Consider the following 71,027-nt stretch of genomic DNA (forward strand, 5'->3'; position numbering starts at 1 on the left):
GTCGTCGATTGTATGGATGAGTTCACACGAGATCGTCTTTTCCCCAAGTACATTTTATCCTCGAGGTGTTTCTAGGCTCGAAGTGAAACGCAGATCAAGACAATGGAATAAAACTGAGGCTGCTAAGACGAGGTGTATTATCCTATTCTAACTGAAAACAATGGATTATTTGTATAGTTTTGTTTTTACTTTCAAATATAGATAACCGACCAACTGAAATAATCGTAACAACACTAACCAGGAGGACAGAAGTAAGTTATTTGTCTTTGAAGATGAATCATACAGCTATCTTTGAAGGCAACCATGCCCTATATGCGATTTTCAAATAAGGTGTCCCAGAGGTAGATAATTTAATTGTGAAAAGTAGGCAATATCTCATACATTTATCACAAAACTACAAATTAGCTTCACAATTTCTTACGAACTGTTGTCACTGTTTTGTGTATTGAATTTAGACAACAGTAGTTTACCGCTGTTCAAATTTCATAGATTTAGACGACAAATCAAGGTAACACACACGTGTTTGCGTATCCAGCTATTGGTTTTTCGGCTTTGAGTGTTCATGGTGCAGGTTGTTCCCGAGGTACGATTTGGACGCAAGAGGTTTTTACAATGTTGTTTTCATTTTGTTAACCTTTGTATATATATTTTTCAAAAACTAATGCGGCATTATTTTCTAAAGGGGTATTAGCTGTCAAATTCATGTACATCAATTTTACTCAAATTCTCATATTTGATTTATAACCTACTAAAACGTTTATCAAACTTACAAAAAAAGTCTAAAATGAACAATAAACAATGCATTGACTCAGATAATATGTGTTTTTTGTCTAGACGCCATCTAATTAACCATCGAGGTGACCTCTGGAGACTACCGACTGTTGTATGTCTGTGATATAGGTTTACAAACTTTTATCTGCTGTCTCCTAATTATTGCAGATTCTGCTCCACATGCAATTATATCTGTTTGGGTTGTTCGCCCGATTTTGTCAATATAACGAAACAAGAACATGTCATACAAAGTGGGAGGTTTAGCTAGCTATAAAACCAGGGTTAACCCTCCATTTTATTCGGGAAATGTCTACACCAAGTCAGGAATATGACAGCTATTTTCCATTCACTCCGTTGATTGATATAGTATAACGTTTTATTTTGTCAGGTTTTTTGGACTTCCCCCTATTTGAATTTACATTTGATTTCGGTATTTTTGTTAATACTTTTACACATAAACCCATGAAATCGCATGAACTCCAAAAGTAACGAGAACGGGTTAGCGTCTCCTCCTTTACATGCATCACCTGTCGATATTATATCCACTCTCACTGATATGAGAACTAACGTAACAGGCGCATCTTGCATTCGTTATTATGTATCTCTCTCAGTATGATATGTAAGAACGAGTGAGATGGAGTAAATTTAGTTATTTAGTATGCGGAATTTTGATATCAGATAATGGATAATCATAATCATAATACGGTATTATTGTGTAGATATCCTTATCTAGAAAACTTTTATAACATTATGTGCACTGTATTTATATGAGCTTTCAAAGAATGACTTTGGCTCTTTCAAGCATAAATATATGAGCCTTAACTTCATACCGAGGAAATTACGGTCCTTAAACAATGGTACTAAGTAACCTAATTTTCATGACTGCATTTTAAACATTTCTTAGAATTTTTATAATTTGCATGAGATAGAACATTAGTTGAAAATCCACCATATGGGAAAGCCATCCAGTAAGAAGGAGACCACAGAACACATATATGGAACTGTTTGCAAGTTGTAGGCATTGAAAGAGAAAATCAACTCAAAGTAAAAGTTATAATAAAAGCCCTTATTTGGCCCTTGAAATTACACCAAAAAAAGTAAAATTCTTCAATCCTTTGAAAATAATGTTTAACTAAGTTCTACTAAAAAAAATATTAATGTGATATAATCTGGATACTCAATTTCAGAAAAGTCAGTTTTGGTGTCACTATAGCGTTATAATCTTGTTGAAATAGACATTTTGACCTAACAGAATACTTTACATATAAGTTTTGGTAAGATCAGTTATGAGCCATGGCTTTACCAAAAAAAAATCATATTTTACCAAAATTAATATCGTTGTATAATACATATTGTAGCTGAATAACTTTTTATGTCCATCCTTGCATAATATTTAAATATTGATGACAAGCTCTCAAAATGAGATATATTTAAAGATATTGCAGTTTTACATGCCATGCTAGAAGTTTTAAGCCCGAAAGAAAATATGTAAAACACAATTTTTAAATACTAATATCTGACAGACTTGTGTTTTACGGAAATCTAAAGTGTTTTGTCTAATAGATTTATAATATAAAATGTGGATCTGATCTTCAAATGTTTCGCTGATAATTCTAATTAAACGGAACCGAAGTATTCAGTTCAACATCTTTTCTCCGGTATAATTTCCAGAACTCCAAATAAACTCATCTATACTAATCAGATCATAATGTACATAAACAGTAATTAAGTAATCTTAATAATGTCCTGGAAAATATAGGCGTTAAGATATATAAATATGTTGTAATTTATTCTACAGCTATTTGAAAAAAGTGTTTAATTACTTATAAATGTATTTATCAAGTCCACAAAATTAACACGTTTATAGTCCAAGGACAATAACTCTAATTATTTTAAAGGCAATAAATAGAGATGCTCAAATGGAAACTCTCTCTCTCTCTCTCTCTCTCTCTCTCTCTCTCTCTCTCTCTCTCTCTCTCTCAACAACATAAATATTCCAACAAAAAAAAAGAGAAGCTATCACAGGTACAACCACCAAGTATTAAAGGTAACTTGAACAACTTAATTAAAAGACTTTAAGCTATTATTAAATTCTTAACTATTTTGACAACCATGAAATACAAATTTCTATTGCGTGTGCTGTATATACTTTTCGTTGCCTTACGCTACCTTTTGGATTTTTGGTGAAATCTGAATGATCAGTATCATGAAGAAAACATTCTGTAAAATTTCACTAATTACAATGAAGTTTTAAAGGAAATATTTTGTAAGGAGCAATAATGCGCAAAAAAAAGTTTACCAAAGAATATCAACAGCCAGTAGCTAGTACTTCGGAACTGGCATACACATATAAATATTGTGTTATTAGAATTTGCCGTCACCAAATTTTGAAAATTATTTTAAAATTTATAAGGAATATGTCTCCCTCGTGCAAACCTCTGATTCCTTGCCCGGCTTTGGCTATACCTTTTGTCATTTTTGGTTTATAAGCGCTTTATTTTTTTAATGAGTTTTGGTTTTTCAAATATTTTGGCCTTGAACATCACTGAATATTTATTTATTGTCGAAATGTGCATATGATGCAGAAGAATTGGTACCGTTAATGTTATTACAGAAAAAAATTACGTTCGAACTATGAATTATCACTTCCAAACAATAAAATGATTAAAATAATTATGATTATTTTAATAACACTTGTTGTTATTTCATTACAAAAATTTGAAATGTTACCTCTGTATGAAAACATTTAAAAAATTAATGAAGAATAACAACAAACAACCATATGTGTGGTGGAAATTACCAGTGGAATAGAATTGCGTTTCCAATAAAAGTTATTCATTCGAGTTGTTTTCAGGAGTGGTGTATGGTCCGAGTTGTCACATATTCATTGTTCCGACTCAAAATTCTTACACCTAATCACTCTATTTAACCGTAGGTATACGTAATAAACGGGGGAGATCAAATTTTAAGGTGACTGTGACATACTAGCACAGTGTCATATGTTTAAAATGTTTTCTAGAAACTGACTTTTGATACGGGCGTGTACATGGACTCTAGAAGAAGTCCTTTTTCTTCTTTTACGATTACTTATATGTGACTTCTAGTGTCACAATAACTCTAGTACAAATTAAGATCTTATTTGGTAATTACTGCATTCCATCTTTGAATTTTCATTAAAGGGTTCGGTTGAGCACTTTGAAATGTCCTTGTTCATAGATAACGAGGAGCATAAATGGGAAATTTTTAATAGTTAGTTTTTTTTTAAATAAACTATCGGGAGAGTTATAGTTAAAGGTTAAGTGTTTATTAGGTATACTAACCAAACATACACATGCTTATTAATGTAATCATATTTATGTTAAATGAAGTAGATATATTTATATACTGTCTTGAATTATGTTGCAAAGGTTTCATATTTCTATTAAAGCTATGCAGGGAAAATTAATTCCAAATTACACTGAATGTAGCAGATTAATAAGTCGATAGCGCAGAAATGTTATCACAAAATAGGAAATATTGAGTAGCTCTGGTATTCAAACTAATTAAAATAATTTAAACTTCGAAAATTACACGAATATCTAATTGATTTTCACATCATCTTTTGACAACATATTTTATCTCCTAAATGAACGAAACACTGGTATTAGGTAATTAACTTATTTGATTAACGGAGAAAACAAATGTCCCAGGACATATGGTTTCGTACATGGTCAGATAATTGAATGAGAATAATTAAATTGTTCAGTCTATGGGTAGTTAGTTCATCAAAACAAAATAATTAATAAACCGTCTTCCAATATTCTGGACAGGTCAATATCCAGAAGTGCATTATCTAGTAAGCTGATGTCATTATCATGGTTTCCTACACCAGCAGATGGACATCTTGATAAACTATATTCTGTATAAAACTAATATGCACAAGGCTAACATAAGATCAAGTTACAAAAATGAGCGATGTCACGCATTTTGATATAACAAAATATCAATGATTAGGACCAGATTTGTCCTGTTATGACGTCATACTATTAACCTTCTTTACAAAAATTATTACAATGTTTGGTCTTATGCAGTTTTCCATTAATATATCCCTGGTGGAAACACGTTGTAAAACCGAGAAACAACACAATGTTTTTTACAGAATCTGTCTCAAAGCTAGCAACATAATCTCACCCAATATAATGTTTAGTGTGTGCATAATCATTTCAAACCCCAAAATAGTCTCATGGATGATAAAAAAAACAGACAATCTTCTATTTTCTGAAATTTATATTTAATGTAAACAGAAACAATATCATAGACGAATGTGAAAAAACATCGACGATTATAATGTTTATTGGAGTTATGGTCCAGCGAAATGTAAATTAAATGGAAATAATATATCATAAGGATAACAGAATTTTCCATAATATGTTACATCCAGATAGCTTGACTTGCTGCTATGGACAAACATGCTGTAGTTAATCCAGTTAAACGATCGCACAAATCTCTGTCTGAGCCTATTCAGACATTTTGTTGTAAAAAACAAAACCCGCATAGTCCAGCACTTAACTTAACATGGTAACAATGAATAGCATTCTATTTCGAAAGCCGGGTCAAAATGTGCTCACTAGTTTGAAATTATCTGTTTTCAATGTTTTAGTTCTATTAACGATAGTACAATACAACATACGGTGAAAAAATGCCGGCTTAAATTTAATTAACTACCTTTATAACAAAAAGAATATTTACTGGTTCATGGCGGGCGGAAGTGTTTTATTTGAAAATTTAATTTACTATAAGGGTTGACACGAAACACATCATCATACATACAAATTAAGCCTGTATCGCTGAACTGGTTTTTTTTGTTTCAAAATTCTTTATTTTACATCTTATATAATCCTGAAATTCAGCTCTGTAAAAACTGATGGAGTTCTCTATTTATTTTCTCCAAAAAATGGGTCATCCTATGTCAGCTGAACATTTTATCATTTCTTTTGGATATATTTTGCATGATCCGAGGTAAGAATTAGCATATATTTAAACCTTTCTAGTCGTCAGTGAAATTGGGTATCGGTGGACCAGTGGAATAACCTGTCTGGCTGTTAGTTAATGAGATTTGAACAGTGACGGCACGGTCTTTGAATGCTTTTTCGTGTGTTTAAGTGAGTCGGATTTACTAAACTTATATTTGCTTGAGAGCAACAAAAAACAGGGGACACGGGGATTTGACATGAAGACAAATATACAGAGGTAGTACATGTAGTTAAAAATGTTGAAAGGAAAGGGGAAGTACCATTTGATTTTAGGGGTTTCGGTGGACCAGTGGAATAACCTGTCTGGCTGTCAGGTAATGTTATTTAACAGTGACGGCGGCAAGGTTTTTGAGTGCTTTTTACGTGTTTAAGTAGGATTTACTGAATTTAAAAACAGGGGGCATGAGGATTTGACCCGAAGACAAAGGTACAGAAGTAGTACAAATAAGTATATATAGGTATAAAGTTGAAAGGAAAGGGGGAGTACCATTTGATTTTGGGGGTCTTAGTGGACAATGGAATACTAGTAACCTGCCTGGCTTCAGATAATGAGATTTAACAGTGAAGGCAAGGTCTTTGAATGCTTTTTCATGTGTTTAAGTCGGATTTACTAAACTTAAAAACGGGGCATGAGGATTTGACCTGAAGACAAAGGTACAGAGGTAGTACAAATAAGTACATGTAGGTATAAAGTTGAAAGGAAAGGTGGAGTACTATTTGATTTTGGGGAGGAGGGTTTTGAAAATGAATGTCTTATCCACCGAATCAAATGAGCATGCGTAGCAGCAACAGTTATGAATAGTCAGTCTGCACAGAGGTAGTACATGTAGGTCTAAAGTTGAAAGGAATTTGATTTTTAGGATTTAAATTTTTATCCCACGATGTTATATTTGGGACTTAATTATTTCCATCCATTGACAACAGTGTAGAGCCATTTTCGAGTAAACTTGCGCGGTAAGTCACCTATCATTCTTGATTGATTAGTGGACCAATTTTGTAATTAGTTTCTTTCGAAATGATTAATGGGATAATCAACCAGATTCGTACATATGTGGAGGAAGAATACAATCTTCTTTATTTATTTTTACGGTAGGAAGGTCGCAGTCGTTGATTTCTTTAAATCATTATTTCTAATTATTTAAGAAAGTGGATGCTCTTAATGCTCCTTCTTAGGAACATTCTTGATTAGTATTCATAAAGATATATAAAGAACATAAGGTTCAAGATAACGATAACCCCGCCTAAATTTCTATGGGAAGTAAAGACATGTAATTTTTTCATTTATAAGTTGATACATCTTTGTTTAGAGCGGTTTTCGATTCAAAATATTTACAAAACATATAATGCAACGATGGAAAATATTTACAAAACGTAAAATGCAACAGTTGAGATCTTATAAAAGCAAATGAATTGTTTAAGTGCCTCTCTAATGTCAGGTACATTGTCTGTGGTTGTCTGTTGTTAAATCTTAATATCAAGTATGAAACTTAAATAACATTCATAAAAGCAGCTACTATTACATAAAATAAAATAAAAGAAAGAAACTAAATGAAATTGAAGATCATGTAGTTATAAAAAATATTTAAATAAGAATTGATTGTTTGATTGAAGTTTGTTCTATGCTGTCTCAGCACGTAAAATTAGAAAATACTGTTGCAGTGAGTACAGTAAAAAAATTAAGAATAAAATGTTCAACTGTTTTGAGTAAAGCGTTTTATGAATCTTATGTAAATGAAACGCGCGTCTGTCGAACGAAATTATGAATCAGTATTTTTGATGAGTTATAACAACTATTAAGTAGATGCCATTGGTAGTGGACGTTTTGTTCTCGATAGTATCACCATCCAAGTAGTCACTCGAAAAACTTAGGTTAGTTCAACGGTTTTACCTGTCAACTTTTTTTATTGTAAAGACATTGATTAGTCTAATGAAGATAAAACGCACTTCTGGCGTACAAAATGTTTAGCCTTGTGTACTTTATTTGTTTTAACACTCTTACAATAAATTCGGAAATTCAGAAATAAAGTTGTATTAGGTTCAGCCCAATTGTCACTCCGTGAAATGTTGGGGCATCAAAGAGAAGAAATATGTCAAGAATCTGCATTGCAGCCTCCGCTGCTCGTTTTGATTTAAAAGGGTGAACCACAACATTTTTCATATAATCTTGGTAAAACAACATGTACTAAAAATCATTAAAATTTAACGATTGCCTATTAACCAAATTCATTTGTCCGCCCGAATTGAATAAGAAGCGAAGAACTGGTTTATCAACAAGTCCCTCCTGACATGCATTTTTACGCTTCTTTAATTGCCATTATTTAAACAACTCTTAAAAAGCTCGATAGCCTATATTAAAACATTAGCATATTTTCCATTTCCTTCTTTCATCGTGTTATCACGCCCTGTTGCAATATGGACTTTGTAAACAATGTTATACATATCCTGTGAACAAACGTAAAATTACATATCATCGTCACAAGAACTGCGTTTTCTGATTATTTTCTGCATGTCGCTACATTGAAGAATTTCATACATGTAAGATATAAAGGATTTTGTGAATCCTTCAGTACTATCTAGAATCTAAACACACAAGATCGGGACAGACAGACGGACGGGCGAACAAGAAATTGACATGACTACTACCAACTTAAACGTAACTAAAGAGCGAAATGTACGTTAGGGTGATAATTGTAAGTGAAGTATGCTGTTAAAGTGATCGATGGCAGTAGCATACAACAATTCAAAATTTCAAATGCTTAATATTTTAACGATAATAATCATAATAAAAAAATGAAAACGTCACTTAATAAATTTCATGCGTTCGAAGCGCTCTTCTGAATTTACCTTCATCAAGAAATCTCAAAGACGAATATTTGAAAGCCAAGGATGTATAAGAACTGAAACAGTTGAAAAGCCATATGTAAGAAAGACATAAAAATCATAGCCAAATCCAATCTCCATCAAGATCTGAATTTTTATGCACAGTCTTTGCAACTTTTTCATATATTTAGAATTGCTGAGATAGAATACTTTCTTACTGGTCAAAACCTAATTGATTTATATTAAAAAGTCAATTCTAAAGTATCCCAATGGTACATGTGTGAATTATATTGAAGTTAATGAGGTTCAAGAGGGAAAATCCTTATTTATTTAATTGTGAAACATACATTTTTATCATGAAAATGTAGTTTAAAATAAAATTAGCTCCTAGATGGGTGCCCCTATATGCCTGATTTTAGCACATATTGTTCTTTGACCAGTTATCTTCAAAACTGTCTCAGATTTCCAATAACATCAATAGAACAAATTGTATACCCAATGTTGGAGCTGTATGAAAATAATTACATCTGTTTAAAGTTGTCTGATTGGGGATGAAAAAATCTTTGTATTGTGCTACTTCAACGTATCGAAGTTAACAAAATAACGTTTGGCATCTTCTGTCTTGTTTTTGTGAGGGAAAAGCTTATGTTTACAAAAAGGTCTCTTAATTTCTTCGGATAGCGGACTAAAAAAAGGATATATTATTATAGTTTGATAAGATTGAATTTACCTGTGTACAATGAATGCAATTCAATTTTTAAAAAAATAATCTGCTCTGTTGTTTTGGGGATATTTAAAACATCTTTAAGATTGACAGGAGATTGATGATGCTTACGTTTATTATGATTGATTCGTATACCGTGTTATATTCACTTGCGGTTTCGATTGGAAACTAGGTCCTTAGTAAAAGATATAAGGTTTTACATTTACATTTGTTCATTGTCTCAGAAACTTCCATTTAGAGAAGCTTGTAAGTTGTTACTTGTCTTTCAATATTTGGAGAAAAAAATTTTTACAAACTTGTAAATAAAGAAATTAAATTTCAAAAAGGAAGATGCGAGTTACATGAATTGCAAATATTTTTTCTAGTTCAAGTTTACTTTGTATCCGTTTTTGAAGAGGCGACACAATTTGCCCTTACAACAATGACAAAATTATAATTAATTGCTGGTTTGCAAGGACTAAATCGTAGAGAAATCGTACTATGCATTATATATCAATAACCCAGATATGATGATGATATTTATTTCTGTATAAAACTGCATATGTGTAAGAAGTCTAATCTAGAATAATTTAATGTTCAAATACATGTTGTTTGCATAACATGCATCATCATGCGCTCCTAAATCACAACTCTAAATAAACTTTCTCATTTAGCGCATCATTTACCGGCTGTTTTATTATATATGATCATGAATGCAGTTTAATTATCAAAGATTGAAGTAGCAAACATATCTAGTGAAATGAGTGAAACCGGTTGTCCAAAGTTCAGAGTATTCACCTAGTCAAAGGGATTCATCAAAACACAAGTTACTCAGATGCTGAATTTAAACATACAAAAATTAATTGTTTTACAACAAGCTAGTACATGAAAGCTAAACACTGTAAAATGTTTGTGAATAAGTAAGAATCAACCTGTCTTGATGTCCGTCTGTCTGCTTTCTTTCCAATCGTCTGTTAATCTATCTTTCAATATTTTTTTGTAATCGCAACTACTCTTTCATCGCTTGATAAATAATTTTAAGTTGCACCGCATGAGGGATACTGTTCAGGGCAAACTTTAAAAGTTACCTATTGTCTTACTGTAGAGAAAGAATACATACTTTATGCTAAGCTTCAGTGATTTCAGTAAAACTTGATATGTCATTAAACGATATACATGAACAAATACAGTTTTTTGCCTGGTAAGGTTTACCGATTTAAAAATAGTTACACAAAGTCGGATGTACTAAACAGATTTATACTCTGTTATTAATATAAAAAGAAATACAAGCGTCATGTGCAAAAGATGTATATCTCTTTTTGTTCATATTAAACAAGGTGATTGACATTTATTGATAAAAAGGTGCAAAAGACTTGTTTACACAATGCAGCTGAAATGTAAATCACAACAGTAATGAAACAAAACTCTGACGCTAATTGTATTTGAATTTAATTCTAATGTGTGATAAGTTTAACGTTTTCTAGTCTTATTCATACACATACACATATACGAACAGTTTTGTTCTTTCGTGTTGATTTGAAATTTTATTTTCTCGTTGATGTTTGTTGCCTTTACAAGTTTGTATCGTATTAAAGAAAAGGATTTAAATACGATAATTTTTGCAAAAGTGAGAATACTTCACACCATAAGTAAAATAAAGTATATATAAAGCATTATAAAAATAAAACTAGATTTGAAGTATAATAAAAAAAGTAAGAAGATATTAGAACAGGGGACGAAGAACATTTAAAAACTATTTCGAAGAAGATCTATGATACAAATGGCCTAAAGGAAATATACGAAAAGAAAACAGTTCATAAAACCTGCACAGGAGATTAAACTTATGATTTGATAAATTTTGTTCGTCATTTGGAATATATGAAAACAATCTTTTGTATATGACCAAGCTTTGATTACTTTAGAAATTATAATAACTTCTTAAAATTAAAGTGCAAAAAGTAAAATCACAAAAATACTGAACTCCGAGGAAAATTCAAAAAGGAAAGTCCCTAATCAAATGGCAAAATCAAAAGCTCAATTACATCAAACGAATGGATAACAACTGTCATATTCCTGACTTGTTACAGGCATTTTCTTATGTAGAAAATGGTGGATTGAACCTGGTTTCATAGCTAGCTAAAAGAGGGACGAAAGATACCAGAGGGACAGTCAAACTCATAGATCGAAAACAAACTGACAACGCTCTCACTTGTATGACAGTCGCATCAAATTCCATTATATTGACAACGATGCGTGAACAAAACAAACAGACACAAGATGGAACAGTCAGCATTGGCAAAAATTATATAGGCTTGAACTGAATGTAACTTCAACTTGCCAATAATCCATTCATAAGACCTTTACTGCCGATGTAAAAATGGTAAACTTACTGGTACACACACTTGTTAATTGTAAGAATATGAAATAAGAGGGAACAGTAGATTACCGATGTCCAAAATTTGTGTAAATTCCATTGTGAATATAGAAACCAAGATAACCAAAAAATGAGAGAATCGCATGAATTCTAAACGGGGAGAGAACCAATGCGTCATCAGAGAATGCGTCAAGCTGAAAGTGACTTCTGCTATGAATGCATATCACTCGTACTCCAACAAATATGTAATAATATACAATGGGTTAATCATAAGACTATCCTGGCTTCTTAATATCTAAGATTGTAACAACATGTCTCTCGTGAGTTGAGGAACAGGCATGATCTTATTCTTGACCCTTGTCAAACAATCTTCATAGATAAATCCGGTCGTCTCAAACTAGTTTTTGTATATTCTTTTCCTTAGAGCGACCATATTGGAATTATCATTTTGTGTTCATTATACTGTTGATATATATGGTTGGCCTAGTACTTTTATCGGGATAGTTTTAAAATATATCTTATATCATAATAAATGTTCATACTTGCTGTATCTACTGTTCATTTACAAAATAAATAGATTAAACCCACTACTTTCTTTCTCTGCATGGGCAATTAATCAACTTAGTGTTACAAAAATAAATAAATAACTGGGTAATGACTAATCGGATATGCCTGGCATAATAACATATTGGGCACAATTATCAACTTAATTATTGTCAAGAGTGCATAAGTGTCTGGAAACTTATTATTGTCTGTGAGGTATCGTGGATTCTAACTTTCTGGTATTTCTAACAACGAATTCAAAACACCCATGAACCAATGATGTTTTCATAAACTGGATTCAGAAATTCAACGAGAAATCCCTCTCAAATAGGAAAATCATCACATAATTAGGGTTATCGTGTTTCAAGGCTTCTAAAAGATAATTGCTAATTGACCAGCAGGTCAATTGACTTCCTGTAAGAATAGCCCTATTGTGTCCTTTGAATGGCTGATGTAGGAGTTTTGCGTTAGAAGCGTACCTATGAAATCTGTATGATATGAAAAATGACAAACGTAACTTAATAAGGAAATGTCAAACGATGGGACAGAGGATATGTTCCATGATGAAAAATGGAAGATAACATTAGGAAAACTGAAATCGTCACGCGTGTCGTAGATCCTATTTCCAATTGTGCCAATTAAAAAAATATCAAGATATGAAGCATCCTTTCTAGTCTCGGTAGTAACCAGTACTGACACGTTCACTGGGATATGTGAGATGAATGTACTCACTGAAATGTGAGTTACTGATTGACTGTATATTATCATATATTTGAAAGAGAAGCTACAGATATTGGGAAGATTTTTTTATTTTTTTTCATTTTTGAGAATGTTTTGTGTGAATTCGGTTTCATATGAATACAAAAATAAATCGGCCAAAAGGGGTGCACAATTAGTAACCATTAGAATACCGACTATTTCTTGCAATATAAGTCCTCTAAACTTGACAAAATGTTGTTGATAAAACAGTCTTACATCTTGCATTGTGTGTATTTATTTTACTATTATTTTTTTTTCTTTTTGGAATCAGTGTGGTTTTTTTTATTAGGGACTTTCCTTTTTGAATTTTCCTCGGAGTTCAGTATTTTTGTGATTTTACTTTTTTCCACAAGTTAAGATTTTTCTTGACTAACAAAACGAGAAATTTGTATCTACAGTTCCTTTTTTTGTTAAAAAATGTTCATTTTGAAAATCAAGTCAATATTTCAATTAAGCATAAGTAATAGCACCGTTAAGTGTAGAAAAATCAATCGTCCTAATACATTGCCGAGATCTATGATTGTGATTGCAGATTTTGAGGTAGATCTTTCTGAACTTTTAAGAATCAACGTCTGATTGACACCGCTGAATTTACCTCACCCCGATATCTGTATATATTTGAATTATTTTTGTAGTATTTTTGTATCTAATATAAAGAGGGAGATCTTTATTATATTTTTTTATGTATTAATACCAAAAGAGAATGGTGGGATTTGTGATTAGCTAAAATTTCCATTCTTGAATGATGTAAGAACATAAAACATGTCATATAAAACGAGTAAGGCCAGGAAAACCTCAGATTTGTTCTAAAAATCGTACAAGTGCACAATTACGACAAACATAACTATTGAATAAAAAGTACAAAACAAAAATACCGAGCTCCAAGGAAATTCAAAACGGAAAGTCCCTTATCAAACGGCAAAATTAAAAGCTCAAACACATCAAACGAATGGAAAACAACTGTCATATTCCTGACTTGGTACAGACATGAATGCGTCTTCTGTTGTTGATTCCGTCAGATATGTTGACTGAATGTTTTTTTTTTGTTTATTGAATCTGTAATAATGATATTGTTGTTGTTAAATCATTGTATCTGATATCTTGTTAGTAACAGCTAATTAAACAAGATTAAAATATTTCTTTAATTCTTTTCTCTGTATTGAAATTATATACTCATTTAAGTTGACGTCGCACAATTGTGTATTTTCCTGCACTGTTCATAATGTTATTGTATTTTAATACTACCCCGATAAAAGTACTGGGCCAAACTTCGACTTTATGACGGCACGATTTCAATATCAGCAATCTATAGTACTTTGAGCACGCCTTCAATAACTGCAGTCATGGAATAATCTAGCATCATTGTCTTTTTTCTTATTTTGCCCCATAATACCAACATAAGGAGTAAATTGTCCTTTCTGTATTGGTATATAATAGCGTTTGTTATAACACTAATCGATATTAAAACAGGAGGCCCCGGGTGCATTGCTCAGTAGTAAACTAAGTCGAATTGAACTTATCTACTCCTCAGATTTTATAATGATAAGTGCTTGTATAGTACACCAGGAGACCATTTTTATAATTTTTGCTGTTTACAGTTTCTATCTGCTATAACTTCACCAAAAATGCAAGAAAATGGGGAATAATCGTCATTGAAGGTCAATAATTGTTATAATCAGTTGGATCACCATTTCGGTCATGTCGTCATTTTAGGTCAATAACTTCCATTAAGAGTTCTCTTGCGATTTCGGCCATGCCAATTTATTTGTAGATCTTATTCTGGTTGGTTATTTTTCCTATTTACAGTTTTGTTTTGTCTTCTATAGTTTCCATCCTATAACGAATAGACTGACGATTTTAGTGATTTGAACTCTTGAAGATTTGTCTTGCGTTTGTTTGTTTTTTTTTTGTTTTTTTAATTTTTTCCAGTTATTATAATTTTCAAAGACTATAGCAAAAACGACATTGCATTACCCTATGTTCTTTTTTTAGGACTTCAATCTAAATTAAGGTAACACGATACAAAATGACGTAACGTTATGAGTATCGTTTCTGACGTTATATCTTGAACAACGTTCATAGATACCAGTCAATGGAGCAGGTTCCGTCGTGTTTCTGACGGTTGACGACACAATACATGTAGGCTGTACTTCTATCCCGAAATGAAAAAAATATTGAATTAACCTTTTATTTTTGATAAACATTTTTACTAGTAACTTTGCATAGATGCAGAGTGTTTCCCAATGAAATTTTGTTTTGAAAGTAGAAATCCAAATTTTAGAAACGCATGATAATGTGTGAAAATACGGAGAATTGTACTACAATTAATGCAATTCGACTAAGAAAACCCATTCGTTTTAAAATGGTCATCGAAAAAAAATTTTTTTTCGTAAATTGTTTTCTTATAGATTATACAGTTAGTTTTCTCATTTGAATTGTTTCATATTTTTCATGTCGGGCCTTTTATAGCCGACTATACGGTATGTTTTTTTTTTGTCCTTGTTGAAGGCCGTATGGTTGCCTTTTATTGCTTACATCCACTTCATTTGAATTTTGGTGTATAGTTGTCTCATTGTATGGCAATCATACCACATTTTTATACCGAAAACGCCGCTTGCAAAATAGAAAAAGGAAATTTCTTTAGAAATAATACGGATAGAATTAAGCGAGAAAAAGAGCACCGTACAAGCAGACGTGGAAACTCAGACAGAAAATGGTTTGTTGGCATGGAATGAAAAAAGAAGAGTAGTTGAACTTGTATATTTAGCAGAACAACTTTCTCTATGTTTCAAGTGTAAACAGTCTTTGAAATTTATTGGACTGTACAGAAGAAATCCGATATGGTTTCGGAAGCTTGTTTAAAATATAAACTACTAGCATTGTAATAGTATAAGAACAGTCTAAACAGGACAGCTACATCGGAATGAGGAGAAAGTTAACAAAGACTTAAACATATTGGATGTCAACACTAAATGAGCACTCGGTCACGACGAAATACAATTAAATCATTCAGATCCCGTTACATTTGTTTTTAATTCCATTCTTAAATAAGTTATTTTCTCGATATTTACAATCAAACTATTCATTAAAATCCTGTGGCCCAACTTGAAATAAATGATCGGTGCTTCGATGAAGGTAAATCCAGAAAAGCGCTTCAAAGGTTAACAAATTATAAAAAAAGATATTTTTATTAACCTATTTACACCATACAGAATATACTATATTTAGAATGTGTATTTTATCAGGATGTTGATTTTCTTTATGATTTTCATAACTAACAGAATGTTTAACCTTTTCTGACGGATACATCAAATATGTCTTTTAGACACAGCTATTTAAAATTGTATTGTATCGTCCTGAAAATGCATCAAATATTTGCCTCTGGACGTTAAGCAACCATCAATCAATTCAAATTGTACTTCATCATCACTGTTTACCAAATCAAATTTTTTGAAGAAACTTTATTTTATTTATGTATGGATACAGCGTTGACATCACCTTTTTCTAGTTTGGTATAGTTAAGTTGAAGATTTAGTTTTGAAAAGCTAAAAGTGCACCCAGTTAGGACGAAATAAATAAACTCATTAGAATGTTATATTGAATTAATAGGAAATTTACGACAGGGGGAATGCAAATAGAATAAGAAACACCATTCAGATCCCGTTACATATTTTCTTTCAGTACCTCTGAATAAAAAGCTATTCTATATTCAGTAACGTCACACGTTTTCTGTCAAATTCCAAGTGTATCGGTCAACTTTGAAGCAATGTATCTAAAAAACAAGGATGGTGACATATGTGTTTCTATACATGTATGGATTTAGTATACATTCCTTGATATTATGTTAGTTTTTAGTATTTCTCCGTATATAAGAACATCCATTTAAAAATCTAAAAAAAATTATATGTAAAAAAAGGCATTTTCCCTATATATCTATTTAAAATTGTCGCCAAAATTGACGTTTTCTTATAAAAATTACAAAAAAACAAAAAAAATGGTGACCCCCATTTTTTGTTTCATATTTCGATGTAGTTTGTATCAAAGTACAATTGTGCCAAAAATTTAAGAAATCAGGAGATATGCCATTTGGTATCGTGTTTCCTTAATTATGATTGCCATTTTCCCTTTCGAAGGTCAGTGGACCTCTGTCGGCACCCCGGCTTGTTCCGCCAATTACAACAAAGACTTCCTTTGCACCTTGCGATTCATACTTCAAATTAATATCTAGCTCACAAACAGTAGTCCGTCGTCGTCCGTTTACTTTTTACAAACATAGCTAAGCTAATTTTCTTTAACTCCTTACTGATTTTGATGATAAAAATTATTTGACACTGAAGATAAATAATACCGTGATTTTTTAATTCAATAATCTTACTATAATGTTTTCATTTATTGTACAAAGGTGCTGATTTTTTTCTATTTTTGAGGCAATTCTTTTCAATTGTAGGACAGCCACTTGTCTCTGAAAAAAAAATTACCTATATACTTTAATATAACACAAGGTACCTAACTCGGCTGTGAGAAGACGAAATAATTACGGTTGACATACTGGGAAGGCCTGTTACGAATAATTCCGACAATAGAAATAGGCATGTTATACACTATTTTGTACATAATACACCTTATCGCTATTTGTCCGCCATTACTGGACATCACACAAGTTCCCGTAAAATTTTGACGTCATAATAGAAAATATCTGACGCCACAATGGAAAAGTGATTGTTGTGTGACGTCAAAAGTTCGAGCGGGACAGATTCTCGGGTCAAGCGGGAATAGCGATAAGGTGTATTGTATGTAGATTTACGACTTAACAAGTTTCAGTGTCCCTGCTGATTAGGCTACTGTCTCGCTCAGGCAGTTATGAGGCTTACACTGTAAAGCTTATAATGGTTTTCCGCAATTTATTCTGGCATTTCAGTACACGGGAAGATTTTTGCCATGAATCTAACTACCTTGACATCCGAAGATGACGTTGCAGTCGTAAATCTGTTTCTCAAATGGCGTTACGTAACTAAAGGTTGTGACCTGTTCATTGGGTGGTGATTTGCAAGTCCCGTACCTGTACCGTTGTTATGAGGACTTTAGGGGGGACTTCTGACGTGAAACTGTCAAGTAACAGTACGATGATATATTCCTGCCCACATCCCTTATAGTCATATATATATCACTGCTTCAAGCTCTTTTAAAGATTGTACCATTGCCTGCCATTGTCAACTCCCAGTTTTGAAATCAGACATAACTGATCAATATATTGTCATGCTCTAAGAGGTGCATGCAGAACAGGAACTGCTCAGCTTACGACTCACGTGTTCTCTTTTTAATTTAGTTCAAACAAAACAATCAATAGCATTATTTGTTTTCACACAAATATTTGTAACTGAAATACTATGATGTGAACTGATTTCATATTTATCAATTTTCAAATTAAAATACAAACAATATTTACCGAAATATATTACGTATGTCGATGAATGCGCTTTTTAAGAATGCTGTAAAATGTGTTGTAAGTGTTTACGCCAGTAAGCAGAGAAAACTAACACATGTGATCGTTAGGAAGGCACATTTAATAAAGATTAAGGCGGTGAAACATAAAGGAAAATAATCCATCAATAATCATACATGTACATGACCCATGGAGTAAGGGAGAGAATACAAATCAATAAATGTAATAATCAATACAATACACTGGCGTTGAATAAACATATACGATATTTAAAGACCATGAATATAATAGTTAATTCAGCAAAATATGAATTGATATTATATGACTTAGAGCCAAATGATTATTACGGGTCAATGGATATCTACTGAAGTTTTCACTTTTTCAAATTAAACATAACAAAAAAGGTTCGTAACATAAATTATGTGGACAATGGTTAACGCAGCAAACATTTCCTAATTAATTCTTCTGCATTAACCCGTCGTTCACTTATTTACGTTGGTCCTGTTGTGATCTTGGTCTCGATGCGTTTCCTTCTGACAATTTTAAAACACGTGATGAATTACTGCGATATTAACAGACGACCTGAATAAATTGAATTTTCTTTCATTGTAAAGTGAGGACAAAATCATTGAAACCCACTTAACGAATCAACTAGTGAAAGAGAAGAAGTCTTAATGTGTTCACGTGACTCCCATTACATTATTCTGCAATATGCGCGTAATATTTTGTGTATTAATATTTTCTGTTTAATGGGAAATAAAGTACAGACGAGACGAACACCTGTTGTGAAATAGAACATTATACACCAGCCAATATATCATATATAAGTTTAGTTTCATTTTAAAAAGCTCTTTAGTATGCAAAATCGCCTCATTTTGTAAATGATTTTCAGAACACATTGCTATGGAGAATCCATTAATAATTTTTTACATCTATAAATAAATTGAATCCGGCGTCCCCCTTTTTCTAACCGACGATTCATTGCAAGGATTCCAATAACGATTATGTGGAAAACTTTCAATCCTATCGATTTTTTTTTTGAAATAACAACATTGGCCGGTTAATTAGCACTTCCACCCAAAGTACATGTAAGTCAGCAAACATATATTTTCTGTCGAGATAGAAATTGCAAGAGAACGGGTAAAGCCAAGATACTGCTACAAATCAAAGAAAAAAAATATGTGCACACTTAGGAGCATATGGAAAGTAAAAAAGATGAACAAACAACTTAACAAACCTTTCTAACGTGGTGGAAAATAAAATGTGCATTGATTGTAAAATGGTCATCTAGTAATTTTTTGTTTTTCTGTTGCGGTTTAACTTCTTATTGAAACAACAAAACACATCCAAAACATTTTCCTAAAAAAAGAAAAACTTTTTGTTCAATCAAGATATTACTGTATTATTTGATCAATCAATCAAACAATATCTATCTATTTTTCTTCCTCTATAATCACTATATATATGCTTTAATTTGCTGTATTTATGCGATGCATGGTGCGCTTTCTGTTTTATGGGTTTTATGTCTTGTATTTAACATATATTTAATGTATGTCGGTTAAAAGCTCCACAGAGCTTATGTTGTATTCTTATATGTATACCCGACTTTAAATAAATCTTTTATGCTATGCTTTATATATTTATAAAAACTGATATGTAACTAATCGGATACCGTCAGTGTTTCACTGTATTATGTATATATTATACTGGAGTGAATTATCTAAGGTATATATAGGGGAAAAAAAATTTCAGAGACAAGTTATATAGGATTTTTTTTCAGAGACAAGTGCCTGTGGTGCTAATACTGCAATTTGATAGGTAACCTTGACGGGGTATATATGAGTCCATATCCTTTTTCTTTGAACAGAAAACGAAGATCAGAATGTTGACCAGCATAGTTGTTATTCGGCATCTTCACAGGGGATATGGGAACTGAGCCTTCAAACACTTACAGGTAATATGAACCTTTATCCAATGCAATGTTCCCGAATAACATATACACATATATTAAATACATTTTGTATGTATTAGAAAGTCGGATTATTTTGTAGTCACTTCTTAAATGAGCTCTGTGGTAAATAAACTCACCAAAGACACAAGGATTAAAAGTTTTCTACGCCAGACTCACGTTTCGTCTACATAAGATTCATCAATGACGCTCGTATCAAAAAGGTTTAAAATGCAAGATACAGTAAGAAATTGAAGAGCATTGACAAATGACAGTCTTATGACTGGCGTCCAAATATTTCTGTCGTATAAGCTGAAGAAAATTACGAACACACCTAGCATTAATTAACCTTTATAATCAAACATAACAAATATTTAACCAAGAATGTACTCCATGTATTATATTATTCAACAAATATAAATTAATAAACAAAACAAAATATAAATTGATCAACACGAAAGCACGATTGTGTCATGTTGGAATGTTCAAATAGGAAGATGAGAGATATTACATTTTCCTTCTCTTTCTTCGTCTTCCAAGTGATTGCATTACATGTTTTACAATGCAATTTGTCATTTCAAACATATTACCAGGAAAAACATCGAATGAATAAAATAAAACATAAAACTTCAGTTATAAACACTATTCCACATGGCGTTGAATAACGAATGCCCTCGCTCAATGCATTTGTTTGTATATCGTCTTCCTTGAAAAAACATAATCGTTCTGTGTAACGTCTAATTTTCATGCATTTAAAATCTTCAGTGCCATCACACTCGCATGTCATAATTTTTTGGGCACTTTGTAATTGATATAGAATCGTCAAACTATTGTTACAACTCGGAGTACATTTTTCTCCACGTATTAGTCCTGAACAATGATCCTCGAAAAATTTTAATGCAAAAAGGCACTCTGTATCTGCCTCGCATAACCATTTTGCTAAACTGCACTTAACAATTGCTGACTTGTTAAATTTTCTTACATTCTCACACACTTCTATTCTCAACTTTTGATCCTCGCAGTGTTTATCTCCCTCGCTACAGTTACAGTTTATGAATTGTTTTCCTACAGTATCTTCAGCCCAAACTAAAGAAATAAGAGCTTTCTCACACTGTGATGAACACTCTGCTGATTCTCCTGAAAGTAATGAGGAACATGCAATGTAGAATGTATGTAACGCCATACCACATCCTAGATTGGCTATACATTTATTCTTGACGGTATCACAATAATCCTGAGAACAAACAGGAAGTACACTGAGCATGACAACAGCTACAAATGGCACTATGCTAACACTAATATACATCCTAGAACTGTGTGTTTATGTTTCACAGACCCATAGCCTGTGCTCATTTATCACATATTTAATGTAATAAGTCGTAAATAACAGAGAATTACAACAGTACATTACCTTTGTAAATACTGTTTAAGATCCATAAAATGTTAAAATCACTTCACTCAAAGATTACAGTAACTTTTTTGTATTTTGACAGTTTTTACCACTCGACCTACAAATATTTATTAACACCTTCCACACTGATAAATAGATCACAATCATCATATGGCATACCTGACGGTAATATAATCGTTACACTTCAGCGAACGCAACAAATTCAAGTTTGACAGTAAGGACACGAAGGTATAATTGTGTATTTATACCTAAATATTGTGCAAAATCCAATCGAAAAGCTGCAGTTAAAATTCACCCGTTGATTGACAGCACAATGTCTGTTTTCATTGACAAACTACGCTTCACAAATTTTAACAGACTTAGATGAGAACAGTAAATAGATTATAGATCACGATTCATAGCTCCGCCTCAAGCACATCTATTAGTAAACTGAGTGTTAAACAATTCACCTCCTCTAAAAATATACATAAAGTAAGTATATCAAGGTAGCTTTAATCATCTGATCTTGTTTGAATTCTCAGCAAGTGATCTGTCATTAACTGCTTGTTTCAATTGAATATTTTTGCAACTTACAATGCTACACTGTTCATTAAAAATAGAAGATTTTATATTGACTTTACAGATCATTATTGTATCATTCTCAAGCAATTATGGTCACAGGCTACAAACAGAAACGATAGAAACGATATCCTTGTTTCACCCACATATTCATTTCAGCTGTGTTGCATTGTATATGGTAAGTGAAGATTCTTATTATTCATCGGTTTAGTGGTGTATGTCCGGGTGTAACGTTAATATTATTCTTTGTGAAACTTTTAGACGAAAATGTGTAAAAAATGGTCTGAATTTTAGGGATTTATGAATAATTTGCAGTTTTGCATTTTAAATGCTATAAGTGTAACGCGCTCAAGCTTATATAAAAGACAAAAAATATAGATAGTGATATTTAACAAGACTGCTGACTCTTAAGGTTGTTTTATGATATATTTGCGTTTTGATTTTTGTACTCAAAAGACCACAAGTGACCGTATCATTCTTTCTCCTTTCTACTGCGGTTGAAAAAAAGAATGTTAGGTAAGTACAGAAATTTTGGCTTACAATAGGCCACATATGAACCGCACTAATATTTATTGCAATGCTTCTATAATGTGGAGCGAGCAAAGACCTCTACCAACACATGAATTATGACATGACATAAAGTCCCAATCTCAACCGGACGTGGCTGTGTATTTATACACCCAGCAGATCAAACGGACGCCCCTCAACACGTTGTCTGAATAGCAAGGAGACAACGGTTGGAAATTTCTTAAGCTCTAGATAAAACGACTGGCCGGAGATAAACGAAAGACTGAAGATTTGACACATGACACAAATAAAACATAATATGACCGTATGACCGTGATACACAATGACTAGAGGAACAACAATAAAAGCCTGAACATTCCATAACTGACTTCCTCTGTACACACACGTTCCGAAAGATTAAACAAAAGATCGCCAAAATATATTATTATCATGATAATTGGGTGCAAGCCCTAAAAATTTGAATTAATGAAGTGAATTTTATCCGGCGCGTCTAAATCATTTGGTGCAAATACCTGGTCAAAAACAAATGTCAACCTTTGATTCCAAGGAGTTTTTTTTACACTAAAAAATTAGTTAATACTGATATCAAAAATAAGTTGTGTTACACTATTTTACGATTTCCTGGAAAGAAAAGCCGAAACATTCACTTAGTTGAACATTTACTGAATGCAGATTTAAAACTAAGAGCTTGTGTATAAGTTCTCTTGTCTATCCCAGGAAGCCAATACAAAGTGGGAACTTTGTGGTGTTCAAAAGCCGCTTTAATTTTTTAAAAGTTTCTATTGAAACGTCACGGTTCATTTATGATCATCTTTTCAGTAAAATTTGTAGGTATGAACATTCTCAAATTTATAATCTCAGTTTAAAGTACCGGTATTCCAGAATATTACTTACGTCTAGTTGCTTTGTCAGAAGTAACAAACACAAAGTGCTATCTGACAGGAATTTATTTATTTTATTTATTTCCAGTCTAGATATTGGTTTAGAAGAACGAGTATGAAGAATGGTACCATTGATATGATTAATATGATTCCAACATTTTCGGCAGAAAGAATCCCATGATTTCATATCGACTTTTTCTCTTCTGCACCAAAATTTGCAAATATGAGTTAAGGAAGTCACTCATGACGTTACGACGTTTTCCCAGTTAATTTTAGAATGTGTACAATTAGATGAATTTGGTTATTCTTTTAGATGTAGCCCTTAGCGTGTTTAGGTAGTTATACATCAAAAATGCATTCAAATTTTGGATATGAGCGTTCCTGATGAAGGTAAATCCAGAAAAGCCTTTCGGACGCAATACATTTATAAAGTGTCATTTTATAGCACTGTGTAGATACTGTTGCTGGTAAACTGTGAAGAAGCCGAGGGTATCATCAGCTCATTGCTGACTCGATTTATAACATAATTTTGCTATCAAATTCTCCGTTGATATGTTGAGAAATTATTTTTAAAAGAACGTAGGATCAAACTCCCTCAGACAAAATTGACCTAAGTTAGAATGATTTGGTTACTCACTAATATTTAAACAATTAACATGTATATAAAATTCCTGATGTCAATCTGAATTAATACTAGTATCTATTTAAAGTGACTTATAGGTCCATTGGGCCGGGTGTAATTTAATTGAAATATTTCAATATTGTACATATTTTTGTCATACACAACGTCACTATAATAAACATATTTGTATTGTATTGTATTGTATTCTTTTAGTATAAATAAGAAGATGTGGTATGAGTGCCAATAAGACAACTATCCATCCAAGTCACAAGGTGTAAAAGTAAACAATTATAGGTCAAAATACGGCGTTCAACACGGAGCCTTGGCTCTTACCGAACAGCAAGCTATACAGGGCCCCGAAAAGACTAGTGTAAAACAATTCAAACAGGAAAACCAACGGTCTAATCTATATAAAAAAAACGAAAAACACTTATGAACCACACCAACAAACGACAACCAATGAACAACAGGCTCCTGACTTAGGACAGCTGCATAAATATTTAAGGCTCATTTTGATCATATAGCTCTTCGAGTGTTTAATATAGTTATAATACTTCCTTTGGCGTTCATTTTTGGGGTGTGAGCGTTCCTGATGAAGGTAAACCCTGAACCCATCACATTCATAAAGTGTTAGTTTCAATTTTTTATTCCATTCAGTTAAAATTCATTTAATATATAAACACTCGGTCTTCGATAATGTTAGGGTCTTCTGTAACAACTTGGTTACATGGATCAAACCTTAATATAGCATATGCACTATCTCGAAAAGTAGTTTTCATTATCAACGTTGGAAGTAAAAGATGTGTAGTTAGAGAGAGGCGAAAGATACCAACGGGATATTCAAGCTCATAAGTCGAAAAATGACAATGGCATGGCAAAAAAAATCCAAAGGATGAAAAGACGAACAACAGTACACAAAACACAACTTAGAAAACTAAAGACTGAGCAACACGAACCCCTCGAAAAACCGGGGTGATCCCAGGTGCTCTGGAAGGGTAATCAGATTATGCTCAAAATGTGACATATAGTTAGTTACAAATACAAATATAACGATGATAAACAATATCGTGTTTACGAATGCTCGAAATTACTAAAATAAGCTTAGAATACTTTATCTGCTGATATCATGTCGTCCTTTACTTGATATCGGCGACTTCAATTCGGAATAGATTTCATTTGCATTACGTCATTCAGGAAGACATGATCTTTTGCAGAGTTAATTTATACAGAATCTCCAATAAAAAAACAAAGGATTTTTTTTTCAAACTATTATCGAACTGATGTTAATCTTCCAAACACCAGACGCAATGCTTGAACAACAAGAATGTTAATATAACCGTCATCAATATGTCTATTTTGAAGGACATACAGAAACTTGTTGTATAACGATGACAGTTTATTCGCACAAAATACAGTTTGTTTTTAAAGCCACTATACTTTCAGTTTTTGGTGGTGCAATGAACAACAAGTAAACTACTTAATCAAGACCATAGCTAAATTGGCTTTGACGGCCGTACTTTGACACTGTTCCTACATCTTTTTTTTATTAATATTGTATTTATATTTCGTCATATTATCAAACTTGTTAGTTTAGTGTATGTTTACTTGTTTTTGTTTAAATGTCTTTTTGATCGAGTTAAGCCATTTCAATTTATATTTTACAGTGTGTCTTTTTATGCTGTAATGTTACACTACTGTCTCAGGTTAGGGCCAAGGTTGGCGCCTGTTAAAAGTTTAAACCCGCTGCATTTTTATGCACCTGTCCTAAGTCAGGAGCCTGTTGTTCAGTGGTTGTCGTTTGTTGGTGTGGTTCATAAGTGTTTCTCGTTTCTCGTTTTTTATATAGATTAGACCGTTGGTTTTCCTGTTTGAATTGTTTTACACTAGTCATTTTGGGGCCCTTTATAGCTTGCAATCAATCAATTATACTATTAATAAATATCTATTTTGATGAGAAAAATATTTTCTAAACAGAAAAATAAACAAAAAGAAATTATTTTCAATATAAAGCATTACAATTGTTTGAAAATTGTCATCATCACTTAAAACTATGTTATACATCAAAGTGTCAAATTCGTTAATGACGTTTAATCGGTCATGCTTGGACGAGATCTATCTAATCCGTATACAATGGGAAATTCATAGAGTCACTTAATTAACAGGCATGGGTGTGCCAATTAGGTAGCCATACGGAAAAAGATTAGAAACACAGCTATCTAAAAATAAGGAGATGTGGTATGATTGCCAATGAGACAACTATCCACCAAAGTTCAAATGAAGTGGATGTAAGCAATTAAATTTGTTTGATACCTAGATCTATTACATACCCTATTCGAGAGACAAAACGATAAGTTAATACACGAAAAATACTATGCAACCACGGTTTTCTTGGAAGTTGTTTTTATTGGCCCTTTTCGGGCAATTCCGGTTATGTTATGGTCACTGCATGTCCAGCTGTCCTGTGGATTGTTTTTCCCTTTCGATCATGGTATTAGATGCCGACTGATTGCACTTTGGTAATTTATAACTTGTTACGATACTACATATTACTCTCTGACGATTTGTCAGGCAGCACAGCTAAAAAGTTATAACTTGTTTTAATTAAAGCATATTTCTTCTTGAAATGCGATATGACATTTGTTTGGTGTTCGACCATTTACCACAACAATGTTACCTAAATTTATGATGAAGGAGAGATACTATAGTTTTCTGTAATGCGGTCTTGAATGTAATAATTCTTTATAAGACTGAAAACAGAATAATTATATAGTTGAAGGTGTTTGATTTCTGTTGCAAAACCCTCTAGAGAAAAGCAGAATGATAGTTTTGCATTGTCAAATTGTCACAATCATTATTAGAATGAATTATCATTGACGGCTATAAATAATATTTCATGGAAATATTAACACATTTGAAGGAAAATATAAATCAAGAGTTAACGTTTTAAACAACTAAATAAACCGACATGGTACCAGTTATTATTCTTAAGGCAATATATATCTGTCATATTTTCTACCAATAATGTCAAATTTCTGCAGCATAATATCTGGTTATTAAAACCAAAACAGTGAAGTTCCCAAGAGCATTTAATTGGCGAACCTGTAAATGTTCCCATCGATTTCAACTTTGTTGAAGTAAACAGTCATATTATAAAGTAATTTTCAATAAAGAAAAATGGCTCTCCCGAGGGTAGGTTGGGGGTCATCTACTTGAACCGTATCATCTCTTACTATAAAAAATTAAGGGCCTTACCCTTGTTATTATTTCACTATCACAATAACTTTCAGAACATTTTGTAAAGTGTTGCAATATTATGATTTAATGTTCTAAATACTAGTATATAAAGTCAATTTTCTGAACTTTTGATTTCTTCATAAGAATGTATCAAAATTTCAATTTTGGTTGCTTATTTCAAATTTTGAATTCCGGAATTTATATAAAAATATAAAGCTTTATAGAATAAAACTAAAAAGCGTATATTTTAGATGAAGGAAATTGGCAGTTCAGTTTCAGGACATTAGAAATTTTGTCAAAACAAGGACAAACATCACACTCGTTCTTAATTTCTAATGCTTCATCAAGCTCCGTTCGTATCGTTTCTTTTTCACAAGGAATGATGATGCAAATAAAACAAATAACTGAGAATTTTGGTCTACAGGATTGGGATCTTCACACTATTATATAGATAGTGTATCTTAAATGCATTATTTTAAAATTTAAAGAATAATAGCTCCAACATCGTAGTGTGAATATTAAAATGATGTAACTCACATTTTTAAATAATGGTTTATCGAAAACAAGTGTCAGATCCTTAATACTCGACTGAGATACGGAAAATTATATATGAATCAAATTTATGGACTTCAAGAACAACTCTGTGTTCAATTGTATTTAAGATAAATAATTTAAAAAACATCTGAAAATAATTAAAATTCAACACTATAATTTCTGTAGAATTTCGATTTCCAAGCTTCATTATAATGCAATTGGAAGTGTAGGGATACATGTATAGGGAGATACATCATTGTACTTGGAACTCAAAAACAAAGACATCTTTATTCTCTTCAAAAGTGGACAAATATTACTCCCTAGAATTAGTTCCAAATGGTAAATTACTCATAAGATCAATACAGTTATTTTTTTACAACTGAATCTACAGCACAAACACTATGAACTGCATATCTTAATTAATACTTATTTCGTCTGAGGCAGACTTCAAACAGAAGCTTCTCTGGATGATTGAAAAGAAACTCGCATTATATTTAGATGATTTATTACTAGTATTACTGAATAATTTAAAGTAATTTCTCTATGTTGTAGAAATCTATTCCAATGAACTTGAAATAAAGGATACAACAGGTTTCCATATCATGACTTACATATATGATCGGTTGCGGGCTTTACTTCACTCAAGAGGGTTATTTCAATTTTCCCATTATGAACTTTCATTTTTACGATGCAACATTCCAGCATTAACCGCAAATGGAGTATATATCTCCTACGATATTCCAAGGTTTGCGTTTGTTATCACGATTTTCAATGATTCACGACTAGCTATAGTGCAACTAGAAGAGGAGGAACTGTTTGTCATCCCGGAATCCCTAAATTTTTTGTGGGTGTAGTGTTGCTCAGTCTTTTTGTTTGCTTGTCCGTCCTTTTCTATTTTGCTATGGTGTCGTTTTTTCAACTTTAGGAGAGAGAGAAAAAGAGTTTTGTGTTTGTTCAATCAGACAAAGCAGCCATCAATATTGTCATTATTATTTGACGAAAATACTATACTGTTATACTCAAAACTGAAGTAACAAATTCAAGTACTAGTACGTCATACCTACTACTACTGAATAAAAGATCGCAAATAAGCACATTTAAACAATGATTGAACTGAAAGATGATACAAGGTTTCTGACTGAATTGAGTTTGATGTGTTTGAGCCTTTTATTTTGCCATTTGATAAGGGACTTTCAGTTTTGAATTTTCCTTGGGGTTCGGTATTTTTGTTATTTTACTTTGTGAATTACTAGATTAATCACGAAATTTCAATTGTATATTTGTATCCAGTAAATGTTCAACTATAAATGGTAGTAATTTTTTGGGGCCCTTTATAGCTTGCTGTTCAGTGTGAGCCAAGGCTCCGTGTTGAAGACCGTACTTTGACCTATAATGGTTTACTTTTATAAATTTTGACTTAGATGGAGAGTACATTTCATTGACACTCATACCACATCTTCTTATATCTAAATAATTAGATATAGGAAGATGTGGTATGAGTGTCAATGAAACAACTCTCCATCCAAGTCAAAATTTATAAAAGTAAACCATTATAGGTTAAAGTACGGTCTTAAACACGGAGCCTTGGCTCACACCGAACAGCAAGCTATAAAGGGCCCCAAAAATTACTAGTGTAAAACCATTCAAACGGGAAAACCAACAGTCTAATCTATATAAAAAACGAGAAACGAGAAACACTTATGAACCACATCAAAAAACGACAACTACTGAACATCAGATTGTCTGATTAGTATTCTAACACCCCCTAAGAGCTCGTTATCAAATATTGTGCCAAATATAAAGAAGTAGATCGTGATATAAATGTCAATGAAACAACTATCCACTAAATGACAAGGATATTAACAAGTGTAGGTCATCGTACGATACATCACAAGCAACCCCAAATCGCATAATATGCTACAAAAGGGTTCATTCTGTATGTGCCTGTCCAAGTCAGAATCCTATAATTCAGTTGTTTGCGTTTGTTGCTGTATATCATATTTGTTTTTTGTTTGTTCTTTTGTACATAAGTCAGACCGTTAGTTTACTCATTTGAATTGTTTAACATTTTGTTGTGTTGGGTCTTTTATATCTTGCTTTATGCAGTGTGTGGTTTGCTTATTATTGAAGGCTGTACGGTGACCTATAGTTGCTAACATCTACGTCATATGGTATATATGGTAGAAAGTGTTCTCATTGGCAATCATACCACATCTCCTTATTGTATATTACTGATCAGATCGGTACTAAACACAAATACAAATAATGCTGGTTATATTTTTTTTTTGGTGATAACTGTATCAAGAATTTAAAAAATTGTTTGGAAATCTTAAATAAGCTACGGAACATAGGTAATTTTGTTCTCTTGGACTGTTATGCTTTCTCTACCCTTATACAATTCCACGTGATTTTTTTTAATAAACAATTTTCGCATTGAACAGAATGTTCTTTCGATAAATTTCATTGTAAATGTATCTATTGTGGTCGTTACAATTCCTTTTCATTAATGAAACTTCTATAAAAAAAAATACTGATTGGGCATGCCAAGAAACGTTTTAAGCCTGGTATCTTTGGTGAATTTTATGGGTTTTTTCTTTGATAATATTTATATCCACTTTTGGAGAGAACATCGTCAAGCAATTGGTATTCTTTTCGATAGGGACGAACTATTCCCCCCTTATTGAAGAATTTCTTTCTTTACTGATTCATTTCATAAACACCTACTAGCAACAATTGATAGATAGTTCCAACACTACATGCATATATTATACGACATATTCTCGGTCAACAATCCAGAGTTTACTGAATATACAAGAAAAATATATCTATAAAAATAAGAGATTGTGGTATGATTGCCAATGAGACAACTCTCCACAAAAGACATTTCAGTTCAACGTCAACATTGATTTGTATATGTAATTATTTTTGTATACCTTAACATCTATAATTTATCATTTTAATCTTCATACCAAATGGTGACCACGGGATTCCTTTGCCCTTCCCATTATCAGTTTCACATTCCATGATATAGATGTTCCGTTTGCTCTTTCTTAATGGGTGTACATTTATTAGTTTGTTATATGCGCGTATTTGCAGTGACGTCTCAGATTGCAGTGAAGATCAACGAACGTTATGCATGGTGTGTATATATATTTTCCTTACTGAGAATGTTCACAACAGGAGTATAGATGCCATTTTGATAAAAGGGTATTAAACACTCGATCGAGTTTAAACCCTATTCATCATATACATGTGCCCGTCCCAGGTTAGGAACTTCTATAGCAGTTATCTTTAGTTAATGGAAATGGGTTATTCTTTATGGAATTTAATGTAAATGGTAGATCTTAAATAATCTCTTTGAAAATTAACTGTTCTTCTTAACTCGGGCCGATCAAGTTAATATAATTGAGTTTCGGGGGATCTAGCTTAAAATACATGCAACTTTTGAATCGATAACGACTCGGAATAATAATAAAAAATAATGAGATATAAAAATATACAAAATAACCAATAATTACTTTCGAACGAACAATTTTCGGGTCATATTAGCACAACCACCACCAATACTCCCCCTCTTTCTACAACAACAGCACGATTTATTCTCACTTTCTGTTAAAACAGACGCAAAAATCACCGCCGCCGCCTCCAATATATCCCACAACCGTCATCATATCCTCCTGAAAATCCTAAAAACCCTCGAAGGAATGAAATGAGTATACTTCCGTGTTGTGGTAGAACATTTAAAGCAAACAAAGTATAACAAAAATACCGAACTTTAAGGCAAATTTAAAAAGGGGAAGTCCATAAAAACTGATAGTCATTATTAAACAAATACACAAAACCAGAGAGTTAACATCTTGAATCAGCATCAACATTTTAAGCAGAAGACACTATATAATCCACATGCGCTTGGGTACATGATTTGGTTTTAAAAAAAATCCATTGCTTGCACTGAATATTAAATTTTCTATTAAACGACTGAACCCTGTAAGATTAACTGTGATAATAAACACACACACAGAACACATACTGAAAACGTTTTGGAAATCGGATCTGAAAATTATTCTCAAGGATTGGGTACACCAAATTATAGTGCGATATAGAAACATAACGTAAACCCGTGAACCCTAATGAAAACATAGTATGAGTGTTTTGATGATATAGTGTTACTTTTTTCCTGCCCGCCCGATGGCGAGACCAGGTCTAGTAACCTCTCGACTCCGGTCGTCTGTCAATGCGTTCTCCCGTCTTTCCGAAAGACCTTGGATTGAAACCTTTCGTTTGTTCTGCAACTCGATAATGATAAGTTGTAGCGTGTAACCTGTTTTTAAATCTGACGTGCAGCCACTTCCTCAGTGTTTGTTGAGTTTGAAATTTTACTAACAACACTCATTGAACACGGAAAATTGTCAAAGTTTTCTTGGCTTAAATTGAAAGGAATGGTTTTATATGTGGTCTGGAGCTTAATAATGATGACTTGTAGCGTATAAGCGATATTTACATCTGCTGTGCAGCCGACAGAGGGTAATTTTCGTTCTTAATATGATCAGTTATGCTTCAGTATACATGCGACCTTAATCTATTAGGTCCAGACTCGGTATTGGTCTTGTTATTGTTAGCATGCTTATGCCTTCAATTCGGACAATCATTTAAAATGACGCACCCTTTAACAAAACTCACAGAGTTGAAAGGTACATTCTTTACATTTATTCCGCATTGTTTTGCACATTTCACGTAACTTAGGTGAACTTACGTAAAACTTTTATTCGTAAGATTAATAGTTCTGAAATGTCCTTTCAAAATCGGTCCTCAATAGAAAATGTGTACGCACAAATAACCCTACGCAATCTGAAAATGAATGTACAGACAGTTCTCTTACTGTTGATACAGCATATGCTATGCTACCACAATTCATTATTTAGATGAAGACATACAAAAACTAGCAGATGAGATAAAGGCAATTGAAAGAGCATGACTGATATCACTTCCTATATTTACTTGTCATATCGCTCCGTAATTTTTGTATCAAATCTTTCATTTTGTGACACTAGAGCAGACCTTATCCGCGACTTCACAATGTGAAAGCAGAAAAATAGCAGTCGGTTGACACATCATTTAGCATTTCTGATCGTTCGCTGCACTCACTCTCCACATTGAGACTCTTGTCGCTTATTTCTTATCGAGTACTTTTATTTTGCAGAATTTTTCTTACGAGTTTTTACTTTTAAGATTTGTATTCCTTTTTTGGGTTTTTACCTGTTTCGCATAATTTTTAGATGACAAAAGTGTTTATTATTTTGTTTTAATATGTATTTCCGCATTTAACTTTATAATGGTAGGCATTTTTGTTGCATTTTTATTTCAATGTTTGCATCTAATATATTGTATGTTTGTGTTTTTTTTTCCTTTTAATTTGTTTTGATTACCATGCATGTTGCATGTACAGCGCCTTAAGGTAATTCTTATTTTTTCATATAGGGCGCTTTATAAATTTTCATTATTATTATTTTCATTATGTTATTACTCGTGACTGATATTTTGCGATATCAATGTGAAGAGAACCCGATAATCTCTATTTTAAATATTTTATCATGGCTCACAAACATTCGCGTGTTGAACAAATACTAGTAGATAAACATATGAAACAAAAATGCATTATTGAACAATTACCGTGCAGTGATTGGGAAAACTACAAGGAAAGTTTATTTCGCGACGTGTTCAAGTTCTTTAAGAACAGAAAAGTTATGTCTTACTGTCTTTAATTTATCAATTTTTCAAAAGAAAATTGTTCTTTTCATGCAACTTATACTTTTATAATGAACATAACCCCGGTAATTCTTCGTTTTTTTTGCGATATGTTTAGGCAATGAAAAGGCTTTTAACCGAAAATGGCAGGATGGTCTTCTTTTGGATATGTTCCAATTGTCGTACAATCCCGTCCTCTTCTTGGATTCTTAGACTTATTACCGGGTTTATACTTACATGTTTAAGACAACAGGTACCTAATGTGGTCCAGGATCTTGTTAACCCTTCCGTTTTAGTGTTGCTCTTGCTTTAGTTTTAAGTGTTGTTTTTTTTTAACTTTTCAATGTCTATGTGTTTAACCGGTTACAGTCTTGTCTATCCTTTGTTATGACAATCGCGTTTCTATTTCAAATTTACACATTCGGTAAAGTTTCAGGTTACATAAGAGTCAATTACCAATCCACTTTGTGTGATGCTTAATGACTTAATTTGACTTATCAACGTATTTCATAGGAACAACACGACGGGTGTCGCATGTGGAGCAGGATCTGTTTACCCTTCCGGATCACCTGAGATCACCTGGTTTTTTTGGTGGCGGTGGTGTTGCTCAGACTTTAAGTTTTATATGTTGTGTTTTTTATACTTTTGTTTGTCTTTTGGTGGTTTTTCGTGGTTTTTATTTGCAATGACAGTGCCGGTTCGTTTTCGACTTACGAGTTTGGATGTCCTTTTGGTATCTTTCGACTCTTTTTAACAAACTTCAAAATGTTGGAAACATAGGAAATTTTTGATAATTCTATATATAAAAATACGGAGATGTGGTATTATTGCCAACGAGACAATTATCCATCAATGTTCAAATTAAGTGGATGTAAGCAATCATATATGTATGAAACAAACCTGCAAAATCTATTGTTCAGTACAACACTATTATAGTAAGTTGTAGTTGATCGAACAAGGAGTCGGTCAAAGCCGTGTAATGACTGCTTGGCTTTTTTCACTGTATCAACCAGGCTTTATTGTCAGTAGTAGATTGTAAAACATATAGTTATCAACGGGAGTTGATATAGAAAATATGCTGCTTTGCTATATATTTCTATTTCTTAATTTCTCGACTTTTTTTTACCGCTGCTGACCTGCTGCTTTCATGTGACACATAGAGGCGCTTGTCGCATAAGATGCCGATTGTTGTTGTCAAACAGTTCTATTTAGATATTTAAATAAATTTATAAATTTAATTTCAGATTGCTAGAAATCTATGATTTTTTTGTTGTTGTTGTTGTTGTGTGGCTTGATTCATTTGTATGTTTTATATGTACATAATGCTTTTTTTTTGTTTTGATTTTTTGTATACGTTTTTGTATTCATTATATTCGGTATAAAAAACACATTTTGTTTGACATTTCAACTTCCGGTTTATTTCCATGTAAACAAATCTAGCGGGATAAATCAAATGAAAATATGAGTAGAAAATTAGAAAAAATTATTGCAGACCAAACACAATTTTCTCCTGGCTTTCAACATAAACAACAGCAATCCTAGTCTCAGACAGCAAGGCTTTATTCTGCAAAATGCTTGCTTAGAAAAAGAGTTTCAACTCGAAACCTGGTGTAAATCTGTGGCAACAACCGAAATATTAGTAGACCTGGTGAAAACTAGAATTGCAAATGGCCATCAAAAGACACCACCACATAATTATTTATCTCTGGTCCGAGACATGCGATCTTACAACAAAAGTAGGAAGATACATCAAATTAAAATTCCACATTAACCGGGCAGTCAAAATTATAGGAGATCAATATAAAAGAGTTGTTAATATTCTTATAAAACAGTTATCAGCATGCTGAAATAACATTAATTGACTGTCCACTACTATTTATATCAAACTAAATCAAGTACAAAGGACATACGAAACCAGAGACATACATAGATGAGGATTTCCTACGGTGACCAAACAAATACAAGAGTTAAATGGCAAAATATACGAACTTAACAATAAACTCAACAAAACATAAGTAAAAACAAATAAATTCTATTTTAGATGGCGCAAGAGAAGCAAAGGACAAATACGTAAATCTGTCAACCTGTTAATTAACAGCAAGGACGGTATACATCATGGACGCCTACTAAGTCTAGCCATAACTAAGCAAATATTGCCGGACACATACACCGAATACTTCAATATAGATCTAGAATCTGAATTATACAAATCCGAGTCGAACAAAAGGAATTAAACTCTTTATTCTGATCAACATCTCTAAAATACCAACAAACAAAGGTGCCAGTGAACAGACAAGAAGAGTAGTAAAATTATAGGTAATTTTATCTTATAAGGTTTTGCTACTTATCTCTTGTATGAGATCACCTCAAAAACACCACACCCAAACCCATGTTTTCTCTTCCAGAATTGGACATTTGAAGTGATTGAAAGAACACGAATACTCAGATTGAAACATCTTTCATCTTGTAAGTACCGGTAGTATAAGATACATGATCAACAGCCAAAATGTTTTGTTATACTGTCTCCATGCTAACACTTACTCTTTGGAAAAGACAAGCTTTTACAGCATGCACATCAAATATACTTACCCCACAACATAAATACAAACCAATACAACAGGACTGCATTTACAAAAACAACGCTATAGAAGGGGTGAAATTGTATTTAACTGAACACCTTATTAACCCAGTAACATTAACTGTACAAACTTACTTCTGGATAAAAAGCTGTAAAAATCATACACAACTGACTCACCCAAAATATATAGTTGCCAGGGACATGAGTACACAAAGAATCATCTTACTCTTATTGGAAGGCAAAGAGACAAACCCATGCCCTCGACGACGGCCAAGATGTCCATGCACAATATGCCAAAAAGCATGTAAAACAGAATTTATAGCTTGCGAAGACTGTGACAAGTGGACACATAATGTCATATTTTTGTGTTGTTGGGATATTGTCACATTGATGTATTCCCCTTTACCTCGTTATGTTATATATCACCTATTTCTATTTGATGTACATAAATATATGATAAAAATATTATGATTCTTTTTAACTAAGCATTTATATTTCAGGTTAGCATTACAGCTTGTCCATATGGATAAATATTGAGAACGGCTATTTATGCTGACTGTTAAGGTAATGAAGAAAGAACTATCACATATGACAACTCTCCACTAGAGACCAAATGACATAGAAGTTAGAAAGTATAGGTCACCGTATGGTCTTCAACAATAGCAAACCCATACTGCATATTAGCACAGCTATTACATAGAATTAATAAACTTTTTGATTTAAGATCTTGTAAATGCCCTTGGTTTTATAATCTCTTTTACAATTTAATGTTTCGGAAGAATTTGTCAAGTTGTAGGAAGGTAAAAATTATTATTTTGGAAACTTTCTTACCTATAAAAACCTGCAAACAAGGAATTATTGGAATCTGGAATAATTTTGAATTCTGCAAAATTGATAAGAAATATATGATGAAAACTAGCCCTATTAATTAAAGGGTTGGCCATGCATGCATGGCTGTGTGGGCTTAGTTAGTCCATACTGAAATACCGGTGAAAGTAAAACGAACCATAGCCATGCGTGCATGGCTCATGGCTAACCCTCTTTATTTGGTTAGTTTTCATCATACATTTCTTATCAATTTTCCAGAATTCAAATTTATTCCAGATTCAAATAAATCCTTGTTTGCAGTTTAAAATGTTTAACAATGAATCACTTAAATAAGAATATTAAAAGAAAAGTTAATCTTTAATTGTAATTCCAAGTTAATCATTGTTTTCCTATCTCAATTTCATAAATTATGACAGAAACATTGAAAAGTGTCAATTTCTTTTTCAGATAACAATTGCTGTGGCTGCATAAAATAGTCGTGTGATTACTTCTGCAACAGTTAAATAATTGTTGAAATAAAGATTCAATAGCATACCCGTAGTCAGTGGGTTTTCAAAGAGTTACTGTTCTTTGCATAGTTTCTTGTATATTATATTGGTTCTTTGCATAAATTCTTGTATTTTATATTGTAAATACGTAAATATTTTCCAGGTATTGTTATGAAATTTAGACTTAGAATAGCAATTTGATGGGAAATGTTGGTTTTTGTTGATTGAGCCTTTTAGTCTACCAAGATGTGAGAAGTCTTTTCCAGCTAATTACGTGTTATCTTTTGTTTTTAAATTTATGAATAAACTTTTGTTTTCTCCCTACCATTAAATGGCATGGACAATTTTTTTACTTGTAGACCTGAACTTTTGTCTGGCGGATATAATGGTTATTGTAAACAATTCCATTGGTAAAAAATGAAGAATCTAAAATTAAGATAAATATTGTTAATATTTTTAGTATAGTAAACAAGAATCAAAGTTGAAGAACATCTTAGGGTGGGGGTGGGGGGAATGAACGTTCTTAATTTTTATTTGAAATTTGTGTAATGGATATTTTTATTTAATGATTTGGTATTTTTATTCGATTGTATGTTAAGTTTTTGTTAAAAGACAGTGAGATAAAAAAATAAAAAGAAAGAAAAGTTATGATTCTTTAAAAAAAAATGTTTTATAATTGTTGTATATGTAAATTAAAAATATTTTGGTCAAAATTGGAAAATGATGATACAGTCACAAGATTACATGTAATTACATTATAAGTAATCTTCAATTACCAACCGTCACAGATTGATAGATTGCTTGATTGGTGGTTGTTTTACACTGCCCCAGCACAAAAAGGCTATATTGCAGTGATACTGTCCGACATGTCACTTACTAAATGTCAAGCCTATCACTACAGGTACTCTGCTCAGTTGTAAAGGATGAGAAGTCAAACCTTCATGGAATTTTGTGAAACTTGGACAGAAGCTTATTCTTTATTAAAAGACTGTATCAAAAGCAACATTTTGAATTTATTTTTTAATATCTTGCTGATAAATTGACTTTGTTTTTTTTTTATTTACAGTACAGTCTTGGAATTAAGGATTTTGGACATCAATGATGTCAAACCTTCAGAGAATTTATGAAACCTTGACAGAAGCTTGTTAAAGATTAAGAGAAATTATCTGAAGCCAAATTTGAAAATATATTTTTTTTTCATTACTCGGTATTTTACTGATTGATGGACTTAGTTTTTTTTGCATGTAAAATTTACATTTAGCCTAGGGTTTAACTTTTTACACACTGAATAACTGTTTTTAACCTCCATAGAACGTAAGGAACCGTGATCAGAAACTTCTTCATGATAAAGTATCTTAAGAAAAAACGTTCATTTTTTTCAATTTATTTTTCCATATTTTACTGATAAATTTACTTTTTTTTTATTTCTGTTATTTAATATATAGTTATGAAATTAATATGTTTTCATTATTTCTACTTGCTTGATATTAATGTATTTTGATTAATGATAAATAGAACTGAAAAATTATTGTATAATTTGAGATGGTACTGTTTTACAACACAGTTTTTGTTAAACAATAATTTGTGTACTGAGTATTTGATGCAATGTAACATTTTGTACATTAAAACCGTTGTTCACTAGTATTTCAGAATCTAATGCATTCTGGGTACCATTTTCAAAACTCACGGTACACTAAATTTTGTGATACCATTCTGGGGTATGAACCAGGATATTACCCATAGTCCTTTAGACTCTTGTCAGATTTATTTATTGGTTTTCTTTACAGTCTTTAAATGCACCATTCCGATTATGAGGTCAATTAAATAATAATAATTTTATTTAGTCATTTAGTTTCAAATACAAAAAGTTAAGATGAGATTATTTTTATAGTATGAGTTATTGAATTGATATTTTATAGTGTATTATAAGTGTATATCTTTATATTATTCATTAAAAATTGTCTTATTAAATTGGCAGCTCTAAAAATGCAGTATGTCTCGAGCTAGTCAACAAACATAAGTTTGTGTTGTGTTTTTCGTTAAGTAGTTTAGGTTTAATGTAAGACATTTTATATTTACATAGGACATATCCTAAATTTGTTCCTGGTGACTAAATTCCTGAAACTAGAAACCCGATTAAATATATTGCTGTTTGTATCAGAATTTATATTTGTTTATGTGCAAGCGGGAACCTACTTGACCATCAGTTTTCTCTTTTTTTACCTCACCTGTTCCAACTTAGGTTCAAATGAGCTTTTCTCCTCACTTGGCATTTCTCGCTGTCCATGAACTTTTATACAATAATTCTCCTCTGAAACTGCTAGGCCAAATTTAACAACTATCATTATGGTATCTAGTTTTTAACAACTATCATTATGGTATCTAGTTTTTAACAACTATCATTATGGTATCTAGTTTTTAACAACTATCATTATGGTATATAGTTTACAAAATGTGTCTGATGACCCCACCTGCCAACCAACATGGCCAACATGGTTAAATGTAGAACATAGAGGTAAAGAGGAATTTGTCTATTATCTTGAAAACCTCTATAAATAGAGAAAATCAGTCTCTCTCTGTGATCGACTCTCCCACTAACTAATATAGCCATCCGGTAGAGCAGCCGAAAAATAACGACTTAATTATTCAGGTTACAGTTGTTGACTGTTATCAAAAAACTATAGGAGCTAGGTTAAAAGTGTAAAATGCAAAAAGGTTCAGTACCACAAAATATATCTACCGTGAAAATTGGAGATAAATCTGTTGACCTGTTTTGGAGTTATTGCCCTGCAATAATACATTTATTTTGGCAGTTTTTGGCTGTTATTGTGAACAATATCCTATAGGAGCTAGCAAGGTTAAACAAGTAAAATTATAAACATGATCAGCAGGACAAGATCTATTAACCTTTAGCCCCTGAAATATACATTTTCCCAATTTTGTACATATTTTTTACTGTAACTTTGAAAACTATAGGAGCTAGGTTAAAAGTATAAACTGTAAAAATGATCAGCATGACAAGATCTATTTGCTCTGGTATTTTTGACAACCCATTTTGGTGATATTGCTCCTGATATGTTTATCTAAAAAACTATAGGAGCTAGGTTAAACATATAAATTGCAAAAAAAGATCAGCAGCACAAAGAGTAACTATATAATAGTATTTGCATATACAAGTCCTCATTAGCAAACTGGCGATTTTTTTCCACCAGGTGAGAGTTACAGGCAACGTTGTGTCTCTTGTTTTGTGTTTTGTTTGAAGTTAACAACTATAGGTCATTGTACGGTCTTCAACAATGAACAAAACCCATACCGCATAGTCTGCAGCTTTAAAAGGCCCCGTAATGACAAATGTAAAACAATCCAAACGAGAAAACTCACGTCCTGATTTATTTACAAAACAATGAAAGAAAAACAAATATGATATACAGCAAAAAACGACAACCACTGATTTACATAGGCCCCTGACTTGGGGACAGGCACATACAGAATGCGGCGGGGTTAAACTAGTTTGAAGGCGTTAACCCTCCCCCTCACCTGGGACAGTGGTGTAACAGCAGAACACAAGAACAAACTATGCAAAACAAATATGAGAAACAGCAAGTGAACGACAACTACTGAATTACAGGCTCCTGACTTGGGACAGGCACATAAGGAATGTGGCGGGATTAAACTAGTTTGTTGGCGCCAAACCCTTCACCTAACCTGAGATAGTGGTGTAACAGTACAACATAAGAACAAACTAAAAATAATCAGTTGAAAAGGGCTTAACTCATCAGATCGATACAAAGTAGAAAGACATCTAACAAAAACACAGACCTGACGTGGAAGGGTATTTATACATCCCCACAATAAAAAAGACACTAAGTACAGACCTGAGAGTTCTTGCAGTTACTAACAGCTAGCTCAAAGACAATGACAACTAATAAAAAATCATGCATCTAAGACTGGAATATCAATCAGTACACATCCAACATCCAATGGATTTAGTGTAAAGACATCATTAACAGTCATGTTCACTTATTTGACGTTGCCATGTATATATATTTGCAGAACAAAGAGTAAATTATGTTTTTTTCATTCTGAGATTTTTTTGAGATACCAACAAAGGGGATAACCTCCAAATTGTTTAGTTATGAAGTCAGTATTGCCTCGCAGATCAAGATTTTTTTTAAAGAATTAAACATAAGATTTTAAGGTTAAATTTCTGTCAGAATTTTTTCTCTGTCTCCCTGATCAAAAATTTATTCTCTTCAAACTTGGGAATCAGAATATTTTTGTAGCAAAAACACATACCCCCCCCCCCCCCCCCCCCCCCCCCCCCCTTATTTTTCACTGTTAAAACAGTCGTTCAATTATGAAATAGTTATAAATGAAATTTAGAATTTATTCTATCATGTAATATAGACTTATGGAATCTTTCCTTCATTAGATTGTCATGTAGTTTATTTATCATGTCTATTGTTTGTGTGTTTCTCTTTTGTTTTTGTGTTTGTAATTATGGATGTAATGGTTATTTGTTGTTTTTAGACATATCTCTTTGTGCTCTTTGACAAAACAATCTGGCGAGAACTTTGGCTGTCGTTCCCTTTCCGCCTTCACTTTCGCTTTGGATTTTAAAATTTTCTTCGAAAGATCGAAGCAATGGATGACAGTACAACCGACAAAATTGACGGAAAGGATGAAATATCACAAGTTCATTGCAAATATAAAACCGATAGCTCAATGGGTATGAAATAGGATCTTTATTTTAAGGTTATGAGGACCCTTTGGCTTTGGCTAAAATGGCTGCGTTTTCACTAGTCCAATTAATATTATGACGTCTTGCAAGGCTATTTTAAGAATAACCTTGCAAGACGTCATAATTATTTGGACTACGTTTTCACCTCAAAATTTACTCTGAGTACAGACAAACCTGTACATCTGGAAAAGTTTTAAGGCATAGCATGTCCTAGATAAATAAAATTCAAATGCATTGTATGTTTTAGAAAATTTTAAACTTATCTGGATTTTGCCGTGCACTTTCTTTCGTCCCTGCAGAAGATGATAAAATTAACAAACAGTTGAGTTTCACTTCTTCTTCTTCTTCTTCCAATAATTTGCATACCACCTCTGGTGTAGTATCGCAAATGACTATTTATATACACATGCCCAAAGGAAACATCTTTCCAACATACTATGTACACAAATCCAGTTAAAAGCCATCGTGGTGTTATATACAATTTAAACTGAAATGTTTAACATGAAGCAGGTGTCTGGAGGCTGTCTTTGAATCCTTCCAATGTGGACGCTGTAATTATAGCAGATGGTAGTTCATTCCACAGACGAATTGCAGATGGAAAAAATGATTGCTGGTGGTTTTGTATTCTCGAGTAGGGTAGTCAGGAATCTGGTGTCAGGTCCTCTTGTTGTTAATGCTACACCCCTCGGTATTAAGTATTGCTCTGGTGGTATTGCAACAAGATGGTGTATTATGCGGTAGAGCATGATGGTCTTTACTCTCTTTCTGCATTCTTGTAATTCGACCCATTGCAGGGCTTTAAGCATCTGGGTTACACTACTGGTGGTTCTGTAGTCACCAGTTACAAAACGTGCTGCTCTTCTCTGCACCATTTCTAATTCTCTGATGTTTTTGGGTCCCAAATGATACAAGCATACTCTATAATTGGTCTTACTAGTGTGGTATAACATTGTGCCTTGATCTTATTTGGACAGGAGCTGATATTTCTTCTCAAGAAAGAATTGATGTTGTTTGCTTTCTTGGTTACTGTACCTATATGATAGATCCATGATAAATTGTGGCTAATATTAAGGCCTAGGTATTTAGCATTCTTCACTACTTCTAATGTCTTTCCATGTATGGTGTAGTTTGTGGTAACTGGTTTTCTTTTGTTGGTTACCTGTAGTACCTCGCATTTGTCAGGGTTGAATTGCATGAGCCATGTGTCCTCCCATTTCTGTAGATTGTCTAGGTCTTTCTGGAGTTAGATGGTATCTTCCTCTTTACATATCTTTCTGTAAAGTACATGTTAACAATCATCTGCAAATAATCTAGCTTTAGATGTTACTAGTTCTGGCAGGTCATTTAAGTAGATAAGAAAGAGAAGAGGCCCCATTACAGTTCCTTGGGGAACTCCAGATGTTACGTCTGATGTTTCTGACTTCTTTTCATCTAAGACAACCTGTTGTGTTCAGCCCTGATAGAAACTAGCTATCCATTGAAGTGTATTCCCTTGTATACCATAGTATCTGCATTTGTTTAACAGGCGTTGGTGTGGCACTTTGTCAAACGCTTTTGAAAAGTCTTGCAGTACACAATCCATTTGATCCCCACTGTTGAGTCCATCTGCTAGATCTTGTATAGTAATAGCAAGCTGGCTCTCACATGATCTGTTTTTGCGGAAACCGTGTTGATTTTCAGACAGGATGTTATTTGCCTCAAGATGACTGATGATGTTACTATGCAGTATATGTTCCATGATCTTGCTACAAATCGACGTCAGGGATACAGGACGATAGTTTGATGCTTTCCCTCTGTCTCCATTTTTAAATAATGGTGTTATTAAAGCCTCTTTCCATTGATCTGGTATTTTGCCTTGTTTAATTGATGCATTAAAGATGGTTGTTAGAATTGGTGATATTTCTTTTGCTAAATCTTTCACTTGATATGGTCCACTCAGGTACACAATTTAAATCACCAATTATTGTCAGGTATCTATTGTCCATCTATGGTCTATGTCAATCAATACAGTTATCAATACAATTACCTGTGGGGAAGTTCTCAAACCTCTTTCCCAAATTAGTTTATTTTGGCACCTTCTGGAGGAATGAAAAAAAGTGCACTGCAAAATCCTGTTAAGTTTTTAATTTTTAAAAAAAATATATTTGAATTTTATTTATCTAGGGCATGCTATGCCTTAAAACTTTCCCAGATACACAGGTTTGTCTGTACTCAGAATAAATTTTGAGGTGAAAGTGCGGCCATTTTAGCCAAAGGGTCCACATGAACCGTAAGTTTGGATTGTTCTTTTTTATAACATAGAAAATCACAGGTAAATCCATTTTTTTGTAGAGAGCACAGGTATTTGGGGCATAGACCTCTTTTTCTTATATTGTAGACACATAAAAAGTCTCACAAACCCATAACTAGCCTTTCTACTATCCACACGAACCCCAAGTGAAAAATGAAGATCTTTCTCTTCTTTTTTATCCTCGTCTCGTGGGTTTTCTACTATTAAGAATGCATTGTGACATCACAATTTCCATTGAAAAAGCATGCATAGTACGATTCATATGACGTAAAAAAACATATGATCTGACCTGATATATACAGAAAAACATCAACTGGTTGATGATTACTTTCTGGTGCATGCCTGGTTTAGCAGTATTGTTAATAATTACAAATTTATTTTTCTAAATTTCACATTAATTTATCAATTTATATATTTTTAAGTAATATATTTCAATTTTTATTTTTTTTAAATTTTTTGTTATAAGATAAAAACAAGATATAGATGATGCATGTAGGTATTGGTAATTGTATGACTTTGCCCTCAGCAGAGCTATAGAAAAACAGTACAATAATGGGTGTTACACAGACACTTTTTATGAAGTTACACAAGACACTTTTTATGAATAGAGTCACTCGTGCATTCAGTGAGTTCATAGGCACTTTATCGTACACCTTTGTGACCTAATTACCTTGTTTTATAAATATAATTTATATGAAAAAGAGAGGCGAAAGATACCAGAGGGATATTCAAACTCATAAGTCAAAAATAAACTCAAGCAATCAAGCATCTTGATAATGTCAGTTTCAGAGAATTTTTTGTTGGTAGAAAAGTCAAATGATGCAAGATGAAAGAGTCTTAGATTGTATGTACTCTAAAAGATCTTTGGAATTTTTTAGTATCCACATCTGATTCATACCACCTAACTACTCGTGCAGAAAAACTATACGGCAACAGTTGTTACCAGCCTGTTTTTTTGTTACCTTTGTTCTGTTACTAATAAGTGCAGAGACATATACACACTGTATAAATATGTCTCTGGTATTAAAGTGAAAAGGAGAATTTCTCTGGTGAGTTTCTCCTTGAAGCACTCAGTAGTGGTGCTGGCTATACACCTTATCGCTATTTAGTCCATTCCGTAAAAAACAGTCATTTAGATAACTTCCTGTTTGGGTCAAGTGCTACAAAAACAAAGGTCATCAATAATGAGCTGAGGGAGGATAAGGTGTAGAAAGTGAACATTGTAAAATTTGTATAGTTTATGATCCAATTTTTTAAACACACATTAAAGTAAGAAAAATGCTTTGTTTGAAGTGTTTACAATGGTTTAAACATTATACTCTTTGAAATTTTTTATGCACAGTACATTGTTTGAACAGGGCCCCAGATACCTTCAACTGGTTTGAAAGAGTTGTGTAATTTTGGAACTAATCCAGATGGGAATAAATAGCGATAAGGTGTATTGGTTTAGGTAATTTATTCCAATCTGTTATAGCTTCAAAATGGCCCATATCACACTCTGTCTTTTGTTGTAAATATCAATATACAGATTATCAATAAAACATTTTACTTCTGTCCATTGTCAGTCAGTTGATTATCTTATATACTGTAATTAATGACTAAGTCATATATACCATGATACTTTTGTGAAGGTTTAATTACTTTTCTTTACTTTTAATATGTAATAAGTTTTTTACATTGTGAATATCTATGTTTATTTTTCAGATGGATTAGGAAAAAACATAAAAATGTAGGTACTAATATCAGTGAATTTTTTGTAATGGTTTGACATTTGTTTGAACAAATCACCAGTAATTGAGAAGTAATATCTCTGTAAACTTTTTGATTTCAAATAGAAACTTCCCATAAGCACTTACCTGCAAGTTTTGTCTTTTAAATTCTAGAAGCAAATTAGTTTAAGTATGCAAAGTTAAAGGTCAGGTTTGCATATAAATAGTACATGTACCAAAAAAAGAAAATTGAGAACTATCAGGCCATTCATTTTAAAACTTGTTTTGCTTGCAAATGGATATTAAAATTAAAATGAAACATTTCATGATTAAAGTTGATGTGAGAAACTTAATTGAACGCCTTTTTTTTTTTTATACATTCTTGACATTTGTTCCCCCCCAAATCAAACAATTGTTATTTGTTACTGTGAACACAAATTTGAATTAAATATATATTGCTGTTGAGCTCATTTTTTTTTGTAGAATGTCAGAAGTAAATTGTTATACTAATGCTATTTCAATGCTTAATTTATCATAATCTAAATAGTTTTTGTTAAGCATTTAGTTGCTTAATGTATTTACATTTTTTTTATCTAAGGAAAGTTATTACCATAGTGAAATGTCATAAGGCATAATACATGTACATAACAAGGAGGTATTTCAGATTTTATGAGTTTTATATGCATGAATTATAACTCATTGAACTGGATCTGAATATCATATATATAGCATTTATACTTCTAGAGATAGTATCAATTAAAAATATGTCATATAGTCAAATAGATGTATATACACATGATATTTATATCTATAGTAAGGAATTCAAGTAGACTTTTTTACTTCAAATTGCAAGTTGTCAGAAACTTTTCCTAAGACTTGATGCATTAAAACTCATATGTTGTCATTAGATTCCTTTGTAAGTAGAAATCAATTATTCTTGATTTGTAGAGTTAGAAAAATAAAAGTCTGTAGATAAATTCTTGTTTTTTTGGTTCAAGATATGTTTATATATATATGAATTAACCATATGAACATCTTTTATAGATTTTTTGGCATCAGTAAAAGTGATAGGTCCCGAACATACACAGCAACTGTGATTCCTGCTGGGGGTTCAGAAGATTACCCACAGCTATCAACCATTACAGAGGCCAAAACTCCAAAAGATTCAGGAAGAGAGAGTGATGATAGAAATGAAGGAAAGAATGATTCATCTACAAGAGTTGTTTACAAAGACATAGGAAAAGCCATGATAGCTAGCAGTTCTCAAACTTCTGACCCTTTACAAGCATTGGGTGAAATGGGAGCTAACTTACAACAAAGGCCAAACCTGTCTGTAAACTTGACTACGGTTATCTCCCCTGATGAAAATAATACCAAACCAGGCTTAGCTCTTATAATCACAGGACAGAAATTTGCAAAAGGGAATGGTCTTCTCAGAATTGGTGCAGAAACAGATCTAAGAAATATGTTTGAAATCTTTTACAACTTAAATTTTGAACTTCGATGGGAACCGTTTGCAAATAGAACTACTGAAGGTTTAAAAAATGAATTAATTAAATGTAAGTTTTATTACCTAATTGAAAGCTGGAAATATATATCAAAGCCATTGAGAAGACTAATACAAAAAAACATTGAGAGGAGAAAAGTCAAAACAACCTAAACAGAACAGATATAACTGTCTAAATGTGTCTGATAGAGACAAAATCTACAAAGCTTTAGTACAAATAAATTATTTACAAACAACAGTGAACCAACACCTGATAAATCTTCAATATGATAGAATCCCTAAAGTGGATACCTTGGGTATGCAGGGTTATTACAATAAAAAACACAAAATGTGAAAGCAGTTATAACAACAACACTTTAGGGATTGCTGCAGTAATTTAATTAGATCAACTAGATCAACATGCTTCGGTGCCTAGACCATCCTGATGACGGTGCCCTAAGCACAGAAACATGTCAATCTAATTAAATTACTGCAACAATCCCCTGATGATGGTACCCTAAGCACAGAAACATGTCAATATAAGTAAGTTACCGCAACAATCCCCTGATGACGGTGCCCTAAGCACAGAAACATGTCAATCTAATTAAATTACTGCAACAATCCCCTGATGATGGTGCCCTAAGCACAGAAACATGTCAATCTAATTAAGTTACGGCAACAATCCCCTGATGACGGTGCCCTAAGCACAGAAACATGTCAATCTAATTGAATTACTGCAACAATCCCCTGATGACAGTGCCCTAAGCACAGAAACATGTCAATCTAATTAAGTTACTGCAACAATCCCCAAAGTGTTGTTGTTAAAAATTGCTTTCACAATTAAATTATTTGTAAACTGATAATTTACGGTACCGAAGCATTAGCTACTTGGCAGATGGTACTGACTCAGTGTTAGTAATATGAATATATGATTGATTTCAGTGTGCATGACACATGTTTCTGGAATGAACTTCATTACATACACATGACATGTTTGAGACAAAAAAAATTTAAGAAGTCAAACTCACAAAAAAATATTTAAACAGCATAATTTTTCTCATTAAATGTAATTTAAATGTGTTAAACATCAGAGAAGTCATTGTCACTTGATAGCTTAAATTTCATTTTTGAATACCAATGGTCTTAAGGAAGACTTGATAATCTCTGTCTGTCCCTCCCTACACCCATCTTATGAAATTTTCATTCTATTTTTCTCAGGAACTACAAATTAGACCTTCAAGCTTCATGTGAGCATGCTGTGATGCATTTTCATATTCATTGCTGAGCCTTTCCTGCCATCTTTTCAAAATCTTCATTGGGGATTTTAAGAGCAAGAGAAACTTATGCTCCTCTTTTATTGTCATAAGTGTTTTTAATCTACTACTATATTGTTTGAATGAGTATGTATGAGCTTAAATACTATTTTAACTCATTTGAATGCCTGTTTTGAGATGTTCAGTTTATAAAAAAAGAATTTCAAAATTCATCCATAAATCAGGATAATTGGCAGGTCTGTTGCTCATTAACAGTTGAAGTTACTGTTTACAAAAAACTTAAAGCAGGGTAACATCAGTGAGAAATCCCGTACAGTACATCTTGTTTTTTTTTTAAACATTCTTTTCAAAAATTCATTTTTTAACTAACATCATTTTCTTGAATTTTAAAATATTTGTAGTAATTTTTCTTGTAATTAATTCGAAACGACCTGTAACAATGTACATGTATGTAGTTTTTATACGACCGCAAAAAAATTTTGCGGTCGTAAATTGGTATGACGTTGGCGTCGTCGTCGTCGTCCGAAGACACATTGGTTTTCGCACTCTAACTTTAGTTTAAGTGAATGGATCTCTATGAAATTTTATTATAAGGTTCAATACCACAAAAGGAAGGTTGAGATTGATTTTGGGGGCTATGGTACCAACTGTTAAGAAATTAGGGGCCAAAAAGGGGCCAAAAATAAGCATTTTTGTAACTTCCAGACATAACTTGTGTGTTAGTGTATGGATCTCTCTGACATTGTACCACAAGGTTCCATATCACACAGGAAATGCTGGGATTGATTTTGGGGGTAATTGCCTCCAAAATTTAGGAATTAGGGGCAAAAAACAAGCATTTTTCTAGTTTCATGACAATAACTTGTGTGTAAGTGTATGGATCTTTCTGAAATTGTACTAAAAGGTTCCATATCACAAAGGGAAAGCTGGAATTGAGTTTGGGGGTAATTGCCCAAAACGTTTAGGAATAAGGGGCCAAAAATAAGCATTTTTCTAGTTTCCAGACAATTACTTGTGTTCAAGTGTATGGATCTCTCTGAAATTGTACTGCAAGGTACCATACCACAAAGGGAAGGCTGGGATTGATTTTGGGGGTAATTGCCTCAAAATTTTAGGAATTAGGGGCCAAAAAGGGGCAAAAAAACAAGCATTTTTCTAGTTTCAGGACAATAACTTGTGTGAATGTATGGATCTTTATGAAATTGTACTACAAGGTTCCATATCACAAAGGGAAAGCTGGGTTTGAGTTTGGGGGTAATTGCCCTAAACGTTTAGGAATTTGGGGCCAAAAAGGGGCCAAAAAACAAGCATTTTTCTAGTTTCCAGACAATAACTTGTGTTCAAGTGTACGGATCTCTCTGAAATTGTACTGCAAGGTACCATACCACAAAGGAAAGGCTGGGATTGAGTTTGGGGGTGATGAATCATAAGGGGGTTCAAAAAATTTGAGGGGGGATTTTTTTACCTTTTTTTTCTTTAAAATTTTCCATTTTAAATTGGTTATTTCTGATTTATATATAAAAGCAAATAATAATGATATGGTTTGAATAGGTAAATTAAAATTTTTTAAGTTCTTAGACCACATTCATTCTGTGTCAGAAACCTATGTTGTGTCAAATATTTAATCACAATCCAAATTCAGTGCTGTATCAAGCTTGAATGTTGTGTCCATACTTGCCCCAACTGTTCAGCGTTCGACCTCTGCAGTCGTATCAAGCTGCGCCCAGCGGAGCATTTTATTAAAGTTTGTTTTCAGGTGCTGATGACCCAACATTAGAACAAAAGAAGTGTTTAGTAATTGTTATTTCATCACATGGAGGAGAAGTAATGCTGGGAAGACCAAACAGACCAGAGAATATTCCCCATGATATCAATGTTTATGGACATACCATCAGTACATACGATGGCATGATTCCTACAAATGAAATATTAGAGATATTTGATGTTGACAGCTGTCCATACATGGAAGGAAAACCAAAACTTGTATTCATACAGGTGACAATGTCCATAATTAAGAAATAATTTTTTCATGCCATGCTTTATGCTCATTTTAACATGGGTAGACATTATATTTGTCAATATCTTTATACCAAGCGTTAGCGAGGTGTAAAATAGTGACAAATATAATGCCTACCCATGTTAAAATTAGCATAAAGCATGCCATGATAGAATTATTTTGATTCTGATAGGAATATTTAGAGCTTTTGTACTTTGAAGCGGACCTATAATACACTTTCAAAAGGCAGCCATTTTGATTTGATGAACCTAAAACGTTATAGAAAATCAACAGTTGAACGATAAAAAAATTAACATATAGTATGTAAACTTACTTTTAGAATGATTTTATTTAATTTCCTAGCGAGCAACATAAAAAAAACTGTCCATTTCGACCTCTGGCGTTGTTCAAAATACAACTGACGTTGCAATATCAATTGTGACTTCAATCACATGCAGCTCATGTTTTATTGTAATTAGAACATGGCTCTGTTTCCAAAGCGAAAGAAGGACGTCATATTAGAATTTGTTGTTTTAAATCTTAAAGACATTGTCTTTCTATAATTCCACTTCCAGGACACTAGAATGAAAGTATTTCATATGTCTTAATACTAAATACTGATTGCTTTGTATATATATATCAGAATAGTTGACCAGTCTTTGGTTTGTTTTTTCTTGTTCAGCCTTTTATGTTTATTACATAGTTATACTTTGAAAAACATATCAACATTGCACATGCATGTAAACAAATATCAGCTGTTGTAGAGATTGCATGCTACCATTTTATTTTATTAAAACTAAAGCTATTATATTTTCTGTTGATTATTTAGACAGATCTGTCATCAGGATTGACAGACAATGATAATTTATTCCTTCTAGTTAACATATAAATTTGCTTTCATATTTTTTAAAATTATTGCTTATACACTAAAACGTAATGTATAAGTAGATATTTATATTAGGAATAATTTAACCAACAATCAATCACTCAGCCTGTCAGTTTTTAGAGGAACTGAAATAATATATACTCTACATCAAAGTCATTGAACAAGAAATTAATATGTATTTAAAAACTGCTTATTTGAAATTGGATATTTTCTTTTACATAAAGATTTTTTAAAACTTATGTTCCAGGCCTGTCGATCTAGAGCTGACAAGACAGTCGACAAAGGAGTCGATATTCAGGTTACACAAAAACAAGACATAAGACAGACAAGAGACTTCTTCAATAGATCCACAATGGATGTACATCACAAGGAAGAGACAAATGAAGATGTCACCAACATTGTATACGATAGAGTCACAATGAAAGACATGCTACTGACACCTTGTTATCAAGATTTTATGGTTACTTTTGCTAGCACTGCAGGTATTATTACAAGTCTTATGCAAAATCAATTAAGGATACAAATTCATCTATGTTTTTTGCAGCAAGTATTAGTTTTTAAATCTATCACTGAGAACTGCATCAAGTACATTAAGCTTTCAGCTGCTACTTTGACAACATATATATCCTATCATGTTTTGGATTGAAAGATAAAATTTAGTCAAACATTCATGAACCATGTATGTTTTGATGTTACCAGGCACACCTCTTAAGTTCATTGCAGTTTTTACTCTGATTATCACAAAAAATGTGTTCTTTATGAATTACATTTCGAGAATTCAAAAGAAAAATAAAACAGTATCTGTCATATTAAATATCAGCATTACTCACATTATTTATAATTAAAGATATATGTCCATTTCTTTTCAGGGCATATAGCTTGGTCAGAAGATGCAGGTGGTGCATTGTTGACCGCTATGTACAATGTGTTCAAAAAGAAGATCGACAATAAACAAGACATTGATCTACTTCCAACCATGACCGAAGTCTGTAACAAAATGATGGAATATGAGTCAAGCTTCTCTGATCAACGATATGACCGTTCTAAAGCTGTCATGTGTCTTCTTCATATGTTAGGAGAGGAAATTATTTTAAAACCAAAATACTAACTACTTTGTATCTTCTTTATCAGCTTTATGATTCAGTCAGGTTGCATAATGCAAAACTTTCCTATATGGCCTTAGTTTTGGAGCAAATAATTTTTAAGCTTTTGGTGCTAATAGATTTTATAGTCCCACATTGACAAAGTAGGTTTTCATCAGTGTATATGTAAGGTTGATGATAAAAAAAAATGTTTCCATTGAAAAAAAAGTCACTTTAGAAGATCTGCTGATGTGGCAATTATTTTTCCGGCAGCTGCAGATATGGTGTCTTTTTGTCTTTTGGTTGCATCATTATTTTTCCAAACCTAATAATCCACACTTTAGAAAATATATATGAATCAAAATTTTACTTCAATACAATTTTCTTCTTTTCTGCTTGAAATAAATGTTTCTAGTATGTTCATCTTTCTCCACATATATGCATAATTTTATGCTTTTCATGATTTAGCCAGCTTTCAGATTAGTAATGATTAAAACACATGCACCACATTTGATAAGTTATTCAACTGGAATTAAGAGAACATGTTTTACATGTTCTTCATTTGATGCATTACTTGACCATGGATTTGTGGCCCATTTACCTTTTAAATAACAATTAATTAAAAAAAAAAAAATTACGACATTTCGGGCCACTGTCCTTCTTCTGTGTCTTTATTATCCTTCTAAACTAAATGTATTCCCTATTGGAATTTCTATACAATATTTGAGATTAAAGTTGAATTGATATAAAAATATTAATATCAATAGCAATTTAATATATCATATCTTATAAAGTAAATTTGAATGAACATTACATAATCTGAGAACTGAACCCTTGTATTAATACAATGCATTTAAAAATTCCATTGAAATTCCAGTTTAAAACCAAGGGTTGAAGTAATTACCTGTAGATTATACACACATATGATCACTAATTCTCATTCTTACTATACAATTTTGATGTCTGCAATTGATTGTCAGATGATATATCTATCCATGTGAAACTTATACAGTAGAATATGAAAATAAGGAGACTTGGTATGATTCAGTCTGATTAAAACCGGCCCGCACTATCCACTTGCGTATGTACAACAAACGCAAGTGGATAGTTGGGGTTGGTTTTAAACAGACTGGGTATGATTGCCAATGAGACAATTATCCGCCCAAGTTCAAATGAAGTGGACGTAAGCAATTATAGGGAACTGTACGGTGTACTCATCTTTTGAATCAGTTATTATCATGTCTATACATTTGCACATATTCTGGTATCCTTAAGATATTTTCGTGATAATTACATTAAATTAGTAAACTATTGAATTTTGCCTTAATTGTTCAGCTTCTGGGGGCTGCAAGTCAATGGGGGAATTAAGTGTTATCCTTCCATCCGTCCATCCATCCCATTTTCGTTTCCACACTCTAACTTGAATTTTACTGATACAAATTTTATGAAACTCATACACAATGCTCAGAATTGCAACAAGCAGACATAGTTCAAATTTTGGCAGTGAGTCATCAACCGTTCTAGAGTTATGCCCCTTTTTAACTTGGAAAATTACAAAACTTGAGCAGGGGCATTCAAGTCCTCAGACACATTCTTCTTTTTTTGTTGTTGTTGAATTGTATTGTGTAAAATATTTTTTATTTGTTTCTAAAATTTTAACCTCTGATGGTTTTTCATCAAATATTTATAGATTCTTTCTTAATACTAAATTACTTAATGATATCTATGTACTTGAAATAGTTAAATTTTCCTACCTGCAAAATTTTGAAAATCCCTATGTGGGTTTTAGTGTGCCACATGATACTTGTACTTATATTACTGTGTAGAAAAGATAGTACATGTAGCTACAATACCAGCAAAATTTTTTCTTCTGTATAAGTAAGTGACTGTTGACTTTTCCATTTATCAATATGGACAAAGAATGACATTTATCTAATTCCTTGTTAAAGAATTAGAGACAATACTTTAATGATTTGACAATTCAATACTAAGAATGATAACACTTAGGATCTGTTACAATAAGTGTATAATGTCCATAGAACCCTATTTGATATGATTATGGTAGTACTGCAACTGAAATTTAGCAAAGACAGCACACTTCATTGACTTGTATTAAACTTTCATATTTTGATAGTCTGCCAATGTATATATGAAGTGTAAATTAAGACATAAGAGCAACTAATTTATTTGACGTAAAAGTAATAAGGTCAATTCTGTTAATACTTATGGCAGACTAATTTGCCAGATTTAAAGGTATACTGTAAATTCAGAAATTATTGCATGCATTTGTAATTGCTATTTCGACATAACAGAATAAACAGACCAAATTGTGAGAATAATTATTGTGATTACAGGAAAAGCTGCATAAATTGATTTCAAAATGTGAGTTCTATTTTTTGCAATACTCACCCAGTCGCATTGTGTACATTGATAAAAACCTTGCAACTATTTATGAATTTACAGTATACAGTAGACATAAAGGGAGTCATTTGTTTATTATAGTGACTTGTGAACATGTTTATTAAAAAATAAAACGGCTACAAAGAAGTCAATGTTATCCCCGGCCCATTGGACCTATAAGTCACTTATTTAAGAATATATATAGGTTTATGCACAAAATATACAATGTATTTAATGTTCAAGTTTTTTTTTACAAATTTAATTGCACAACTATAAATCTCAGTACTGTAGTACAATAAAATACACTGTGATGAAAGTTAACATTGTGATATAGAATAGTATATCTATACCTATGGCTATGTCTTTATAGTTAATTCTATATTTTTCTTCTGGAATTACTTGATTTTTTCTGTTTTTTAAATATAACATACATGTGCTTAAAAAATCCTTTTAATTCAGTCGCTTTTATAAAATAAATATGCGTTAATAATATTCAAGAATGTTATGACAGCACTTGCTACGAAAACCATAATGATAAATACAATCAAAATTGATATAGGATTTGATGTGGCAGGGATCTTGTCAGAGGCTAGGGTCAAGAAGATAACAAACGATAAGAGTATTGTTATTCCATAGCAAAGTTTTTCGCCACATTAGTGTGGAAGTAAAAACACTAGCAGATTTAGTAGTGAAAGTAGAGCCACAGGTAAAAATACCAATATGTTATAGTATAGTGGTTCTCACCTTATTTTAAAAACAAATTCATGAGAAGTATTACCAAAAATTTTACACTTCCTCGAAATTACACTTTTTATATTTCAGTCTGGGTGCTTGTTTTCATAATAGTCATTGTAGGGAATTGATGCTGCTTGGAGATGAGTTTTCCACGTAATATCCCATGCCATAAATAGAATTGAGCACTCTTGTTCGTCATAGGGAAATTTTCTTATATAAGCTGCACATTTAGAATTAATTATGTCTGCAGGTGTCAATATATAAATCCATCATGACGAATCAGTATTTTGAATAAACTATTGGCACTGAATGATTGAAATTGCTGTGCGTCTGTCATTAGTGTTACATGTGGAAACCATATACTGTAAATTCAGAAATTTTTGCGTGCATTTATTATTGCGATTTTTGAAGACTGAACAAAAATGCCAGATTTATTATTGCGATTTCAAGAAAAGCTTCATGCATATATATATGTGTCCGATATCAGAATGCGAGTTCTTATTATTGCGATATTCACTCAGTCACATTATTCGCATTAATAAAAACCTCGCAATAATTTCTGAATTTACAGTAACTGATTTAGAAACCAACTTTTCTGATATGCCATTGAAGACTCCTTTGGGTTCCATTTCAAAGAATTATCAAACCATGAAATCTCCAAGCCCCAATATACAGATAATATTCCAACAACTTCATCAAAGTGATTTAATCCAAGATTGAAAAAAGCTATAGTAATTGTCATGGTAACATTTAAAACTGGTTTCAGATCTGGATTATATTGATTGTTGAATAAGTCATTGTATAGTTTCTCATAAGTATCTATGTCTTGGCAAACTGTTACATTTAAAACCAAACTACCAAACAACCTGGCATTCTGTAAGATCAATATATAATAGAGATAGCTGCAAAGTTTTATGAAAATCCAAGTTGATTTAAAAAAGTTATAGAAATGATTAAAGGTGACTATCTGAATTTAATCAGAACTGAAAATTTTCTAGCTTTTTTTACCTAGTAATTAAATCCTTTAATTTGACAGCAATGAACCAACTACCAAATAACCTGGAATTTTGTAAGATCAATATATAATTGAGTTAGATGGGCTGATTCAGACCAGTCTAGACTAAATTTAAAGGTCAAGACGGAGTCGAGACTGGTCAAGCATTTGTCGAGACCATATTCAGACTATACCAAGATTATCAAGTACTCAATCAGAGTTTTTAAGTAAAGTCGAGTACAGTTAAGTACTGTCGAGATTATGTCGAGTCTTGTCAAGTAAAATCTGTGCTCGACCAGTAAAATATGGTCTTTTCAGACTCTGAGCAGTTTGTAGTATTTATGATTTATGTTTCATTCAAACCTGGATACCACTAGCACTGCTACACAATACATGTATTTACACAGAATTTTATTTATAATGGGATAGAGCAGTACTTTGAATTATGTTGATTATATTGTTGATATGAGTACTAAATGCTTAATTTTACATATCATGAGTTCTAAAGCAAATCGGGATAATTAAAGTATTGCTTGAATTAAATGAACTAATGGAGTTCATTATGTGTGACTTTGAGGATTTTGTTCATTGGGCACATATTTGGGCAAGTTGGAATTAAGGACTTACTCAGACAGATTTTAAATGTCAGGTCAAAAGATTTTTGCAAGGAGGTAACTGTTTTTCTAGATGTTTACTCAGGCGTTATATACTTTTTATTATTACAAAACACACATCCACTGACCAAAGGAGAAATATGTACAGTATAAACAACAGACACTCAAATATAAGTACAACATTACAACAAAATATAAATGGACCTTTAGTATTTACAATCCAGAATTAGTCTAGTCAAACATGGAACAAATTACAGTTAAAAATAATCAGGACCATTTCTGAGGACTTTGTATAAATCATATAATGTTCATTTAGTAAGTTCAATTTTTTTACTGTGCTAAGTGCTCACGGTACCAAAAGGTGCCAATAGTATTAACAATTTTCAGTGACTGTAAGTTTTGCTTAAATACCCATTTTTTTTTTTAATTCTTGGTATATTTTGAGTTTATTGTTAAAGAAAAATGTGCCAATAAATTGTTATGTAATTTATTGCTATACAAACATTCATAGCTCATAACCTAGAGTTGTTTACGTACATCCTCATCCTTTGTTCTGGGGTGGATATAAAGTTGTCTCAATTGGCAATTAAACCACATCTCCTTTTCATGAAAACTGCATGGTTTTTTTTTATATCTAGCATTTATTGGTTATACATTGTTACTAATTTTATATATACTTGTTATATTTTGTTGTGATTAGATAATTGTTAATATATGTATTACTATAACTCTTACTGTAAAACTTTTCATACTTTAATATCATACAAAACATTAATATTTTACAATGATTGATTATTTATACTTACCATATCTACGATAATATTATTGTATAATAAACTAGATAAAAAAGTCCTTCTGTATCTTTTTTTTTAAGTTATGCATGTCATTCCAAGTCCTTCATCTTTCATTAGCAGTGATGCCCGTATGAAAATTTCAACAGGAGTTCAACTGGACTCTAGCTGGACTTGAGACGTATTCCAGTCTGACTTTGAAAAGTCCAGTCTGACATGAGCCGTACACGTACTTTTTCTTATACTTGGGTTATTTGCCAGCCGGTATTTTCTTAAAAGTCCAACCGCACTTTTTGTAATGCTTACAAGAAAATAAACACGGCTGGACTTTGAGGAAATTTATTCCTTTCTGTAGAATGATCAGCAGGATTTTTGTCTTAGAAAATTTTACATTCATTTATGAGCAGGAATTTAGACTTAGAAAATTTTCATCAGCCAAATCTACCCTTACAGAAATAAAAAGTTTGCCACAATAGATTCTGTTCTTTGAAAGGAACAATTCTTTCAAAATGTAAAACAGTTAAAAATGAAAGTTTGCAAGTAATTAATAATAACAATAAAATATTTTTTTGCAATGTACTTTTAGTTCAAACTATAAGATGTGATACTTTCCCTAGATTTTCAATTCCATTATGAAATATTTAACATAGACTGTTGATGGAAAGTTAAAATTTAATTTTGGTGACTTTTGTTTGAATTATATCCAAGTTAATATGTTTAATATACAGCAATTATTTAACATTTCTACTTTTTTCATAAAAAAAAACACTAGCAACATCTGTTACAGGTCAAATTTATACATTTTCTAGTTATTTATATTTAATTAGATGAATGCATAAAATTAATAATTATCATTCATTCTTAAACATCAATTAGAAACTTGAGCCATATAACAGTGATTTAATAGCAGTTAGTCTTGTAGAAATTTGCCATCTGTTTTCAATTAACCTCAGTCTGGACAGGTCACAGGAAGAACTATCTCCACAGAGATTGAGGCCACATGTGGGAGAAAACATTTCGAAATACATATTTCTGCAATTACTATCACTTTTATTAAAAATTTCACAATTAAACAAATTAATAATTGATTTTCTTTTTTTAATATATCACATATTCAAAATTAAGGCACATGCAATTAGCCATAAGAGGAACATTTAAAACAACTCCTTAACATGTTAAACAACCTCATGTATTGCAATACAACACAATTTGAATTTGGAATAAACAGGAAGATTTGTCTTCTTTCTTGAACAAAATGAGAATTTTATATCATTGGATGTAAAGCAGATGTTTGGAAGTAGTTCTTTTCACATTAAATAGAGAAGATGGATCCTTCTGACTGGCATCAATGACAATTTAGGAAGATTGCTGTTTGCATGTGTTTTGGATTGCATAATTCTGGTAAGTACAATAAATTGAATTCCACCATTTTGGTGATATTATCTGATATGCTCTTTTTATTCAACATATTAATAAAATAATTTCAATATTATAAATAGCTTAATTCTTATTTTTGAAGAGTAAAAAGAATAAAAAATCTAAATCAAATATTTACATTTAAAGAGAGCACCTGCTCTACATATGAAAATATAGTTCCTCTACAAAGGGGGTTTAAAGATAAGTTAGATTAGATTAGATTCATGCAATAATTTTCATCTTGTCTGTTATGTCACTGTCACTTCCTGTTTTGAATTGTTGTGTAAAAAAATGTATTGATATATTTTTTATTCCCTCTGTATTAACATGATTAAAGAATGGTTATTATTTGAGTTGTTTTGAAAGTTTTTTGATTTCTACACTTTAAGTGATTTTCAAAGCCAACTTTATTTTATTTTTAGCCACTTTAAAATTATTTAGGCTATTTAATAACCACAAATTTTTAGAAGTTATCATTTAGCTTCTCAATTCCCCATTTCTTGGTTTTGCCAGTAAGACAGTACAAAAAAGAAAAAGAAATAACCAGTATATACTAGTATGCATAATGTCATCTGGTTTTTTTTCTATTTTCAGATTATAGCAAGGGATGCATGATGCAAATTAAATCAGAAGAATCAACCATCTGAAGAAAAACTGAGCAGTGGCAGATCCAGGGGGAGGGTTCCAGGGGTTGGAACCCCCCATTATTTTGACGATCAATGCATTTGAATGGGGACATATGGTTGGACCCCCTCCCCCTATCCTGAGTTAGGAACCCCCTTTTTTGAAAATAGCTGGATTCACCCCTGCTGAGATCATCTTTAAAAGTCAAACCGCACTTTTTGAAGTCCAGCTGGACTTTATAGAGTTCAGCTGGACTTTTTAAAGTTCAGCCGGACTTTGTAAAGTCCGGCTGAACTTTATAGAGTCTATATTTTTGCCAGAAATGCCGGCTGGATCTTTTTTCAGACGTACTTTTATTAAAGTCCAGCTGGACTTTATGCACTGGACTCCTGCTAATTTAAATATTTCGAGCCGGTTTACGGCTAATTTCGCTGAAAGTCCAGCCGGGGTATCTATTATAAGCAATTCAAAGAAAAGTCCAAATGAATATTATAAGTACGGTTCTCAGTACGGCTACAGTACGGCTACTGTCCGACTGGAGTACGTGTCATGTTTTTCATACGGGTGGTGCTTTGGTTGTTAAATTTTGATTTAACAAAAACAAAAGCATTCTATTTTTGTGATATTCTTATATGTAACAATTCATTTGATTGTGAACTTTAGTCATCACATCTTTTTGAAACTAGGTCCAATTCATTCTTTTAAAGTTTTTCACACATTGTTTATTCATGATATATTTCTGTTGAGGGTTATCATAACTCGTTAGGACACAGCGTGTTATTTAGGTCGTAGTTGATGTTTTGACTTCTTGCTAATCTTTGATGACCACAATTCATCTCTTGAAGTCAACTTTTGACTGTTTTGTTTATATAAGGGTAACTATTTCGTCGACTTTTACAACTATTTTATGTTTTAATTATATTAATAACCACACTTACAATAGCATTGATGTATATAGTAATGGAATATCTGTCTGTCTATTGGTTCGACTGTCCATATTAGACATATAAGCCCATTTGGAATCCCTTCTAAATCAATATATGGATTTCAATGATCTTAAAAGTAGTTCAGTACATAATTGCATAATGCATCTCCTTTTTTTAGCTCACCTGGCCCATAACTTTTACAAAAATCTACTCCTCTGAAACTACTGGGCCAAATTTAACCAAACTTGGCCACAATCATCATTTGGGTATCTAGTTTTAAAAATGTGTCTGATGACCCGGCCTGCCAACTAAGATGGCCGCATGGCTAAAAAAAGAACATAGGGGTAAAATGTAGATTTTGGCTTATATCTCTGAAACCAAAGCATTTACAGCAAATCTGACATGGGATAAACTTGTTCATCAGGTCAAGATCTATCTGCCCTGAAATTTTCAGACGAATTAGACAACCCATTGTTTGGTTGCTGCCCCTGAATTGGTAATTTTAAGGAAATTTTGCAGTTTTTAGTTATTATCTTGAATATTATTATAGATAGAGATAAACTGTAAACAGCAATAATGTACAGCTAAGTAAGATCTACAAATAAGTCAAATGTCCAAAATTGTCAATTGACCCATTAAGGAGTTGTTGCCCTTTAAAGGCAATTTACACAATTTGTAAAACTGGGAATGTGTCCAAGAGACAACAACCTGAAAATAAAACAGAAAATAGCTTATTAATAAGGCCACCAATGGGCCTTCAACACAATCCATAATTCAACACGCAGAAGCAGGCTTGAACAGGGCCTTATTCATTAATGTATACTTGTACAAAAAAAATGGACGTCACTACACTTCAAAACAGATATGAACCAAGATAAAAAAAAAACATACAAGACTAACAAAAGCTACCTAGATGATCCTGAATTAGGATATGCACAAAAATTCAGCAAGTCAAACATGTTTAGTGAGATATAAACCTATCACCAATAAATTTTGTACCTCTAGCTAATGTGGAATATTATAAACACACTGATACATACAGAAGGTCTATTTGAAAAAAAATAAATGTTTGTTCTTATGTTGTGCTGTAACGCCACAGTCCCATGTTAAAGACCGGGTTTGGATACAGTACATAAATTTCATCCCTCCTTGCACAACTCAAAATCCAATAATTTTAGTGGTTGTCATTTGTTGCTGTGTTTCATATTTGCTTTTCGTTTATTGTTTTTAGCTAACCTTTCCTAATTGTCATGCAATACTCTCAGAATGCTGGATACTATCCACACTGGTTTGTGTCCACACTTATTAATTATACATTAAAAACTTAAAAGCAAAAGAAAAACTTTGATGGAAAATTTAAATAAAAAACTACAGGTGAGCCATTCAGGCTCTTGAGAGCCTCTTGTTTATAAATCCTTACCACCTCCTCCTTTGTTATGTGTTTTATTAGTTATCTCATCAGCCCTAGTATTAGCTCATCTCCTTAAATTACCTGGTAATATGTGATAAACATGCCCTATTTGCCATCCTTTGAATTTATACCTCAGGTGAGTTGGAATACAGATATGAAGATGATTTTATATTATAATAAATAATTAAACAAAGGTGAGAAGAGAAACCAAAAGGGGAGGGGGGGGGGGGGGTATCTTTGCTTGCCAAGGGTTAAGATCCGACCCCCTCCTTATTTATATTATTTATTGTTTCACAGTAGGGGTTGGATCATCAGTTGAAAGAAAAAAGTCAAAGCCATTGCCAAAAGAAAAATGATGAAAAGACAATCAGCAATCCACATAACAATACACAAAAAGCTTAGGAGTAAACTCAGGTGGTCTGGATGGGTTAGACTGTAGCAGTTTCTGCTCTATTAGTGGAACCTGTTGTATTGCTCATGCAAGTAAAAATTTGTTAATAAGCCACATTTGGTGATGCCACAATTGGAAGAATAAAGGTTGGGATTGTGACTACAACAGGTGAAAAAAAATTGTGGTCATTTGTGACACACATATAACATAAACCAAATAATGATTGTTCTTAAAACTTTTAATGTCTTAGTGACTTCAACCCTGCAATTAAATATCCTTGGTACAATAGTTTTCTTATAAGCAGATCCCTATTTCAAGGTTACCATGATAGAAAACACAATCCTTGGAATATTGTATTAACTGGCAGATATATACTGACCATATGCAGTGGCGGATCCAGAGGGGGGCATAGTAGCTACGGTGGAGTTGACCAGTACGTCAAAAAAAAACGTCACTCAGTCATTTTGAAATTCAAATTACAGTAACACATTGCTTAGGCTGAGGATGACAAACATGACGCCTTCAAAGCGACAAAGTATTGAGCAAGAACGTATTGACTTCTATTTCACAATTCCACCCAACAGAAAGTAATACTCTATTACACTCTCATGAAAAAAAAAGTTCCACAGCAATATTATTTACCTACGAAAACATGTTTAACCCAACACGCCCCAGCCCATTAATAACATTGCTGAATAGTGATCCCCAGTCAGTTAGCTCTAGATATAGATTTAAAGTCTAAGGTACTGACCATTTGATTTGAGGGGGCAGTCTGAGATATTTTAGAGAAAAAATTCTGACCCTGATTTTTGCCTTAAACAAAAATTCTGACCGTATCTGGATTGAAAACAATAATCTTGTCCACTTTTTTGCTATTAGAAAAAAATATTTTCAACAAAATTATTTAGCATTAAATGAACATGATGAATAAAAAACGGGTGTAATTTTTTTTTGGGGGGGGGTGGGGGGTTGCATGTGAATCCCATATCTGACCGGAATGTCTGTTTCGGCGAAATTGATATACTGAATACTTTTTTAAAGGCCCGACTGCAACCTGCCTGCTGGGTGTGGCCTATATGTCTCCATGTGTCGACCGTCATTTACAACTTCATTGTCATTTCCGACTCATTCGTAGCCTTTGGTTGATTTGGAACCCTCACTTCCATTGTTGGTTGAAACATTTCAACCAAATATTTGGATAAAAATTGCTTGTTTGTCTTTCTTTGTGTCAGTCGTATTGTAAATTTCATTGAATAGCCGTATATCTTGTTCACAACAAGAAATCTGTGAGGTTATGCTAACTAACCATACAACAAACGAAAATTTTCCATGTCGATTTTTTACTGACAAATCCCACATCAAATATATTAATTAGTACATAGCTTTGGATCCATCCAATCATTTTATAATAGACAATTAATGGAGAGTATACGGCACCAAAAATGTCCAACCCCTACACTTTAACTATAAAATGCATTTTACACTTATTTTATGTTTTTTAGCCCAAAAAAGGTCCAAACGATTTTTTTTACACTTATTTTATGTTTTTTAGCCCAAAAAAGGTCCAAAAATTTTTTTTACACTAATTTTATGTTTTTTAGCCAAAAAAATGTCCAAAAAATTTTTTTTACACTTATTTTATATTTTTTAGCCAAAAAAATGTCCAACAAATTTTTTTTACACTTATTTTATGTTTTTTAGCCAAAAAAAGGTCCAAAATATTTTTCGCCTCGCTCCGCTCGGAAAACTTTAATACTACACCCCCCCCCCCCTTTCCAAAATCCTGGATCCGCCCCTGATATGTAGGTGCTGCTCAAAAGTTGCTTCACATGAATAGAAAGTTCGAAATGGGAAAATTGAAAATCATCTCTTTTGTTGTAAAGTTATGTTCTTAACCAACCCTCTTTGTCAATGTTGTAAGTTAAGATATGAAGCAGACTTAACTTTATATGCTGTACTCTTTTCAACATAACCACTAAAAACCTTGAATAAATCAGTGTTTAGGATATAATTTAATTAGCAGAACATGAAGATAAATGATAATGCTTAAGCTATGTCCTTGAAAAACCCCTGTATGAAGTCCATCTCATAGAAACAAGGAAACAAGCTAGCAAGAAGAGGAGCACAGTTGGTTCCCAAAGGAATGCTGACTTTGTTGAAAATTGTATTAAAGTGTAGACAAAACTGTCAATAAAAAATTTCAGTTTCTATAAAAACATTTGAATTAGATATGTGTGGTCTTTTAGTTCCAGAAAGGGTTTCTTTAGGAATGCAAAGATTTGTATATTTAGACTTTACAAATCCTTCGGGGGGGGGGTCATTATTTGTTTGTTTGTTTTTGCTTTTTTGGAAGTTTTTTTTTATTTTGTTTGTGTGTTTTTTTTTGGGGGGGTGTGTGACTTTTTTGTTGTAGTATTTTGTTTGTTATAGAAAAGAATGTCTGGATTTCAGCAGGTGCCATTGGGCCTCTTCATGATTATTTCTAGAGTTACTTCCCTTATTATCGTTCTTTAAACATTGTTGACATTCTACCATAGAAACCATTACATCCGGTCAAATTTGTTGCCCTTTTTAACACCAGTATTTCCACTAATAACACTCAACAATGAGTATTTTGAACCAAGGCAGAAATGAAATAAGATTCAATAATGCAGATGGAAGATGCTTGCTTGAGAATTGGGTAGAGGAGGTTTGTAAACGGATGGAATAATTGAAAGAACTTCTTTTACTTTCGTCAACTATGGCCGTATTTACAATTACACCACAAATTCTACTCTGGCCAGTCTGGGTACAGACAAACCTGTGCATTTGGGAAAATTAAAAGGCATGGCTGGACCTAAATAAATAAAATTCAAATGCACTTTATTTTCAAAATACAAAAAAAAAATTAACTAGATTTTGCTATTGATAATTCATTTTTTATTGTTCTTGCAGAAGATGCTAAGTGTGACGGGATTGCTTCCCTTAGAAATTTAGTAGATACTTAGTCAGCCGTAAGCGGTTGAGCTAAGGAAGTACTTCTTTAGCTCAGTCGGTTAACACGCTGCCTTGTAACACAAAGGTCCTGGGTTCGAGTCCCGGAGGAGACATGCGATTTTGCAAGTAGAATCATGCTCTCCAGTTACACAAGATTAACTTTTCCCAATTCTTGAAAAACACTGTTTCCATGGGAAATATTGCTTTTTAAATGTACTTAGATAAAAGAACAAAATGTAAATGTCTACTTTGAAAATATATATGTCAAAACAGTATTGCACACTTAAAATTATCAAACTGTAACACATGTCATTGCTTTAGCAAACAATATGATTAATGTCACAAAGCAGTGTTGATTAGACCAAGCTAATTGTACCTGGTATAGTATATGTATATATGATTAAAGATGAATATTTCATGATTCAATTATTCAATTACTTGGTTGTACATTTACTGATAAGGGTTTCACATTTTTAATATGTACAGAACAGCGATGCAGGACGTGACATCCATACTGCCACATCGTCCATAGGATGTACTGTCCATACCTTGAAAAGACGTTTTGGCCATAGGACAACATCGCCCATACTTTATAAAGACGCGTTGTCCATGTTTTTTTTCAAAAATAAATTTTAGAATAATAAAGTAATAATAGAAGTAGACAATAAAAACTAGATAAATATCTATTTTCATAGAGTAATTAATTTATATAAATATAAAGATCAATAACATGTGCTTGAATGTACATGCATTTTCTATGCAGAAACATGAGTATATATATGTCTCTAATCTATGTCTCTCTCTCTATATATGTATGTTCTATTTCTCAGATATTATAAGCAATTAAAATATGGCATCTTATCACATTAAACCAACGATAAAAATGATTTCTTGTGAAATTCTCTATAATCGATGATTAAAATAAAATAAATTATACTTACACAATATGACCCCCAACAAAATGTAAACAGAAGGTTGATGATCAAGCAAAGATAGCTCTTACGAGAATAAAATATGGTAAGCAGTACTACACAGATGGAATATGCTGTTTAGTTTCTACACTCTGTTAAAAAGCTGTAAATCAATTTTCAATATCATAGCAGAGATTAATTATCAACAGCCATAACTTAAAACCAGTCTTCTATGAGTTTTTCAATATCATAGCAGAGATGAACTATCAACAGCCTTAACTTAAAACCAGTCTTCTATGAGTATACTTGTCCATCCATACTTGTTGTAATATTATATTTTATGTTATAACCACAATGGAATACATACTATGGAAATGGCTAGAGGTATAGGGGGAGGGTTGAGATCTCAAAAAACATGTTTAACCCCGCCGCACTTTTGCGCCTGTCCCAAGTAGGAGCCTCTGGCCTTTGTTAGTCTTGTATCATTTTTAATTTTAGTTTCTTGTGTATAATTTGGAGTTTAGTATGACGTCCATTATCACTGAACTAGTATACATATTTGTTTAGGGGTCAGCTGGAGGATGCCTCCGGGTGCGGGAGTTTCTCGCTGCATTGAAGACCCATTGGTGGCCTTCGGCTGTTGTCTGCTCTGTGGTCGGGTTGTTGTCTCTTTGGCACATTCCCCATTTCCATTCTCAATTTTATTAAAGAAGTATGGATGAAACGTCTTTACAAGGTATGGCCGATATGTCCTATGGACGATGTGGCAGTAATGGCCGACACATCCTATGGACGACGTGGAAGTATGGCTGTCGCGTCTCAAAAGCCAGAACAGTTGGCTATAAAAAGGTAAATTCTAGTTCATACAAAATTTTAGTTGTTGATAATTTTGGAATTTCATAAAGAAAAAAAAAATTGAATTATTAATTCCTTTTAATAATGAATAATAAATAATGTTTGAATTTTTTTTATTATTTTAGAGGGCAGTTAATCCTTATGATTGTGTCGAAGAAGATATAAATGTCACAAGTAGTGCTGAAAGATTTAAAGATGGTCATATAGGAATACTCACAACAGAGTTAGAAGCCCCTGCATCAAAACTAACAACAGTCAGAGAATCTTATAAAAAACCAGAACCTTGTGGAGTTCGATTGATGGGTAAGACATAATGTAAACACTATATTTAATACTGTAAATTCAGAAACTAATGCATGCATTTATTATTGCAAGGTTTTGACCACTGGCAAAAGTGAGTTCTAATCAATTAGTTTGCAAAATTTTTATGGAGGAAAATCTCTTCTGAAAATATGAATGCCAGTTTTTATTATTGCAAACCTGATACTGTTGCAATTTTTGCATTAATAAAAACTACGCAATAATTTCTGAATTTACAGTTATTAAATGAAAGTAAAAGAACGGAGCAAACTGAACTAGCGACATGCTTAAACTATTTACAATAACATATTTAGATAGGTTTGGATGAATTTAAATGATAATAAAACTTATATGTAAAAAAATTAGCTTATAACACATTTTATCATGGTTTGTTTATGTTTCCTTGTTTTGATGACTTTTGGTTTCACAATTGTGCATTTTCCCGTGAAATGCTTATATTCTTACGTCATCGTTCAATGACATCGGGTAGCTCATTCATAAAAAAGCATATGACGTGGGAGTATGATCAGAACATATATTCATATTTTACCATGGGTGTGTACTCAAAGCGTTTGAAGAACGTCATATTAGAATATTATTTAAATTTCTACTATAATTAGATAAATAAGTATTTTGAACTAACTGTTGTATTTATTTCATTTCTCCTGCTCTGTTTACATTTTCAATTTTAATCCTTTCAGCATGTTATTGTTACAATATTTTGTAGTTGACTTTGAAAGTGCTATATATATACAAAATTACTACATCAACTTGTATTTTGCAAGGAAGTATTTTGAATTTATATCTTGTTTAAAAATTGTATATATAATATATGAAATAATATTTTCTTAGGTAAAAAAGAACAAATGATGAGAGAAATGTTTTTTGAAAAAGTTGGGTAAGTTTTATCTATTGGTTGAAGTTAAAATTTAGAAAAATCATTAAATTTGAATAAAAAAAATGTTCTGGCATGCTTCTTACTACAGCCTTATAAGAAGTGAATAGCAAAAAGGAAGATACAGAAATTGTGAATCTTAACCATATTTCATGTCAATTCTTTTTTTAAGATTTGGTGTTTGACATCTACATTTCTGCAAAAGAGCTGTTACCAGTGTAAAATGTCATTGTGTTTTTAATCTGTCATGCCATATAGCACATTGAAAAAGCTATCAGTATTCTAGATTTCCATGTGGCATCAATGTGCTGCTGTACATGAAATCCATCCATCCAACCATAGTTTTCAACCATATTCAGTAAGGCAGGGATTAAAAAAAAGATCATTTCAAGAAAAAGGTGACTTATTTTCAGTATACAATGCAAAATGTTACTCTGAAGGAAAACATTTGTCTTGATATTTTCACATAGAAATTAGAATTAGAATGCAATTGTTACAAATACATTTCATTTACAGGAGGGAAGTTTTCAATGAAGAGTTAGAAGCATCACAGCCAGAACCCACAGACTTTAGATCAGTTACAAATAAAGATTTCAATATTGAAGGTTTTAAGTCTGTACGACCTGAGCCTACAAAGGTCAGTAGAATAAATATTTTTAGTGAAGCAAAGTATTTAAACTTTACTTTTTTTAAGTTTCAAGAATTTGATGTTTTTTTCCATAGACTTTTCCTAAACAAACAGAAAATATATTTTAAATTTAGAAATTGGTCTAAGATGCAGCATTGATTAATGCATATTCAGGAAATTCTACAGTTTATATAGTCACAGTTAAAAATAAGAGTTTGTAAATTAAAAAGATTCACATCTTCTCACATATTTAACAATTCACCGTGGTAGAATCAGAATCATTCTGGGAAATTTTTCAAAAGCATACACCAAAATGTTGTGATTTGTTAGAAGCGTCCCAAACAGTAGATTAATTCAACCAATGATGTGATGCTATTTTTATTCTAGGGTAGGATCAATGAAATTACCCATAAACCTATAGATTCTGAAATGGCAAATTTCAAATATTTAACAAAATTCATGAGTTTACAGTAGCTGTAGCAGAACATCAACTAATAAAACAATTGACTGGTCACGTAACCCAATCATGTTTATTTTCTACCCAGAGATTTTTAACCAAATTTTATTGAAGGGAAAAGTAAAAAAAAAAAAAAACAGATGATGTAGCTATTACATTTTCTTAGCTACTAAATATATTCATTTTTTTATAATTTCATTCTGTTTGTTTCTTTGTATAAGCTTTTTTTGTGAAAAATGGGGTCATGCAAATGTTTGACTGGCTCCAAATTTTTTTGGAAACCTTAGTGTATATTATTTTTAGAGATTCTTGTCCTTATTTACTCATGGTTCATCTGAAGAAAAAAACCCTGATTTGATGCACAAAATAAAGCAATTACAATTTCTTAGATAAAAATATTCAAAATTTTATAATTTCATTCTTCTTGTTTCCTTGTATTCTGTTTTTATCCTATAAAAA

At 32.3% G+C, this 71,027-nt stretch overlaps 3 protein-coding genes across 3 annotated transcripts in view; 2 read left to right on the top strand and 1 right to left on the bottom strand.

The window, feature by feature from the left end:
* Positions 1–20,708: 20,708 nt before the first annotated feature.
* On the bottom strand, positions 20,709–22,216 carry LOC127734971 (growth arrest-specific protein 1-like). The gene has a single exon (XM_052245025.1). The coding sequence runs from the start codon at positions 21,677–21,679 to the stop codon at positions 20,960–20,962; it is 720 nt and encodes a 239-aa protein (XP_052100985.1). The 5' UTR covers positions 21,680–22,216; the 3' UTR covers positions 20,709–20,959.
* A 20,151-nt stretch (positions 22,217–42,367) lies between these two features.
* Positions 42,368–58,839, top strand: LOC127734968 (caspase-3-like). The gene is made up of 6 exons (XM_052245021.1): positions 42,368–42,509; positions 46,516–46,540; positions 47,565–48,079; positions 51,037–51,275; positions 52,410–52,644; positions 53,032–58,839. Exons 1-6 carry the CDS (start codon positions 42,425–42,427, stop codon positions 53,268–53,270), a joined length of 1,338 nt encoding a protein of 445 aa, XP_052100981.1. The 5' UTR covers positions 42,368–42,424; the 3' UTR covers positions 53,271–58,839.
* A 7,219-nt stretch (positions 58,840–66,058) lies between these two features.
* Positions 66,059–71,027, top strand: part of LOC127734973 (sperm-associated antigen 8-like) — a 6,501-nt gene continuing 1,532 nt past the window's right edge. The window contains exons 1-4 of the mRNA XM_052245027.1: positions 66,059–66,235; positions 68,414–68,591; positions 69,441–69,486; positions 70,000–70,120. Of these exons, the coding sequence (XP_052100987.1) occupies positions 66,152–66,235; positions 68,414–68,591; positions 69,441–69,486; positions 70,000–70,120 (429 nt within the window). The 5' untranslated portion in view covers positions 66,059–66,151. The remainder of the gene's footprint in view (positions 66,236–68,413; positions 68,592–69,440; positions 69,487–69,999; positions 70,121–71,027) is intronic.

The sequence above is a fragment of the Mytilus californianus genome, unplaced genomic scaffold (assembly GCF_021869535.1).
Source record: "Mytilus californianus isolate M0D057914Y unplaced genomic scaffold, xbMytCali1.0.p SCAF_3, whole genome shotgun sequence".
In the NCBI taxonomy this organism is placed as follows: domain Eukaryota; kingdom Metazoa; phylum Mollusca; class Bivalvia; order Mytilida; family Mytilidae; genus Mytilus; species Mytilus californianus.

Excerpts from the sequence above, each read along its gene's own strand:
- LOC127734971 (XM_052245025.1), bottom strand. The coding sequence starts at position 21,679 with ATGTATATTAGTGTTAGCATAGTGCCATTTGTAGCTGTTGTCATGCTC.
- LOC127734968 (XM_052245021.1), top strand. The coding sequence starts at position 42,425 with ATGGATGACAGTACAACCGACAAAATTGACGGAAAGGATGAAATATCA. Across the intron at positions 42,510-46,515 it reads TAAAACCGATAGCTCAATGG|ATGGATTAGGAAAAAACATA; the intron begins GTATGAAATAGG and ends TTTATTTTTCAG. Across the intron at positions 48,080-51,036 it reads AAAAAATGAATTAATTAAAT|GTGCTGATGACCCAACATTA; the intron begins GTAAGTTTTATT and ends GTTTGTTTTCAG.